The 70,057-nt window shown below is 51.3% G+C and overlaps 2 protein-coding genes across 3 annotated transcripts in view; both read right to left on the bottom strand.

Annotated features, from left to right (window-relative positions):
* STRIP1 (striatin interacting protein 1) overlaps positions 1 to 12,246 on the bottom strand; it is an 18,421-nt gene extending 6,175 nt beyond the window's left edge. The window contains exons 1-15 of the mRNA XM_037038781.1: positions 12,037 to 12,246; positions 9,479 to 9,548; positions 8,759 to 8,833; positions 8,201 to 8,335; positions 7,987 to 8,107; positions 7,691 to 7,759; positions 6,663 to 6,769; positions 6,446 to 6,573; positions 5,384 to 5,566; positions 4,801 to 5,018; positions 3,802 to 3,867; positions 3,615 to 3,678; positions 2,258 to 2,329; positions 1,715 to 1,789; positions 1,442 to 1,539 (exon numbers count right to left, since the gene is read on the bottom strand). Of these exons, the coding sequence (XP_036894676.1) occupies positions 1,442 to 1,539; positions 1,715 to 1,789; positions 2,258 to 2,329; positions 3,615 to 3,678; positions 3,802 to 3,867; positions 4,801 to 5,018; positions 5,384 to 5,566; positions 6,446 to 6,573; positions 6,663 to 6,769; positions 7,691 to 7,759; positions 7,987 to 8,107; positions 8,201 to 8,335; positions 8,759 to 8,833; positions 9,479 to 9,548; positions 12,037 to 12,216 (1,661 nt within the window). The 5' untranslated portion in view covers positions 12,217 to 12,246. The remainder of the gene's footprint in view (positions 1 to 1,441; positions 1,540 to 1,714; positions 1,790 to 2,257; positions 2,330 to 3,614; positions 3,679 to 3,801; positions 3,868 to 4,800; positions 5,019 to 5,383; positions 5,567 to 6,445; positions 6,574 to 6,662; positions 6,770 to 7,690; positions 7,760 to 7,986; positions 8,108 to 8,200; positions 8,336 to 8,758; positions 8,834 to 9,478; positions 9,549 to 12,036) is intronic.
* A 6,863-nt stretch (positions 12,247 to 19,109) lies between these two features.
* AHCYL1 (adenosylhomocysteinase like 1) lies at positions 19,110 to 52,724 on the bottom strand. 2 transcript variants are annotated; one of them, XM_037038940.1, is made up of 17 exons: positions 52,555 to 52,724; positions 32,070 to 32,181; positions 29,848 to 29,991; positions 28,767 to 28,867; positions 28,246 to 28,348; positions 27,265 to 27,359; positions 26,608 to 26,714; positions 25,714 to 25,830; positions 25,425 to 25,488; positions 24,573 to 24,661; positions 24,184 to 24,254; positions 23,720 to 23,814; positions 23,540 to 23,638; positions 23,096 to 23,164; positions 22,885 to 22,963; positions 21,658 to 21,778; positions 19,110 to 21,121 (listed from the first exon to the last, which is right to left on the bottom strand). In XM_037038940.1, the coding sequence occupies exons 1-17, from the start codon at positions 52,672 to 52,674 to the stop codon at positions 21,115 to 21,117; spliced, it is 1,593 nt and encodes a 530-aa protein (XP_036894835.1). In that variant the 5' UTR covers positions 52,675 to 52,724; the 3' UTR covers positions 19,110 to 21,114. The 2 variants fall into 2 exon arrangements, with proteins under 2 accessions (XP_036894835.1, XP_036894834.1); XM_037038939.1 differs by lacking the exon at positions 19,110 to 21,121 and having other exon boundaries at positions 21,654 to 21,778; positions 52,555 to 52,723.
* Positions 52,725 to 70,057: the final 17,333 nt, after the last annotated feature.

The following is a 70,057-nucleotide window of genomic DNA, read 5'->3' as shown; positions in this document are numbered from 1 at the left end:
CATCCGGATTATAGGGGTACCAGAAGGGGGAAAGAAACAGCCACGAGTGGAAAACTTATTTGAACAAATAATAAAGGAGAACTTCCCCAGTCTGGCAAAGGAAATAGACTTCCAGGAAATCCAGGAAGCTCAGAGAGTGCCAAAGAAGTTGGACCCAAGAAGGAACACACCAAGGCACATCATAATTACATTAGCCAAGACCAAAATGAAGGAGAGAATCCTAGAAGCAGCAAGGGATAAGGGGACAGTCACCTACAAAGGAGTACCCATCAGACTGTCAGCGGATTTCTCAAAAGAGACCTTACAGGCAAGAAGGGGCTGGAAAGAAGTATTCCAAGTCATGAAATCCAAAGACCTACAGCCAAGATTGCTTTATCCAGCAAAACTTTCATTTAGAATGGAAGGACAGATAAAGTGCTTCTCAGATAAGGTCAAGTTCAAGGAGTTCATCATCACCAAGCCCTTATTATATGAAATGCTAAAGGGACTTATATAAGAAAAAGAAGATGAAAAATATGAACAGTGAAAGGACAGCAAACTCACAGTTATTAACAAGCACACCTAAAACAAAAGCAAACCAAGAGGACAGCTAGATCAGGAGTGGAACCATAGAAATGAAGAACACATGGAGGGTTAGCAACAGGGCAGTGGGAGGAGGAGAAGGTACAGAAAATAGCATAGACAGTAGGTAGAAAATAGCATAGACAGTAGGTAGAAAATAGATAGGGGGAGGGCAAGAATAGTGGGGGAAATATAGAATCTAAAGAACTTAAGACACGTGGTTATAAACTAAGGTGGGGAGAATGGTGGGGGAGGGAGTGTGCCGGTGGAGGGGAATGAAGACGGGGGGGGCGGGGGAATAGAACAACTGTAATGGTATAATCAATAAAATATATTTTAAAAAAAAGGAGAACATGCTCTGGGCTCATGCTCTCACATCAGAGGTGCAGTCTGCGGCCCGGGGGAGGAGCCCCGGAGGACTCCACCATCACCCTGAGATTCATAAATGCCCCACGTGCTAGCCCGCTAGGGAATAGGAGGGAACCCCTACCCAGCTGAGGTTCAGCTCCTGGCTGGCAAATTGTCCAGATGCTGAACCTGCTCGTCCCAGGTGTCCCAGTCACACAGCTTTCGAGGGCGGGGCTCGGGAATGTGGGCACAGCCTGACTCACTTTGCAGAGGAGACTGGCTCTCCCCAGCGACCAGTGTTCGCCCAGTGGCAGAGTCCATGCCAGCTGGACTAAGCCTTCCCCCCAACCAGTAAAACTAAATATTTAATCTGGTATTTATTTTTTCTGCTGAGCCAGAAATACCCTCAACTTAACCTGCAGAGAAATTGAATCCAGAAAAGAAGGCAACCTAGCAAACACTGGGACCGAACACAAACACCTCCCTGTTCTACTGCCCCGGCCTGCGCCCTCCACGGCCCCATGGCACTCACGGCATCTCCTCGGGCAGGACGTCCGCTAGGATATTGATGGAGTCTGTTTTGGCCTTTGAGGTGGGAGCTGCGGCCAGCAGGATCTTCAGCAGCGCGATCTGGGGAGGAGGGGACATGCAGGAGGAAGCGGGGAGGCAGCCCTCCTGGAGAGGCCCGGCGGCAGGTGGGGGGCCGAAGGACGCGCTCCGAGTCTGGGGAGGGCAATCCCCTGGCAGGTGCCCACTGCTGGCCACTGAGGGGCCCAGGGCCAGGGCCCTCTGGAGGGGCACTCACCATGTACTGAGGCAGGCTGGGGAGCAGGCCTTGGTACAGGGTTTCTGCAGGGACTTGTTCAACTTCCTCTTCTCCCTTTCAACACAGTGGTACACACACAAACCCCAGTCCGACCACGGTCTCCAGAGCCAACGTACTCGCTGGCCGGAGGGGAATCTGTAAGTGTCACTGTCAGTAACGATGTTGGTGGTGACAGTGGGACCTGCCAGGCACTTGCAGCTGCTCGGCTAGTCCTCACCACCACTCTGTGAAGAAGGCACTGTTATTATGTCCATTTCATAGGTGAGGGAACTGAGGCACAGGGAGACCCAGCCTCCTGCTGGGTCATCTCCCACAGAACAGCAGAGCCAAGAATCAGAGGCGGCAACTGGCTTGGAGTCTGCATTCTTAACTCTGCACTAGACACAGGCCACCCCCGCCGACCACGGCAGCGAGGCCGGGGCCTTTTGAGGGCAGGGGCCAAGGCAGCTTCACGGGTGAGGCTCAGCACAGAGCCTGGGAAGAGCCAGGGATCCTGCTGGCTGAGGAAGGCTCCCGACTCACCCCTGAGAGAGGAGAGCGAAGGTACTCCTCCTCCATCTGCGCCTGGACCTCCGCGATCGACGTGTACTTGTGCTGGAGAGAGGAGAAAGGACTCTGAGGGCCGAGTCTCAGGCCCTGGCTAGCTGCCCACACGCTGGCCAAGGCCACGCACCGCGTCCCCCAGCTCGGGCTTCCTCAAGAGGGCTGCAGCTCCCCAGGGATCCCTCACTAACGTCCCAAACCCAAACCATCTTTCTGAGTGAGCACTTGCCTTTAAAGCCAGTGCAAAAGCAAACTAAAGACTAGAAAAAAGCAAATTAAAGGAGGGAAAGGGGCTTTCAGGTGGTAAGAGTGACAGAAAAACTATCAAAAGCAGAATCAAGTACCCAGGCACTCATAAAGCCCAACTACATGGGCCCACTTAGTACTAAACACTTCAGAAATGTTTCAAACACATAAACATCTAAATTCCAGACAGGCTGTGCAGAGAGACATCTCTTCCCTACTCCTGAAGTTCCCTCCCGCGTGGAGGCACATGCGTGTACTCAACACCTTGGTCTCTCCCTGCCCCTCACTTCCCCTCCCTGATGGCTGGTGAGTGTGGGAGGAGGAACAGGACGTTCTTGTTCTCCCAGCCTCTTTCTCTTCTCTCTTTAACAACAATGGCAGGGCTTCGGCCCTCTCCTGCTCCTGCATCAGGTTCGGAAGCACTCCTGCACTGCCTGGGCCGGGCTGGGTACCCGCCTCGCCCTGGAAGTCAGGGGTTTGGCCCCTGCCGCTGCTGTGCGCACCGCCTCCTTGTCCCACCGCTCCATCAGCAATACACCTGGAGCTGCGGTCCTGCTCCTTCATCTCAATAGCCTCAGAGCTTGAGCAAGAGTAGGGGGAGGGTATTTAATAGGCCCCTTAAAACTTCAAGAACTCTCAGGTAATATCTTTTTGTTTTGGTTTTATTTTCTTTTAGAGAAAGAGGAAGGGAGGGAGAAAGAGGGAGAGAAACATCAATGTGTGAGAGATTCATGCATCAATTGCCTCTCACAAGCCCCCCAACTGGGGACCTGGCCTGCAACCCAGGCATGTGCCCTGACTGAGAATTGAACCAGCGACCTTTTGGGCACTCAATCCACCAAGCCACGCCAGCCAGAGCAGGTAACACAATATTGAATGAGCTACCAGTAAGTCCCCAACAAAAGCTCCACTGAAACAAATAAGACCTGCAAAGAAGAGCTGTCAGAAGGCACAGCCGCAGGCCACCCACCCCCTGGCCCAGGCGCCTCCGGGCGGAGACAACCAGGGTAAAGCGGCTCCTCCCAGCGGGCTGGGCTCACTTTCCCCGCTGGGGACCAAACTAGGCCAAAAGCACACCCAAAGCCTCTACCTGTTTCAGAGTCCGGATGCTTTCGTGGATTGGCCTGGGCAGCCCCACCACCGTGCTCGTGTCGCTGGAGAATAAAGGAGGCCCTGTGTTAGGCCCAGACACCTAGCCACCTGGGTCCCCAAACGCCAAAGGCCGAGAGGGTGAACTGCTCGTTGCCTCTCCTCAGAGGGACTCAGGTCGCGCTCACCTGCCCAGAGTGTAGCCGATGAACTTGCTGCGGCTGCACTCGAGGAACATCTCGATGTCCTTCTCTCTGCCAAGGAAAGAGAGCAGGGTTTGCACAGCTCGCTATTCCCAGGGGCCCTGGCTAACAGACTACTGAACGGCCAGGGGCTGTGGAGCCGGAAGGAAAAAAACCTCCCACAAGTTTTTCTTTATGGGAAGAAAAAGGAAAAAAGAACTGAAACCTTCGGTCTATTTTAATGTCTTTCATAATGTTGCTGAATCTACCTATAATCTGGTATTATATGTAACCAGTTTACTTGCAAAATTAAAGTGATGCACTGAATTAAAAGCATACTTTATTCAGATATTAACAACTTTGTCAACAGAACTCCTTAAATATTTAAAATTTTGCTACTGATCTCACGCATCCCATTTCTGGTCCCACATGAGCAGTATATGCTGCCTTTCCCGACACTCTGCCGTGTATTCCCGTCATGGGCCCCTGAAAACTGGGGCTTTACCTGGATTAAGGAAATGACTTTATATCCTCTCACATGTTTACCTATTTCTTAAGTTAGTGCCTTTTCCAACCGAGAACATGTCTACATACCTAGGTACCTCCCCATCCACGCATTCACGCACATGTGTCTCAGCTATCTTAATGACGGTTCTAAAGGATCTCTTCCTTAACCCAGAATTTTTATGTTAGCCATATATGACCCCAGGGCTTGTGGAGATGAGCTCCCTGGACTGTCCCTGTTTTCATTTCCCCCACCCCCTTGCCCCAGCCCGACTCTAACCAAGAGCTAGCTCCTGTTACAGACTCAGGAGTGCACGAGGGACCCTCTGCGCACAGCCGGTGGGGCCAGCACAGGGTCCTGTGAGAGAGCCTCGCCCAAGAGCCAAGGCCAGCCTGTCCCAGCAGCGGACCTGATGTGGAGACCCAGGCCAGGTGCCCGGCCAGGGGGTGTGAGGGCTCTGGTTTCAGGAACCAAGAGCGATCCGAGGGTCTGAGACTCACCTGACCTTGGGCGCCCACGGGAGCCCCTTTGGGCAGGTAAGCCTGTCGGTCTGGGGGTGCTGAAGCGGGGGAGGCATCACCTCGTCGCGCTCAAGGGGGAACGTCTCCCCCTCCAGACTGTTGTCATCGTCATTCTCCTCCTCCTCTTCTCGGGAGTCATCAGCCTTGTAGGGGTCCCGCTCGTTGAAGGCATCCAAGTTGTCCTGCTTTATCAGAGCCTGGACAGAGGGGGAGAGAAGAGTAGACAACAAGCACCAACTGAGGATCTACAGAGGGGCAAGGACGCTGGTGAGGCTGGAACACAGAAAGGTGGGAGGTGGGGAGCCCAGGGCAGTGGGAAGCAGGAAGTTAAGGTTGGGCCCAAATGACATGCCATTTCCTGTCCTAGTCTCTTTAAAATACGATGTCCCAAGTGCCCACTAAAAACTGGGCCCCAGGACTGGGGACGCAGTGTTCCTGCCTTAAGGCCTTCACTCTGCCTAGCTGTCCCGAGACAACTCCCCCCGCGCTCGTCCAAGGACCATGCCGCCATATGTGCGTCTGCAGGACCCTCTGGAGTGGCAAGGCCCTCTGTCGCCCTCACCTTGTGCTCCCGCCGACCCCGTTTCTGCTGCTGCTCAATCAGGTCGGAGGCAGAGGCTGGTGGGGAGGCGGCCCTCATGTTGCGGATCACTCTGATGCTGTCCTCAGGCAGAGGGGGCAGGCCCAGGAGGGTGCGCTTCTCTGCCTTCATGCCCTGCAGCTCCTCAAAGCCACCCAGCGTGCACTGCGTCAGACGGGGAGCAGGGCTGTGTCGGGCTCGAGTGCACCCAGGACCCACATCTCTACAGGACCCCACAACCTCTGAACAAGGGACCCCCTGCACTCAGGGGGGCTCAGCAACATCAGAAAGGGGGAGGAGCAACAGGGGCTGGCTGAGCCTAGCGAACACACGTAGCACTGTGTGCACAACATGCTTTTCGGGTTAATAATAAACAAAAACAAAAACACAGATTGAACAGCCCAACCCTTCAAGCTCCTAGAAACACTGGTGAGCTTGTGTGCTCCAGAAGGTGCACAGGCCAGACTTTCAAGTCACACTGCAAATGCAGCTGACCCTGGAACAATGCAGGGGAAGGGGTGCCGACACCCCACGCAGAGCTGAAGTCGGCCCTCCACGTACAGGGATTTGAAACCTCAAATCAAAAACACAGCTGACTCTTGAACGTGGGTTTCAACTGCACGGGTCCACTTTTATTTTAACAATCCGCATACAACTGGACCCGCGCTGCTTAAACCCGTGTTGTTCAGAGGTCAACTGTCCTCTGAGGATATTCCAATTCAAAAAAAGAAAGGGGGATGCACTCACTCTAAACACCCCCCTAGAAGCCAGGAGGGCCAGCAATCTCAGGCCAATTGCTTTCACTGTTTCTGAGAGACTCAGCTCTTCTCTCTGGCTTCAGGAAGGCTCTGGGAGGAGCTAACAGGACGTGTGGCCAAGATAAAATGTGCAGGCCACTCTGAAGAGGGCATAACCCCCAGTCTGGGCCCCACAGGGCTGGTCCCTTCTGAAGGGAGGGAGGGTGAGCCCTGGGGCAGCGGCAGTCCAAGCCCCACGCCTGCCCTGTCCCCTGGCATCTGTGCGCCTCTTCAAGGAGGTGCTCACCAGCACTGTCTTCCAAAGCAGCAAGAGAACCTTCTTCATGGGGAAGTGAGGGGCATGGCCACTGCAAAATTTGGTCACCATCCCGAAGAGCATGATGGCGAACGGCTCATGGTTGTACAGCGGGGAACCTGGAGACGACAGGAAGACATCAGACCGCAGGCAGGGACAGGCCTCTCCCAAGCCCGCCAGCCTCAGCAACCGGGACCCAGGGTCCCACCTAGCTCAGCCCTAAAGGTCTGCCGCATCGTCTTCCACTCAGCTGTGTCCCCCTCACACTCCTGGTGAACGGTCTCCACAATCAGGTACATGATGTTGAGCAGGACCCTGGGGATGAGAAAACCCGGAGGGTGGGGATTCGAGGGAGCGCCTGGCTTTCCCACACCCCAGCCGACGTGAGGAAGCCAGACAGGAAGGCTAACTGACAGGGGAGGGCTGCAACATCCAGGTCACTGAGAGCCCCACAGAGCGCACAGTGCTTCCTCCTCGGCCCCATGCTGCCAGGGCTGGGACCACACCTGTTCTGTGTCTCCAGTGTCTAGCAAAGTGCTTACTCAGAGCAGGTGCTTGGCAAATGGTTGCTGAATGGATTACTGTGAACCAGACTGGCCAAAAGCACTCATTGCTCTGAGCTTCCTGGAATGAAAACGACACAGAGGGGGCAGTGAGCTGTGGAAGTGGAGGTTGGATCCACCAACGCAGAGCAGCATGGAGGTGAGAACAGACTGTGGGTACCACAGTGAGTGAGGGTCAGAAGCACACAGGGCGATGCCAGGGACCCTGACTACAGTGGGGACACCGCCAAGCCCCAGTCTGAAAATTTCTAAGTGCAAGAGAAGAGACAGACCCGGACCCTCACAAGGAGAAGGTGACCTTGCTCTTGAGCAGCTGCCATTCCTTCTGCACAGCCCGAAGCATCATGAACTGTCAAGTCTAACCCTACATAGACGGCGGTCAAGCTGTGCACGGGAAAGTGGGAGCCCATGGGGTCACATAGGGCACTTTGTGCAACATGGAAAGCCACAGTAGTTCTGTTACAGGTGGCTCCACCCAGGATTTCCTCTGGGAGACTAAACCCAGAGCGCCCCCTGTACTGGGAGAGTCCTGAGCATGGTCGACTAACCCCACGTGGAGCTGAGCACACCTGCAGGTTAGCGTGTGAGAAGGAACACACGCACAGCACACAGCGTGCAAACCCAAGGACACCCCCCAGGCCCTGCTGCCTCACCATGGCCAACACAGCCTTACCTTAGGTCCGTGCTGTCAGCCAGGGAGATGGCCGGCTTCCTCACTGCACTGCTACACGCGGCGCTGTTGCTGCAGGAGAGACTGGAGTCAGCGCCTCCCCCAGATGCAGGAGAAGGGGTTCCCTGACAAGTGCTGCCCCGTCAGGGGAGCACACCACCATGAATGGTGCTTAGAAGGGACAGGACACCACAGGACCAGGGAGTGAGACGCCCAGCCCTGGACCAAACCCCCAAGACTAGGCAGTTCTGCAAGCTTGGCCCCCGCCCCACCCCTAGTTGCCTCTTGGGAGAACTCACTCTATTTCCATGTTCAGAAGCTCCACCAAAGCATGGAACGTGCCCACCTCCAGGAGCAGGAAGATGTTGTAGCGCATCCAGGTCTGCACTTCCGCCTCGGAGCTGCACTCCCCGAAGGTGCCTGCGGGTGAGCACGAAGCTCACTGAGCCCCTCCCGGATCTGGCTGGCCCCATTACCAAAGGGGAGGCAGGGGTCTGGGGGCCCACTCAGTACCTTGGGCAACATAGAGAATGGCCCGGGCCACCTTGAGCCTCTTCTCCCTGGCGGTGACTTCCAGGCCGTCCAGGAGCCTCATGGCATGGGTGCGGTGCTGGTTGGTGTCCAGCTCGGTCCACTTCTTGTCTGTCACTGCAGGGCAAGAGACCAGTGACACCTGAGCCCAGAAAACCCTCACAATGGACCTGACACCATGCTCGCCCACCAAATTCAGGACTGCCACGGGACCAGAGAACTCGGAAAGATCGGTTACTCTGTGGAAGGGTAAGGACGCACTGCTGCCTTACGAACTTGAATTTCCAGACCGAAAGAAAGAATGCTGGTTTTGGTACAAGTTTAATCACATTGAGTGCCCTTCCCCCGCAGTACTCACACTCTGAAGAGCCACCACCAGCGCTTGCAAGCCCACCCCAATGTCACATCTGGCCTGGAACAATCACAGTTCAGCACACTTCGCAGGCCACCCCAGGACTGGGGTGTTCAGATACCGTGAGACACCCTGCAGCCCTCAGGACACAGGCCAAGAGGACCCAAGAAGCGCAGGGCGCTGCTCACCATGGGTCCGGAAGTCCTCCTCAAAGCACTTGCGGTTCATCAGGAACTCGGGCCCCTCCGTGTAGCTGTACAGCTCTGTCAAGAACAGTCTCATCAGTTCCGTGTCCACACTCCACACCGGCTCCCACGCGCAGCAGAGACTGTGTTTTGTAACTACTAAGGGGGCCTCTGTGTCCTGACGAACAGGATGGAGAGCAGGCTGGCTTCCCCGGCAGCTGACTGCCGAATGCCGGGCAAGCACAAACGTGGACGTGTCCAGGCTGGGGCGCGTGATCCTAGCATGCCACGCTAGAGGCTGGTTGCTGGCACAAACAGGAGTCCCTCACGCAGCGGCCCTCTCCTGAAGAGGACCTGTGCTTCGGGGCTGGAGGAACAGCTCAGCAAACCCCACGCCACAGTGCCCAAATGCAGGCACACTTGTAGGTAGTCTGCATGACCGCTGCCCTAGGCGAGACCACTGTCAGGGACAGTACGTGGCCAAGGAGTGTGTCTGTACACAGCCGACTGAGCTGTGCGCACAGAGATGCTTCATCAAAGGAAAGGACCAGCCACAGTCATGAGATGCATGAGACCCGAGTCCAGTAACTAACCTGTTTTACACACGCCATTACTAAGACTACCTAGGCGGAAGTGGACTCCCAGATGGCATTTGCTCTTAATTTTATTAGGGACCGATAAGAAGAAAACCCCCCAAGTAACAAGAAGGTGCAGGCTTTTTACCCGAGAGCTCTGCGGCCCACTTGTCTGTGTCGGCATACTCGAACTCCAGGTCCGGGGACTCGGAATAGCCCTGTTGACAACAGGAGGGAGAGAGCCGACAGGTTGCCGAGATTCCAGAGACAGTGCTACGTGAAGGACCGCTGCCTCCACTTCTCCAATGTTCCACCACAACACTGTGCCTCCCGGGCTGGCGCAGGCCGGGCAGAGCACCCGCCCTAACTCACAACTACACACAGAGGCACGTGTACTCGTGACGTGCCTGCCTCTCCAGGAGACTGCACATTCCGTCAGAGGGGAGCTTGGCCCATTTTGCTCACCAAGAGTTTCACGATGCCCGGCACACTATTTGGCATGAATGAATGAATGAATGATTTAAACTAAAAAAAACCACAAAACTTGCTGGGTAAATAACACAAAGCTTCTAAGCATTCTGGGCAGTGGATGACCGTTCCACATGGCGCTACAATTCCAGAAGCATCCCTTCTTCCTGGCTAGTGGGCCACCAACAGCTCAAGACAGAATGAATACTGACCCCCTCAGTCTTCCTGCCCTTCTCTCAGCCTTCGGTGAGAACCGACAGACGGAGAAGGCAGCGGCTGAACAGAATGGCTCCCCTCCCCGGCACGGAGAGAATGTGGACAAAGAGAATCTTTTTATTGCTGCAGACAGGTGATCACTGAGAACACATCATCTTGGAAGCCTTATTCTCCGAGGAAAGACATGGAGAAGGGGGCCAAGTCCTCAGGCTTGATTACAAGCCACCTGGGGAGACAAAGACCACCCACAAAACGACACAGCACACCCACAAAGACAGCAGCAGAGGAACCCAACCCCCCATTCTGAGGCAATGGAGTGTGCCCTCTCGAAAGGTCTTGGAACTTCAGTTCCGTTTGCAGGATGGGGTGACGGAAATCTGCCTGGAAGGTTTTCAAGCATTAATCACAGCAAGGGAGCGCACAGTGGGCTCTCACTGTGTCCACCTCCCGGTCCTCCAGGCCCTGCTCAGGCCCCCAGCCTGCTGATCTCTGCTGGGCACTGAGAAGGCCCGCTATCTCTAAGAAAACGCATTCTGACAGGGCTCTCAGCTTAAATGTGCCCCTGACTTTCCTTCAAGTAAAAGGTCGGAAGTTTAAATGCAACAAAGGGTATTTATTTGACCACTCACAGCTACTTAAGAAAATGTAAAACATTTTCTCCATGGATGCCCCCCCACCCTGCAAAAGGGCTCCTTAAGGAGGTCAGTTTCTTCCCTTTCTCAAATAATTCACTTAACAGCTCAAGGAATGTCTGCTTTGGACTTGCCAAGTTTTGACATGTTTTACCAGAGGTTTGCCCTTGCCAACAAAAACCAAAGCCTGACTTCACACGTCTAAAGGCAGTACCACTAGGTGTTGATATGACCTGGGCGTTATACATTCCCTCTCATCAATAAGAGTCTAACTGAAGACCCGCCCAACTGCCTCCGGCGAAGGAGAGACCCCCACAGTAAGTACTCTGGGAACGTGCTGATTACCAAGCCCTAAATTGCCCTGGCTGGTGTAGCTCACTGGACTGAGTGGGGGCATTCGAACCAAAGTATCACAGTTTGATTCCCAGTCAGGGCACATGCCTGGGTTGCGGGCCAGTTCCCAGCAGGGGACACACAAGAGGCAACCATACATTGATATTTCTCTCCCTCTCTCCTTCCCTTCCCCTCTAAAGATAAGTGAATAAAATCTTTAAAAAAAAGAAGCCCTAAATTGCTGCGATGTGAGTGTCTTCATTCATGAATTCCACAACGGGAGGCAGTGGGAGGAATTCTTTAACTCAGGGTGAGGCGACTCGTCAGCTCCAGACTCCAGCGTCTCGGGAAGGGAAGGAATAGCCACTAGCAAGAGTGAGGGCACGTTGAGCCCTCACTCCTGTTTAAAATGTATATCTCTGATCTCTCACAAGAAAGAGTTCAGCATCGGAGGCACCGGGCATACCAACCCACAGGCACTGTCGCACCGTGGCTTGAACCTGCCCTGGCTCCGGTCAGATGGAAGGTTTCTCCCTCTCCTACTCTAGAAACCACCTGGCGCCGTAGTACCATTGGTGATAATTACATCCTTCCGGCTTCCAGGGCCCTTCCCCGCCCGCGTACGCCGGCCACCGCGCGCTGTGGCACCCACAGGACCAGAGGCAGAGTATTCGGGACCCGGGGTCTGCCGCCCGGCCCCTTGGAGCGCACGCGTGCCACCGACTCCTCACCCCCAGAACTGGGGTGGGGGCGGCTTCCCAGAGGCTGGGACTCCGAGAGCGCATCCATAGCTCCGGTCTCGGAGGAGCAAACAAGCAGCCACCGGCTCCCGGAGGTTCTCCGGGGCGGCGGAGCTGGGGGAGCGGAACCCGGCTTCACGCCCCCGGCCCCGGGGATGCCAGCCTTACGTCCTGCTCCTTTCGCCCTGAAATGACAACTCCCCTGTCAAGCCCTAGCAGACCCTCCGGGAAACCCAGCTTGGACCCGAGAGCTGTCGCGGGCCCGGGTCCCCAGACACAGCCCGCCGGTGCTGGCCTCGCCCCCCGAAGCTTCTGACCTCCGAGTCTTTGCGCTGGTTGCGGTTGAACTCTCGGGCTTTGCCCCCGGGCAGGAGACCCCCGCCGGCCCGCGGCGCCCCCGGTGGCGGCTGCGCGGTTGCCGGCGGCGGAGGCGGCGGCGGCTGAGGCTGCTTGTTGTTCATGATCAGCGGGCCGGGACCGCCGGGTGCCGGCTCCATCTTGGCTCTTCCACACCCCCGGCTCAATTCCCGAACAGTATCCGAGATGCAGTTCTCGCGAGATTTCTTCCACGAACGCTCCCCAGTCGCCATATTAAGTGTGGCAGCAAGTGCCGAAGCCATCTTGGCTGCCCAACACCTCGCGAGATTCCCTCCGTTTGAACTCTTACGTTTTTTCGGTCTTCTTAGGTTCCTGTTTCAAGTCATTCCCAGTTTAGATGTCCTTTTATCTGTGAGGCCTCCCTTAGCCCCTTGAATCATTTTAGTCGTCCCCCAACTTCCTTTAACAAGGCTTTGCATCTGTCATAGTGAACAAAATAGACACGTTGCCAGTCTCCAAGGAGTTCACTTTCAAATGGGGGAGATATGCTAGACAAATGAAGAAATCAATAAAAAACCGCAGTTGTGACATTCATTCATCATTCATTTAACGAACGCTTAGAATTTCTCCTCTATGCTCGGTCAAGTGCATCACACAATGCCCGTGGGAGAGACAAAGAGCACAGATACATATTAGAGACATAAATGTAGGTAAGAAGCAGAAGGCAGTGGTGATGGGGGGAGCGTGGCTGTACGAGGCAGGCTGTCCAGGAAAGGCAGGCCTGAAGGTGTGATCTTGAAGGGGTTCTGACAGGAGGGTGAGAGAGAGCCCTGCGAAGATCCGCGGAGGCTGCGGAAGGACAAGTTCCAGCGGAGGCCCTGAGGTTAGTGTGGCAGGAACTGAATGAGCCAGGGGAGCACTTGTAGATGAAGGCCAGATAATGCTGGGCCTTGTAGGGCATGGGAAGGAGTTTGAGTTTTATCCTAAGTGAAATGGAAAGCCGCAGGAGGTGTTAACCAGGGAGGTGTTAGGGTCTGATGTTTAAAAGGCCCATTTGGCTGACATTGGAGAAGAGATCGAAGAGATGCAAGAGTGGATGGAGGCTGACAGATCAGGAGATTGTACAGATGGAAGATGGTGGTTTGCACCAGGATGGAGCATTTGGGCTGATATATTTCTGTGTCCTGCAGGTTGGTTTGACAGGACTCACTGAAAGGCTGGACTCCTACCAGCAGGTTAGAGAGGCATGAAGGATGAGTCTTAAATTTTTGGCTTGAGAAACTGGGTGTGTGGTTGTATTTCTTATAAAAATAGGGATATCTGGGAGAAAGAAAAACTGATTCTTCGCGAGAGGAGCGAAGATCAAGATTTCTGTTTTGCACGTGTCAAGTCTGAGATGCCCAGTAGACAGCTTAGAGGTGATATGCAATCATTCTGTGACTGTGCAGTGAAAGCCTTAAAGGCCTGTTATCTATTGTTGTCTCCCCAGAACCACATCTCACTTGGCTGCTCTACACCCCCAGCTCAATTCTTGGAAAGTCTCTGTTGCCTGATTTCTGCCAGAATCCCTCCCAGTAGGTAGGTGTTTAAAAGTAAATGAACATTTCATGCAAGCTGGGCTGGACCAAGTTGATAGGAAAAACTAAGGGATTTGCAGAAAAAGGGCCAATGCTGAGAGGCTTCTTAGATCAAGTCAACAAACCCCACACAACTGACGTTAGTTTTAACGGCCATAGTTTGGCCCAAGTTCTAAGACCGACCCACCACAAGCCCTACTACTGGGTGGGGGTGGGGGATGGAGATTTCGACTTTGAAAGACTCTACACTATGTCAGCTACATTCAGAGTAGGAAAGATTTGGGTCCAGTAATTCTGCTTCTAGTAATAGATCCTAAGGAAATAACCAAAGATTTAGACAAAGATATACGTCCATTAATGTTTCGAGCAGTGGTATTTTCAATAGTGTTAAGTTGGGACCAACAAAAAAGACAAACTGGGCTTCATGAAAAAATTTAAATTTGTGCATCTCAAAGACACTATGCAGAATTAAAGGGCAACCTACAGACAGGAGAAATGTTTCCATATCCCATATCTGATAAGGGATTAGTGTCCAGAATATATGGAAAACACCTAAAGCTCAACAAAAACCTGAACGGCCATATTTTAAAATAACCAAAGGACTTGAATAGACATTTGTCCAAAGAAGACATGCAAATGGCCAATAAGCACATGCAAAGACGGTCAACATCACTAGCATTAGGGAAATGCAAATCACAAATGCGGTGAGATGCCACCTTACAGCCATTTGGTCGGGACGGCTACTACCCCAAACCAGAAAACAAGTGCTGACAAGATGTGCAGAGACCGGCGCCCCCTTCGTGCACTGCAGGTGGGAACGTAAAGCGGTGCAGCTGCTGCGGAATGCAGTATGGCTGCTCTGCACACACGTTAAAAATAAAGTTGCGGAATGATCTAGCAATTCCACTTCTGAGCGTATACCCAAAAGAACTGAAGGCGGGGTTTGGAGAGTCACTTGTACACCTGTGTTCTTGGCAGCATTATTCACAATAGCTAAAAAGCAGCCCAAGTGTGCACGGATGGAGGAACGGATCCGCGAAATGTGGCAAAAACAAGCAATGATGTGTTATTCAGCCCCATAGAGGAAGAGAATTCTGCAACATGCTACACCATGGATGAACCTCGAGGACATTATGCTGAATGAAATAAGCCAGTCACGAAGAGACAAATACACATGGTTCCACTTTATACGAGGTACTCGAATTCTTAGAGACAGAAAGTATACTGGTGGTTGCCGGGGGCGCAGAGCGAGGGGAATGGCAGTCGGTTTTTAATGGGCATTAGGACTTCCGTTTTACAGATAGGAAGAGTTAAGGATGGATGGTGGTGATCGTTACACAACAATCACCACCATTGGTGAGAGTAGCCCTGGCTGGTGTGGCTCAGTGGGCTGAGTGCTTCTGGCCTGTGAACCAAAAGGCTGTCACTCAATTCTGGGTCAGGGCATGTGCCTGGGCTGTGGGCCAGGCCCCCAGTTGGGGGCGTGGGAGAGGCAACTGATTGATGTTTCTCTCAGCCCATCAATGCTTCTCTTGCTCATCAAGGTTTCTCTCCCTATCTCCATCCTTTCCCCTCTCTCTAAAAATAAATTTTTTTTAAATCTTAAAAAAAAACCAGTGTGAATGTATTTAGTATCACTGGACTGTATACTTAAAAATGCTTCAATGGCAAATTTTGTTTCATGTACTTTTCCACAAAATTTTCTAAATTAAAAAAAAATCAATTGAGCCCTAGCTGGTGTGGGTCAGTGAATTAAGTGCCAGCCGGTGAACCAAAGGGTCGCTGGTTCGATTCCCAGTCTAGGGCACATGCTTGAGTTGCAGGCCAGGTCCCCAGCGGGGAGGCGCTCGAGGGGCAACCACACACTGGTGTTTCTCTTTCTCCCTCCTTCACCTTCTCTAAAAATAAAAATAAAATCTTTTAAAAAATCAATTGAACATTTTTTGGAGAAATGGTAGGGGTTAGAGCTTGTTCATATTATTTAGTTATATTTGCATATAACATTTGATTTTGAGAGGAAAATGAGAAAAAAGACCTGATTCACTAGGCATTAGAAAGCCCCACCGCACAGACAAGGAAAAAGCCCCACGTGCTGATTTGCTCCCATTGTACGAGTGCCAGAGAGAGACAGTACCTCCCTTATCGTATCTTCACATTAGACTTGAGATAAAAGTCTTCGCTTGAAAAAAATCGACACGAACCCATCCCCCCTGTCAACAAATCCCCTTGGAAGCAAGCAGGAAGATCTAGTGCACCTCAGAGGAGGCAGCTTGCTCTTATTCATCCAGTTCGAGCTCCCGACTAGGCTTCCCAACTAGGTCAAGTGACCTTTCGGAAGTAATGTGCCCAGACAGGAATACAAAGGCGAGAGAATCATTGAAGAAAATGGCCCATTTTTTGGTGTGGCGTTCATGCACTGAAATGGTGGAATCAGTGAGGATGTGTGAGAATTTTTGTGATTGAAAACCGACCAAATCTGGAGCACAACGGCCCAGCCACGGCTCATCAGTGAGCCTGCCCCCCCCCCCCCCCCCCCCCCCCCCCCNCCCCCCCCCCCCCACACACACACACACATCGTGGGAGAACTGCAGACTGGCTCTGGCTTCCGGAAGCAGGTTCCCTCGGCTGCCAGGACTTGCATTCAGAGAGTGCGAGGAGGAAGGTCCCGGCGTCTGCAGTTTGGGTCTTCGTGCCCATGCCGTTTCTTCTGCTAAGAGAATCTTTGCTGCGAAATGGCACCCCTGGGAAAACTGCCTGAAAGTACCCGGGGGAGCCTCAAGGTAGCTTAGGAGAGAGGATGCAAGGAGATGAAAAGACCCGAGGTCAACCCTAGCTCTGCTTGTCAACTGCCCTACGACTGTGGAGACAGAGACGTTCCACTTCCCCACAGCCCTGAGAGTCTGTCTTGTCTCTCCCTGCAGGGTCTGAGGCAGAACACAGGAATTTGTGTTCTTAAAAGATTTTATTTATTTTTAGAGGAGGAGGGTGAAAGAGGGGGAGAGAAATGTCAATCTATGGTTGTCTCTTACATGCTCCCAGCCAGGGGCCTGGCCCGCAACCCAGGCTTGTGCCCCAAATGGGAATTGAACCTGCGACCTTTGGATTCTCAGACCGGCACTCAATCCACTGAGCCACACCAGCCAGGGCGGGGATTTGCATTTTTAACCAACCCACATGCAGCACGGACACCAGAACCCTGGTTCGGGGCTGTTTCCCAGAAGCGATGTCGCCCAGGGTAGAGCATGGACCCTGGAGCCAGACTGGCTGAGTGAATTCCAGCTCCACCAACTCAGGAGCAGAGCACCTCGGGCAAGTTACTTCGCCCGGCCACTTCAATGTCCCCATCTGTGACACGGGATAGCAGTGGCGCCCGTCTCATGGGGTTACTGTGAGGGTCCGGGGTGCTAACTGTGAAGCATACAGGACAGAGTCTGTCACACAACACGACACAAGTCAGTCACAACACAATGAATGTTACTCATTGTTCCAGGGCCACAAGCCTTCGAAATTTGAAAAAAATTCTAAACAATCAAAAAAATTCCCTTGGTTTGGCCAAAACCACTTGGCATCAAAACCTGATTTGAACTGATAGGAGGCTATTTACAGTTGTTACTTATCCCTTTTTGTATAAATATTAACAAACTTACTGAATACAAGCTTATTGACACTCAATATTGAATGCTACTCCACATTCCCCTAATACATATTACCTAATATACCATATGTTCATCTATGTCCTAATAATCTGAAATATTCTGTTTCAAAACACAAGGGGTTCAGAAAAGGGATTGTGGATTTATTATCCTTTGTTGGCCAGACAGTGAAGATGCGCCACCTGCTGGTTGACGTGGAGAACCACAGCCACAGGACAGCAGGGTGAGGGGAAAAGGCCCCAAGGGTCACAGACAAGCGCGATTCAGAACAATTCTTTTTAGAGCACATTTCAAAGGCTGCTGCTGTGTGGGCAAAGATGTCATTTCAGTTAAAAAATAATTCAATTTACTAAAGTAACAAATTAAAAATACTACTCTATGTTTTTTAAAGTTCAGCTTATAGATCTTAATTTACTCACAAATCTAGTAAAGGTTAATCACTATTGAGACTCTGAATATCCAATTTATAAACTCCTTTAAACATTTCCAAATGCACTTGTACACTTAATATATTTGATTTCCATTTTCTGAGCACTTCAATTCCAAACCAAGTGCAAACAAAAATAAAAAACTACTATTATTAAAAGTTCTAATAGTGTCTAGTTTCCAATAGTACATATATGTGTATATATGTATATCATTAATTGCAACTTAAAACTGACCATGAAGTCTAATATATTACTCAGTTACACATTCCAGGTCGAATTCACACATACCTTCCCAGGTAGTTTCACCAGTTTGTGGAGACCTCTCAACCCCAGAGCAAGCCCTGGCCAGGACGCAGATGGATTTAGGCCCTGCCTCCCGGCACAGAGCTCAGCATCGGACGCACCCCCTTCCCAGTGCTCTCACCCCCTCCATGTCTGCTCACAGACACTCCCTCTGCTTTCCTACTAGTGTGCAAATCCAACGCCTCCAACACACCTTCCCTTCATAACCAGCCCAGCCTTCACACCTGGCTCCGCAACCTTTTTTTGTTTAGGGCTGGAGTGAAAATACATTGGACTTCATGGGCTATTTGGCTGCAACGACTCAACTCGGCTGTTCCAGCACGCGGAGGCCGCAGACATCACAGACCGAGAGAGCAGGGCTGTGCTCATAACTTGCGAAATCTGCATGTGGATTTATGTGCGTGGACAGAGTCTCATAGAATTTAAAAAACACCCCTTTTATCTGGCTGCACAGAAATCATCAACATTGGGACCAATTTCACAAAATGGAAAAGGTATTACTTTTGAACAGTTTTTTAAAAGATTTTATTTATTTTAAACAGAGGGGAAGGGAAGAAGAGGGGGAGAGAAACATCAATGTGTGGTTGCCCATTGTGTGCACCCCCCTGATGACCTGGCCCGAAACCCAGGCATACGCCCTGGCTGGGAATCGAACTGGCAACCCCCTGGCTTGCAGGCCAGTTCTCAATCCACTGAGTTACACCCGCCAGGGCAGAATAATGTTAATAGATATATATCACATCAGAAGACAAGGCAACAACTTCAGAGGCGGGAGAGAAGCTTCAGCTCATGTAACTCTGGAAACATTCTTTAAGGTAAAGAGCTGGGTCCAGGTCTTAAATGGGGACTACGCAAGTGAGGGGCCCTGAAGTGGAAGCAGCAGGTCTGCTTCTTGAAGACAGTGAGCATGGCAGTGCCGAGCACAGAGCAGGCACTTAGGATGCAAAACTGAAGATGTTACTGACAACTCGGCCTCCAGCCTGGTGCCCCACATGTTGGGTCCTCAATAAATCTCGACTAGGTACTGGTGACTGCCTGCGACTTGTCCCAGCCTAGAAAACAGGTTCTAGTGAAGTCTTGCTATTCAACCAAACACAACACAGACACCCAATAAGGTCTCATCATTTTAATTGACTTTAATGATTATTGCTCATCTGCAAGGATTAATATTGCATTCATAAAAATCATTCAATACAAAATAAACTTGTTCCTCCCAAGTTGCTCTCCACATGCTCCCTCTGATGCCAGACATTCTTCCACGGCGTCCTTGTTGCATGGCTTGACAGAGACGAAGCCCTTACCTACTATTCCTATGGACACAGTAACAGGCACGAGAGCAGGGGCGGCCAGAGGGCGGCAGGGCCTGGGCCCCCTCCCTCCAGCAGAGCTGACTGATGGATACCCCTGTTGGCCAGGTTACTTCCCCTAAAGGATGTGGTGTTCTGATTGGCTGGTTACATGCCCTGGGGAAAAGGGCTTGAACCTTTAGCATCTACCGAGAAGCAAGCACGGCCATACCGGCAAGGAGTGGAAAGGGGCTGGGTGGGGAGAAACAGGAGAGGAAAGGGGGAAAAGTTTGGCAAGATCGTTGCGCCCTGCGAGGGAGAGGCAGGGCAGAGTGAAAGCTTTCCTTTCTTATGTTCCTGCTTTCACGTCCGTCTCTCTCAGCAATGGCAGTAGAGAAACTAAAATTCCTAGTACCCAGCACTAACATCTGACCCAATTGTGAAGGATCAAGAGCGAGAACAAGTTGAGGATTTAGGATCCTGGATAATTATACAGGTAAAGCTCAGGAGCAGGAAGCCCACGTGACCGTGCAGAAGTGCTGCTGGGCAGAGGCAGGGCCAGGGACGCACCCCTCCGATCACTGAGAGACGCTCTGGGGAATTCTTTGAGAGCGTGAGCCAGCACGTACTGACTGTTTCCTCTACACACAAACTGCCCTTAAGATCTTAGTTCACAAACTTTTTGTGGCACGTGTCAATCAAAAGTGGTATTACCTCTGTAAAACTAATGTTATACAGGGCCTAAGGTCCCCTCGCCGTGGCCCAGCACATCCTTCTCCTCCCCTCTCACCTACCTCCCTTTACGTAGTTTAGGCTGCAGAAGCATAGCTGTCCAGAAATTTGCTCTTGAGGGATAAATCCTAAAAACAGAGCTCAGTGCTTTACACTGAGTAAAGGCCCAAGAAAGTCGCCTTCAGCACAAGCTGCATGGGGCAGAGCTGACAGAATTGGCGGTTATGACCCCAGTTCACTGAAGCTATAAACTGTGGGCTAGGGACAGGGGTTTACCAGAGTCTGAAACCAGCATTTCTCTAGACTCAGCTCTGCCCTCTTAGCTCCAAAGCTTTAAAAGAGAAACTGATACCAACTAGCCACCCACACAGTTTCTCAGCATTAAGACTAGACATGTGCCTTACATATTTTTTGTACAACAGAAATAAATGCTAGGGGACAAAATTCAACTTAACAGAGTGCAGTGTGGTTAAAAACCTGAAAAATGAGAGGGTGTGGCGGGAGTGAAGGGCTATCCTAATCCGAGTGGGCCCCCGGGTCTGAATAGGCCACACCCACTGGTACGCATCTCTGGACCGGACGCAGCACCTCCACGTGGGAAACAGGGTGGGACGTCTAGGGGGGATTAACGTAGACCACCTACGTCTGACCTACCTGGCTGGCAGGTCCCATCCCTGCTCCTCTGAAGAAGTCAAAGAGCACTGATTTCAGCAGCTACGAAATGGGCTCTTTTAAGGCAATTTAGACATTGCAGATTGTTCCACCTAGAAGGTACCTTACATTTCCTGTTAATAAGGTACCCAGTTAAGACTAAATCCCCAGAAATGGTGAACAAAGAATCACCTTTCTGGGCTCAGAGAGTAAAACCCTTCTTTAGCGACTAGAGTGAGGACCCCTGAACCCCAGTTTCATCTAAAGAGCCACGAAGCAAGTTCCCGTGCCGTCTGCAGGACTTGGACAGTGAGATGAAAAACAAGAATGAAATCACAGAAGAAACATCAAGAGGAAAGGAACAGGAAGAAAATAAAAGTGATCTTTAAAAAGCTTTCTTTGAGAGCTGTGTGGTTCTCGAGGGCTGGTCCTTGGGGGTGTGGTCCGTCAGTATCTGGAAAGAGAGAGAGAGAGAGACGGGCGGCTAGCACCACGCCTTCCACGCATGCACCGAGAGGAGAGGCAGGAGCAGGCGTTCCGTCCAGGGCCCGGCTCCGGCCCAGGCTGGGGATCCCTGCAGTCCCTTCCCTGTGCTTCCCCAGAGTTTCTGACACTTCTGACAAAGTTACCTCCTGCTCCCTGATATGAGTCAGCTAGCTATCTTTCTTTCTTTCCTTCCTTCCTGTTCCTGAGTCTGTGGTTTTTGGCTCTGACTATACTTTCTAATAATCTGGGGAGCTTTTACAGAATAAGCCTAGGCCCCGTCCCAGACCAACTGTATTGGAATCTCTAGGGGTAGGGCCCAGGCTCCAAAGCTGTAGAAAACTTCTACTTCTTCGCATCTGCTCAGAGAGACACGGCTCCTCTCTCTGCCCCGTTGGCTCGGTGCAGGCTCTCGACCTGCCTAACACTAGCTCTGCTTGGGCAAGGTGGGTGGCCGGCTTGGCTGAGTACTGGGGAAAAGAACTCACTCGCTTCCCCCCACGTTACCTGTAATAATTTGGTTTGAATGGCCCATTTTTGTTGAGTCCCAGATATTTTGCTTGGTCATCTGTCAGCTCTGTCAGGTGGGCATCGAAGGACGGCAGGTGCAAGCTGGCCACGTACTCATCTAGGAGGAACAGAGTGACAGAGGAGCAGACTCCACTTCAGATCTGCCTCTGGGGGGCGACCGCTCCTGTTTCCTCCTAAGGCTTCGAGAATGGACGAGGGTGGAGTAACTTTGGAAGAATCTACAACTCCAAAATTGGCTTCCTTAAAGACATGCTCGCTGCCTTTCTAAAGCAGGACCTCTCTCTCGGTTTCCCCACGTGCATTTAGAAAGCCACTCACCACGGTGACAACAGAATGGGACAAACCTGCACCTCCCCATCTTCCTCTGGCAAAGATTTTGGCTTCACCTCAGTGGCCAACGTGCCACAAACTACTCTCGCCTTCCTGCGGCCACTTCTTACCCGGGTCACAGTCATGTTACGTGTCCAGGCAGACTCCAGGAAGCTCAAAGGGCCTTGTGTCGTTAACATCTATTTAGGATCAGAACCATAAAGGCCTCTGATCTTAGGACCAAGGATTTCTAAGGCAGCCGGCACACATTTATTACATTTCCATGGATAAGATTCTTGGGCTTTACTTTTATGAGTGAATTTTTTACAAAAACCAATTTGAGGTGATAAGAACAGTAAGTTTTTCAGCTTTAAGAGGACAGAGCTTTGGGCCAATTACAGTTGAGGGGGCACCACTAAGCAGGAAGGTCAAGAACAGGAGATGAAGCATTATATGTCACACCAACACAGCACAGTTGTCCCAAGAATGACAAGAGCTTGTCTGCATATCAAATGGCCGATGCACAATATAGACCACGTGTTTCTCTGTCTCATCTTGGCCCTGAGCAGTACTCGGCGTGGAGGAGGCACTGGGACGGTCACTGAACAAGGCTGCACAGAGTAATGAGTGCACCCAGCCGCACCCCCCTGCTGAGCACTTTCACTCGCCAGCTGTTACTCTCCCTACAGCTCTGCAACATACACAGTATTATTCTTACTTTACTGATTAACAAAACGAACTGAGGCTCATGGAGATTAGGACTTGCTCTGAGGCCCAAACCGTCAGTGCCAAGCCAGGGATTAGAGCTCTGACTCCCACGCTTTTCGTGACGCCGCTGTTACCGAGCTGCGCGATGGGCTGGAGTCAGGAGGGGCTTCTCCTGTTTCCACTCACCCATTTTCTTGGGCAGCAAGTACACATCTTGCTTGTAGCGCCCCTCAGGTGCGTTATAGAGCTCTATCAGTGCCAAAGCCTGGGTCGGGAAAAGAGGGTCAGAAAACCCCAAAACCCTCTTAGCGACACAGCAGGGCCCTCTCCTTGGAGCGCTGGTCCAGACCCAGCTCCACTCATCTCAGGCAGGATGAGCAGGCAGGAGGTCACGTACCTGTGTGGTGGCTGTGATGGACAGGACAAAGGTGGGGACTGTGGAGCAGCTCAGATTGAGCAGACGGCCCTGAGGGGGAGAGGGAGCCAGGGTGAGCGATGCCGTCCCCCCGTCTCATGTCCCAGAGTCACACCAGTCATGCGGGTGCAGGGGAAGCCCTTGTACCCCCCGGGCTCAGTGGGAGAGGAAGAATCAGTTCTCGATCAGGTTTTATGTTATTTTCCGCAAGCCCCTGAGTCCGACAAGCTAAAGACGTATGTGCAGAAGGAAGTAGTATGTTACTTAGGGAAAAGCAGGTATTTTTTTGTGTGATTCTATTTTGGTGACCAGATCATTGGAGAGCTACTGTCACCCGAAGACAGATGGCAGGGAAGCAGAGGCCCCGCCCCCCTCGGATCTAACCACGTGGCCCGGGCTGCGCCGGCGAAGCCCTGCGGCACGTACCTCTGCCAGGAGGACGACGCGTTTGCCATCGGGCCAGATGACGTGGTCCACCTGAGAACGGACCCGCTCCCACGTCAGCTCCGGGGTGCGGAGGCTGGTCTGAAAGGCAGACAGCAGTGAGGAGCGGGGCTCCCCGGGAGGCGGGGAGGCCAGCCGGCCACAGGTGCATGGGAGGCTCACCACATCGATCTCTGTGTTGGAGTGGCCCATGTTGCACACGATGCAGCTGTTCTTCATGCGGTCCAGGTGCTCCCGGGTCACCACGTTCTTATTTCCTGAAAGGAAGGGGTGGGCTGAGGAGACCGGTGCTGGGGAACACACGTGCTGGGCGGCGGTCAGCCAGAACGTGGAGAGAAGGCCTGCCGGCGCTCCAGGGCGTGGACACACTGTGCGCGAAGAAGCGCACACTGGGTGCCAGCTCTGTGGGCTGTGTTACCTGGCTATAGGTAAAATGGAGCAGCACAAAAAGCCATCGGGGAAAAAGGCTCTCTGCTCTGGAAAATGTGAGGGTTCCGACAGCCTCCTCTAATGCGGAAGTTCTCACACGGGGCACGGCTCTCGCTCCACGTGACAGCCAGTCTGAGCACTTAGAAGGCTCAGCCGAGCAACCACTGCTCCACGCGAAACAGAGCACCCACAGTCACCTGTGCAAGTTATCACGACGTCCACTTGCCGGATGACTTCATTCAGCTTCACCACCCTGAAGCCATCCATGCTGGAAGAGAGTGGAGGACACTATGAGCAAAGTAAGGGGGCGGGGGTGGGGGGCAGAGCTGGTCACACAATGGGACGACTAAACCCCTTCCTACGGTCAGTCCATCGCTCCCCCTCGGGGGCGGTAAGTGACAAGCCGTGCTCGACTACACGCGCCAGCCTCAGGATCCCACGCAGGGAGGGAAGGTGCCAAGCAGCTCGAGGTTACACGGAGGGAGAGAGCAAGCCTAGCCTTCTCCCCTGCAAGGAGCAGCCCCACACCCAACGGCAAGCCCAGGAGCCCAAGGTGCCGGCTGCGGCCCGAGTGCGCTGTTCTCACCAGGCCTGGAGGGCGCAGATGGGGTCGATCTCCGTGATGTAGACTATGGCCCCGAGGGCCTTGAGCGCAGCGCAGCAGCCCTTCCCCACCTACAGGGCACGGGGAAGAGGTCGGGCCGTCAGGTCCCTCAAGGCCCGGGGACCGGGGCTGGGGGCTCCTGGGGAGGCGGGAAGCAAAGTCCTGAGACCACCAGTCAGCTGGCAGGCCCGTGCAGGGGGCACCAACCCAGGCAGGGCAGAAACAGATCCAGATTAGGCTGTGACCCTCCGTCAGACATTCCATATTTCACAGCAAGGGCTGGGGCTTGGGACAGGAAAGGAGACGAGGGGAGTGAAGTGTCACCATTAGGGAAATGAGACCAGGAAGAGCAACTGTCACCTCTTGTCTCTCGGTCCAGAAGGACCTGCTAACTCACTCAGACGCAGTGGACCCAAGGACAGCCTGGTGGCTCAGGAACCTTGGCTGGCCATCGCTGATGACAGACGAGTCCCTACACTTGCCCTAGTTCAGAGACTCGACTACATGCCACTTTGGACTCTACCCTTCGCTCCACTGCCTGTCGCTCGTGGGGCTGCATGTTCCCTCGAATCAGGTCTCAAAAACAGTCGTTATCAATGAGGGGAAATGATGCCAACATGCCATTCCACAGGACGAAGTGGTAAAACCTGAAAACTCCGTTCACTCTGTATATCCTTACCCAGGAATCTGCATAAAGGACTTCCGCTAAGTGAGACACAATATCTAGGAGATACTCTGAAGCTCGGATCGGTGACCCCACCCCAACTCGCCGTGGTCACTCCTCAGCGACCCCGGTGAGTCCGAGAGAAGGCAGGCGCCGGGCCGGCTCCTCACCTCACCGTAGCCACACACCACCACTTGTTTGCCACCGAACATCACGTCCGTGGTCCTCTTCAGGCTGTGGGGACAGACGGGGGCTCAGCGTGCGCACTATCAGCTTGAACACAGCCCCTCCGCACACAATGAAAAGAACTGCAAGTGGAAGCTGGCTCAGCCGGGTCTGAAGTGGCCTTCCGAAGCCAAAGGAAAACCAGGGGATAGGCCCAGGGCAATACAGACCGATCCCGCACCTCAGTCCACACCCACCGCCCGTGACCTTGAACAGCTCCGAGCTTCGACCCACCCGTCCAGGATGGACTCTCGGCAGCAGTACAGGTTATCGAACTTCTGTTTGGTGACAGAGTCGTTGACGTTCATGGCTGGAACGCAGAGCTTCCCGGCTTTGGAGAGCTGATACAGCCTAAGGGAGAGGAAGCCACAAGAACAAGGTCAGCTGGTAAAGCAGCGTGTAGCCAAATCCACCTGATTCCCGTCCGACTCCACCCGCCAGCCCCAGCCTTGTTCACGCCCAAGGACATGGGTAAGTAAGACGACATCCTTGTCACCCTCCTCACTTCATTTTCTCCACCACCACCCCCTTTCTTTGGAAGGAAAAAATATCCTTTCAGTTGAAGAAACTGACTTCTCTTCCACAGAGGGGATATATTTCCCTAGACCAGCACTTTCTCAGTCTTTACAGAGCCCACGCCCACTTCCAGTAAGCGAGGTGACCAGTGACGCTGCCCCGGTTCTCCGTGTGTGCGAGGGCCCGGCAGCGCACCTCCAGCGAGAGACACCACTGCAGGGACCTTTTAGGGGCTCTGACAAGCCAAGGATGTTCTGCCCAGTTCACTTTGTGTCTAATGTACAGTTTTACAACAGAATGTTTCTAGGTTCCAAATACAGAATTATAATACAACACTAAATCCAGTTTTTCAAGACACACTCACTCCCTGCCTCCCTCCCTGGCCGAGAACCCCAGTGGAGCCAGAGGGACAGAAGATGTGTAAGCTAGAGCCTGAAGTAACTTCCTCTCGGGGTCTCCTCGGCTTTCTCAAAGGTAAAAGCTCTAGCAGTCTCATCTAACAGAGACCCTCAGACCGAGTCCCTGCAGGCCCGAAACATGCCCCACAGCTGGAGAGAGCCCAGCAGACCCCACCGGGGCGAGGGATGGGGCAGCTGCCGCGGCGTCTGTTACCTGTGAACACCAGTCACGCTCTCCTCCACAATGCCTCGGACCTTCTTAAACACGTTGGGGTGCTTCTTATAGACCCAGTGGGTTAAGTCCCCCCCGTCATCCAGGATCTGCAGAACAGCCAGAAGACATCCATGGGCATTCAGGCTGCTGGAGCCGGGGGCTGCGAACCCACTCTCTGTGCTAGAATGAGCGCCCTGTCTGCTTTGGAAGAATGATCCTCGGAGCTCCTGAGAGCAGGTGTGCACAGTGGAAATAGTCAAATTTGTTGGTGTAAAGTGGTTAAAAGGATTGCTAAGTGTGTTCTAGGCTCTAGTGGCAAGTGTTAGCCCAACCACACACTTATGTTTAGTCGAGTCCTGAACTCTGCAGCCCCACTGAATGCAGGAGAGCCGGGGCAGGAAGGAGCGAGGACCCTACTCCATGGAGGCGCCACGCTGTTTCCTGCCGTTTTGTTCTGCCCTTGGAGCTGCGCATGCTCAGCCCCACCCTGCCCCGCCTGCCCACTCAGCGCTCAGACCCACTCCGAAGAGGTGTCAGGCTGAACGCTTCCATGGCAGAGTGTGCGAGGCAGACCAGTCACCCACAGCACTCAGGGAATCGTGCTCTGGGCGGGGAGGACGGCTCTCCTGTCCAGGTGCCGTGGGGGTGCGTGATTACCATGTTGGGCTGCCACCCGTCCGTGCTCACGCAGCGGTCGATGCACCACCAGAAGTCGTCTTCCGACTCGCCCTTCCACGCAAACACCGCGACCCCTGCACAGACAGGCACAGGTCAGCCAGCCTCTCCCATGTTTTGTTTCGGAACCCCCTAAGTTTTTGCCATAAACACCGAAAGACAGTAAATAACAAAAACCAAAGTGTTACAAAGTTGCTCTCCAAGAATCCTGGGCAGAGGTGAGGTCCTTAAAGAGATTTTAGGGTACTTTTCTTCTGAACATTTTAACAGTAACAATCGTTTCATGTTTAATGGGACTCACAAGTGGTCCACATGTTTTCAAAGTAACAGTGAATACAAAGACCTCAGGCAGCACCAATCCAGAAGGCACTTCGTGTGTTCCGTCAAAAGTGATGAGACCGGTGGTGAAGGGAGGCCCGCTGAGCTTGTGTTTCTATTTAGCCCGTGTATTTTTTTTTAAGATTTTATTTATTTATTTATCTTTAGAGGGGAAGGAGAGAGGGAGAGAAACATCAATGTACGGTTGCCTTTTGTGTGTCCCCTGCTGGGAGTTGGCCTGCAGGGAACTGGACTACAACCCAGGCATGTGCCCTGACTGGGAATCGAACCGCGATCCTCTGGTTCGCAGGCCTGTGCTCAATCCACTGAGCTACACCAGCCAGGGCTAGCGCATGTATTTTAACATTTTTCCTCATTCATTCAACGTCAGAACTGGGCACTTCCCCCATGTAATTAGATTCTTTTCAGAGATTGCTTGTTAATGACTATGATATATCATCAGGGGTCTGAACCTTAATCGATTATCTATGTTCTTCCTGCTGCTACTTTCATTGCCCTCCACACTCTACAGTCCCTACACAGGCATGGCACTGTAAAGACAATTCTGGTACGTAAAAACTATGTTTGGGGCATTGTGTTGAGGCACAGCTGGGAACAGCGACGATGACAAGAAGCTGCACTCACCGGCCTCGGCCAGTGCGGCAGCCACTTCGTTCTGCGTGGAGTAGATGTTGCAGGCGGACCAGCGGCACTGAGCCCCCAGGGCGCACAGGGTCTCGATCAGCACCTGGGTGGGTGCACAGGAGGGCAGGGTGAGGGAGGGGAGGGCAGGCGGGAGTGGCAGAGCAGAACGCCATGCCCTGCAACTCTGGCACGCCTGACACTGGGAAGTCGCAGGAGCGTGTGATCCAGTGAGACAGCAAATTGCTATCTGACAGTCGCCAAAATATATATTTCTGAGGTCTCAACATTTTTGTAACAATCCTGTTTATGCAAATCTAGCTCTCCCTACCCCAGGTTCATGAAAAGCAGGCCACACCCAGACAGACAGAGCAGGAAGCCCCACCACTGTGCAACAGGGCAGTTCCGTCTACTAGTGAGCACCTGGGGGCTGGATAGACAGGGAAGGCAAAGCAAGTTTGAAAAAAAGGTGCTCTTTCACCCTCCTCACCAGAAGTTTCGCAGTTTTCTCCCAATAAACTCACCGCAGTCTGGGCTGTGATGTGTGTGCAACCCACTATTTTAGCACCAGCCAAGGGCTTCTCCCCCTGAGCACGTTTCCTGAGTGAAATCAGAGCAGACATGTCTGTGAAAGAACAGAGGGTTTGAGCTGGGCCTGCACGAGCAGCAGCGCCGATTCCTGCCCGGCAACAGGGAGGGCGGGTCTGGGTCCAGGGTGATGGGTGCGGTAAGTCGGGAAAACCCTGAGCCTGTTTCTGGGACAACTGGCAGCTTTGCCAGCAAACAACAGGGCAGGTCGTCACCCATTCACTTGGAATTTCTCTCTTCTACTGTTTCAGCCTTATATGCAAAGGACAAAACAGAGAATGAATTCTCAAAATGGATCAAATGGAGGGTGTCTCCTCCTTCCTTTGTGGGGAGAGGGGAGTAGCCACAGCGCTGGCTAAGGGGCTCCTACACGTAACCAAACCACAGCACCAGGGGAGAGCCTTCCCCGCAGCAGCGGCCACTTGCTCCCGTGTTTCTCTGCTGTCTAACCCTGTTCCCCCAGCCAGTCTCTTTGGTTTCCACTCTTCCTCCCAGGACGGAACGTGCTTCAACGGGGAAGCAGCACAAGAGTAAGGAGACGGTTGTACTGGATGTGGACGGAGAGACCAAGACTTGACTATCAGTCACTTTCACTCTTGTTCCAGCAGAGGGTGCTCAGGACTGAAGACCAAATGAAGTTCTAGGTCACCCTGTCCTGCTGAAGACCCTCCCACCCCACTGCTATTGGGAAGGCTGGGTCCTGTAGAGCCCATCACCGCACAGCAGTGGCCCCAGACTCGCTGACCCCACAGCTAGGTCCCTGGACGTGGCACTGTGGGGATGGGGTGGGTGGCGGGGCAGAAACTACTCTCTGTATTATTACCCCATGCCGAGGAAGCAGGGAGGACAAGAACAAGAACCTGGAGGCCAAGCTCCATACACAGATCTGATTGTACAAGAGTCTGGGATCCTGGCTTTTCCCAGGAGACCTTCAAGTTAGCTTCCAGGCTCAAGTTGTTTGTAGAGCCTGGTGACCAGTAAGAGGCTGCTCCTGCCCCACCCACTCCCTTCCTCTACCTTGCTCTGCGATCTCAATCTCCCGGCGTCCGAATTCTGCCTGCTTGATGTTCTTCACGCAGAAGTTGCTGCTGCCTTTGGAGTTGGTTTGCTGCTTCTCTCGGGGGGAAACCTCATCGTCAGAGCTATCTGTGTAGGACGCCGCTAGAGCCAGAAAAGAGAGAGATGAAGGCAGAGAAACCTCAACGGCCCCGACTCCACAGAGTGCAGTCCCCAAGGGACTCCCTTGCACTCTCCGTCACAGCCACCTTGACGTCACTCTCAGCGGCACTCCCCCAGGGTCTAGGACAGTGGGAGTGGAACTGCTGGGGCCCCCTCAGGGCTCTGGCCCTCACGCCCGCCCCATGAGACGGTGCCATTGGTGCCTCTGGTCAGGAGCTACTGACTCCAATTGGGCACCGATTCTAGTGAATCCCAGATGATCGGGGTGCTGCGTCCCCACCCGAATTAGAACTAGACTGTTAAGAGTCATTTAGGGCACGTAAGGAATGCCATTTCTCTAGATCACCGGTCTTACACTCAAGCACCTAAAGCATTAGGCCCCACCCCCAGAAGTCCCCTTTGGAAGGTCTCAGGTAGGACCCAAGAGCTGGCATTTCCAGCACGTCCCCAGGTGTGGTTCAGAGGACCCCACTCTGAGAACCACGGATACGAGGGAAAGTGGCGAGACGAGCTTACGAGGGCTTTCGCACCAGGCTGCGCTCAAGGAACACGGACGTGGGAAGAAACGACCCACCGAGTGAGCAGCTTTGGCTCCCAACAGTGGCTTCACATAGACACTGAAAGGCCCTTTCAGACAGACAGGCAGGAGGACGCGCAGCCAGCCCTCCTTAGCTCTCAGATCACTGCGTGCCGGCGGAATCGAGTATGTCCCCGATCGCCATCCCTGCCACTGCACCGGCCTCTCTCACTGCCGTCTGCGTACTCCCTGCGAACGGACACTGCGGAAGGTGCCTGCCCGCCTAGGACAGCCTGGCCGTGCCACCAAGCTTCCAGAAATGCTCTGGTAGGTTCCCGTAGCAGACGGCCATCGAGACCTTTGAAGCCTTTGTTAAAGCTTTCTCCACTCGTTCCATCTTTCTTCCTCTTGTAACTCGGTCCTTCACAACTGAGTCTTTGTTAGCTACGAGTAGCCTGCCTCCTTGTCACCCACCACCTTTTGTGTCTGTCACTCCACGACATCTTTCCATTTATGACAGCCATTACATTGGAACCTCTTCTTGCACACAGGCCCGTGGTGAATCCGTACATTCGTTTGTTTCAGTACTTGACCTTGTGCATCACCGTCTGCCTCGTCTGCCTCTCTCGTCTGTACTGGGTTATTAGGCACAGGGTGAGAGTAAGTTTTCAAAAATGTGTTTGTTTACATTCCTTGCACCTAAAGCCCTGTCCTTCATGTTAACAGGACAATACAAACAATATTCCGGCAAAAGACAATGGCTTTGGCACAAATCCCTTGGTTGCCACTAATCACAACCTCTGCCTGTGGACAAGCCTCTGAATCTTCCGGCAACGCTTCCTCAGCTGAACGCGGGGGGGCTGGATGTGGTGCCCCTGCACACCCCACAGTGTGGGTCCCCCCAGCACGCAGATCCTGAGGGTCTACGTCCTCCCCGAGTCAACCCTCCAGTGCCCACTCTGAAGGTGAGAAGGACACAGCAGACCCCCACACGGGGCTGAGCCCGGAGAGGAGAATAAAGAGAAACAGAACTGGGGCCCGAATGGGCGGCAGGAATCCTTCCCACTCCGGGGTGGGCAGGTGAAGACACTTCCATAGAAAGGATCTGGTAAATGAAAGGAGCAAAAGACTAATTTTTACTGTTACAATTCAAGAAGTCTTGGAGACAAGAAAGAAAGAGGAAGCAGGGACTATCTCCAACAAAGAAATCAGGAATTACGCTTTCAAAATGCACCTCTTTTCAGGGCCAGTTCTGTCCGCCTAAATACCAGACTTCCCTCTTCTGGCGATGTGGCGGACAGACAGATGAACGTGGGTGTGGGGACTGGCCCGGAACGACCCGCCAGGCCCTGGCCACAGACCACACACACAGACAGCCAGGGGAAGAAAGCCTCGCGATGACGGGAGCGCCCCCAGCGACAGGGCTGGCTAGGACACCCCTGCTGCCCAGCCAGTCCTAGTCCGCTCCCAGCACACAGGTGGGCAGCCCTGACAGGAGGCCCCCTCAGGCCACAGGTAAGGGCCCTGGGCAGCGCCCGCCTACCTGAGCTGTAGCTGTCTGTGGAGGACTGCGAGATGGACCGCGACAGAGACCGGCGGCCCGTCTTGGTGGGGAATTTGGTGAACTCCTGCATGTCATCAGCAAACTGGATTTGCTGTAGGAGGAAGATAAAAAACGTTGAAAGCTTACAAGGACTCTACGCAATGTCCCATTTTTAAAGGCCACCTGGTATCTTCCCTAAGAGCTGTCACCACGTAGCTCCTACTGCAGAGCCCGCCACTCTTCCCAGCAGAACTGCGGGTGGCAGGGGCTGCCTTCCTACACCGCCCAAAATGACACTGTTTCTGCCCCACTGTTTCAGCAGAAATTTCAGTACCTGTCCAACTTCACAAACTTTCCTTCCCATGTTCCATAAAGCTTTCTTTCCTCTTCTAACCTCGGTACCTTAAACCCTTTAACCTTCCTCCCAACTCTTTCAAAACCAGGCGTCATCTCCTAGCGCTTCTGCCCGCTTGTTCCTTTTTCGTAGCAGTATCTGGAAGCACATTCTCATCCTGAAGACAGCAATGGTCCTCTTGCTGGAAAGAATTAGGAAGCGATGCACTGGAGTGGCGAGGAGCAGCACCAGGGTGCCTGCAGCCGAGGCCGATCACACGCCTCCACTTCACAAAGCCAATGTGGTGTCCCAGAACCTCCCACGTGCAGTGACACACCAGAATACACTAACGAAAGTGACATCAAAAACATCTACACACCACAGTGAAGTCCAACTAGTCAGGACTCACTGGAAGGAAGGAGAAAGTAACGACTTGGCAAGCTCTGCCTTGAAAACTTCCTTAAGTGAAATGAACCAGAACTCAGTAATTGTTTGAAAGACACTTGGAAAACTAGCTTTAATCCACAGCAAACAGTTTATAATTAATATTATTTACAGGCAAATTAATGGCTGTCCCTCAAGGGTATGAAAACACTCTCTTCTATAAACCTTCCTCCTGAATTCCTAGTTAAATCCTGACAAACCCTTTCTTTAAAGCTTCAGCCTCCTGAAAAACAGAATGGGTTGAGAATCTGAACTGAGACTTCCCTCACAATCTGACTGACTAAATCTGAAAACGTGTCCATGGAGAATCCATTAAGCTAAGTCTTCAGCAAACACCTCTGGAAATGTAAGGTATCGCAGGTTAAAATCTTCTCTCTGCAATGCTAGTAATGCTAGCAGCATGGTAGCAGCCCTCTGAAGGCAGGAACAGTGAACTGCCCATTAGTTCCAGCTTCCAGAAGTCCCCTCTCTGCCGCATGTCCCCTCCAGCCAGGGCCGAGGCAGCCTGCAAATCAGGCTTTTAAATGTGCAGCCCAGGGAGGGGCAGCTGGTGGGAACAAATAGGTTCACGAACCAGTAAGTCTCCACAGGGAATAAAGCCGCAGTCAAGGGGAACAGATCTGGGGTTCATACCAAGGATAAACACAGAGAATCGCCTCACAGTAACGGCGGCTACTTCAGGGCAGCAGGCCCGAGAGCAACACCCGAGCGTACTTCCACTTAAATCCCACCCTGGCTCGACACCCGGGGGGCCAAGTTTTCTTCTCCAGGCCCCACTGTGAGGTGAGGGGCAGGTGGAGCCCACAGCCTGCTTTACTGTCTCGGGGCAGAGCGCAGAGGCAGGGAAGGGAAGGGGCTGCGTGTCCTGCTGCAGCCCAGGGCTGTGCGCACAGGAAGTGTTCAGTAATTATCTGTAGGAGAAGTGAACCCTGCACGCGTCTTCAAAGATCAAATCAGTAAAATTTCAAAAATACATAAGTGACTAATAATAAAGACCCAAGCTAAACCACATGTAGTGCACCACAATTTCTGAAGCATCTTTTTCATTTTAGGTGCTAAAACTTTAAATAGCTTAAATGTCAAAAGCAAAACTGCCTTTCCAAGAAAAAAAAACACCCCCAAACCAAAAACTCAAAAAACAAAAACCACCCCAGACCCACTGAAGTGGCCACAGCTCAGCACCTGCCCTTCCGCACCCCCAGACAGGACTTCCTGCTGAGTGTTCATGACTCCCGCAGCCAGCAAAGCTGGTTTCACCGGAGGGATGGACGCGGGACTAAGGTGATGCCTCTCGGCCCAACGCGCGCGGTCATTTTGGTGGCGGAAATAAACACAGTCAAGAGACCACTGGTGCCTCTGAACCCTCTCTGGAGAGCAGCCCTTCCTCCNCCCAGGGCTGTGCGCACAGGAAGTGTTCAGTAATTATCTGTAGGAGAAGTGAACCCTGCACGCGTCTTCAAAGATCAAATCAGTAAAATTTCAAAAATACATAAGTGACTAATAATAAAGACCCAAGCTAAACCACATATAGTGCACCACAATTTCTGAAGCATCTTTTTCATTTTAGGTGCTAAAACTTTAAATAGCTTAAATGTCAAAAGCAAAACTGCCTTTCCAAGAAAAAAAAACACCCCCAAACCAAAAACTCAAAAAACAAAAACCACCCCAGACCCACTGAAGTGGCCACAGCTCAGCGCCTGCCCTTCGCACCCCCAGACAGGACTTCCTGCTGAGTGTTCATGACTCCCGCAGCCAGCAAAGCTGGTTTCACTGGAGGGATGGACGCGGGACTAAGGTGATGCCTCTCGGCACAACGCGCGGTCATTTTGGTGGCGGAAATAAACACAGTCAATAGACCACTGGTGCCTCTGAACCCTCTCTGGAGAGCAGCCCTTCCTCCCTCAGCCTCCTCATCCTCGAGTGGCAGCCTATGTGAAAGCTGCGCTCTTTTCCTGGCTGTTCCGGCTCCCTCCCTCCAGGTCATCTCTTTTCAAAAGGTTCTGGGTATCTTCCCAGGCACCGCCTACCAGAGTGGGGGTGGGAACTGCCGTAACATTTGCAGTTTTTTACATAAAAAATAGATGAGGGGCAGCTGGGGCAAGATAGAACTGTGTTTCCTCGGCACCCCAAGAACTGAGCCATATTCCACCGCATATTAATACAGGTCATCAGTCGCCTAAATCTTTCCCATCTAAAAACAGTAAGAGAATAAAAGTTCAGACGGTGTTGCAAGCAGCCTGCGATCAGTGCCCAGCCCCACCTCACAGACGATAAACACGGCCCGGCCCGTACTCCAAGTGGGCAGAATGGAAGCTCAAGCCATGACACGGGGACGGGTGGCTGGCTGTCCTTGTCGCTTTGATATTTTCCCTGCTTATCAACAGGGTGGTCCAGCGACATGGAGATGCTCCAGGACCTCATCTCCTCTCCCACCCCAGTGAGGAGCTCCATCCTCCCCCACCTCCCCCTGGCAAGCTAGCCCCTGGGGTGTCGTTCACCTTCACGTGGTAACCACCACCACTGCTGCCAAAAGCAATTTTGGACGTGGCAGATTTTCTCTGTAGCAACACCAGCGCTCGGTCACGGACAGCTAAGCAGGCCAGCCTCGCTGTATTTAAGCAGGCCAAATACGATCCGCTAGGTCAAAACAAAATCCACAGTTGTTCTGTTTACATTACTTCCACTATCACGACTTCTCCCCATCACTCTTAAGTCTTAATTGGTGTCCTTTAGCGTTTCTTCAAATCCAGATGGGCAAGGAAATGCCATGGCTAAATACGGCATAGGATGGGGAAGTGGAGGAGGGAAAGGAGATAGGTAGCTGAAGTCCAGGAAGTATCTGAAAACCAAAAAATCCTGTGGAAGAACTGTTTGTTTGGACACTCGGCACCCCATACGCCACCCTTCCTCACAGCACGCACAACAGCGTCCCATTCTCGAACTACTGCCGAGTCCGAGACAGGCCGAGCCATTCTCCAAATAGCACACCCAAATACAGAAGTCTGCTGCTGTGCTTTAAAAACTCAGTTAACTGTCAGGCCAATTGAACGTGCTATTTTAGAGAGTGGGTATGAGAGTTAACTCTCCCACGTGCTACTGGGAACGGTACAGGAAAGCTCCAGGGAAGGAAAAAAAAGCCTGGGGCCCGGTACACCGGCCACCTCACGGGGAGCCCGGTGCACAGTGAGCTGAGAGGGCTCACCCAGAGCGAGGGAGCACAGACAGCCAAACAAACAGTGGTGAGCCTCCAGAGGAGGCACAAGGCTGTGCACTGCGCACTCAGCTGACCCTAGCCGCTGTTCCCATCAGAAGCCGAGCTGCTAACTTCCACAAACACGGGCCTCTCTGTGCAGACTTACACCGCTCAGCTTTCCTTCCTGCCCGGCCCCACCCAACTGTGCCGGGAGCTCCTGAGTCAGTGCATTAACCCGCCCGCCTAAATTCCCCTTCGACTCACGGGGAGGGATGGGGATCAGGATAATACTCATGGAGCACGTTTTCCAGCCACCCACTGGGCAGGCACCACCCAAGGACCCAGTGCCAGTTGGGCAGAGACCTGTGGAAGCAGACGTGGTCCCTTCCGACCTGCAGACGTGCTCTGACCCACCGTGCAATGAATGCTAACACAAGTGGTTTTGTCACAGAACTCCCCTGCTTCGTTAGGACCGGGCTATATACCACAGTCTCCATCCACAGCCTCACCCAGGTGCTTTCCACTCAGGCCCCCAAACACCAGAGGGTGGGCCAGAGTGTGCTTTAAGCCTGTTATTTCACAAGCCTATCTAAGAGCTTTCCATTTCCTCAGAAAGGTTTCCTCCTAAGGGTGAAGAACTAAACTCAAGGTAAACAGCAAGTATCAGAAAAACAAATCATTAAGGAAGCACTTAAGGAGCGCACAGAGGGACAGGTCTTTCTCACTGCTGAGGATTATCTGAAACAGCCAGTACCCTCTTCCTTCCGGCACACTAACTCTGAAACATTTCCAAATTTCTTACATCATCTTTCCCGTGGTCTCCGCTAGCATGCATGTGTGCAGATTTTCCTGTGAAAAAATTATAATCAGCATACCTCCTGGCCAACACTCAGCAACCGAGCAAAAAGTGACCATCAGGAGCTAGAGGCACGAGCAGGGTCCGTCACTGAGCGGTGTGCTGACCAGGACCCCCTCTGGTCCTCTGTTGACCTCCCTCTCTCACCTGTCTCCTGGCTGATGCTCTCTTCCTCTAGTGATTCTCTCCCCCAGCTCTTTTTTCAGAGGGAAGGAAGAGGGTCGGGGCGTCAGCTAAACAGGTGTAAGACCCTTTCTTCATACTCAGCCCTGACCAGTCTGATTCCCATCTCAGATGCATCCAAAGAAACAGTCATCTACAAGCCCTGACTTCGAAGAACTGTGTCAGTCCAACATCTTCCAGATTTTCAATGAGGCAAAAGAAATGTCCCCGAGAAGAAGGGCATCCCCTTCCCAACACGCTGCCTTCAGGGGCACCGCCAGGAACCGATGCATCTCAGGGACGCAGGCTCAGGCCACTTCTCTCCATCCCAGAGCAGAGACCAGTCTTCCCCAGGTCCTCCCTCCCAGTCTCAAGTTTCTTAAGGTCTCAGTTTCCCCAGATGGGGCCTGAGTTTCTGGGGGGTGGGGCAGGGAATGGACAAGCTAATCACAGCACACAGGTCCCTCCCCCCTCCGCCCGTCTCAAGAGTAACAGGAGGTCACACTGCTAGAATCCAGTCCCAGGCAGAAGCAGTATGCCTTTCACAATGGGATTCAACTCGATGTTTCATCAGCTCGAGGTGGGGTGGGGGCAGCAGGGGAGGCAACGCCAGGGCCCACGCTGCTGAGTCACTCAATGGGGAGGAAGGAACGTAAAGTTTGAGCAACTCTGCCAAAGAGCAGCTGCACCCTCATCAACTCCTCCACTCTCTTCGCAGGAGACAACTCCCTCCACTGGCTGCTGTTCTCTCCTACCTAAAGTGATCTGGTAAAAGTGGTGATCGGGTCCCCAACTGCCAACTGGAGGTAAAACGGAGAGGTTAAAAATGGCTACAAGTAGGGAGGGAAGGACTTCCTAATCTTCTGAAAACCACGACTGACTGCAGAGCGTAACACAGGTCTGGACTTCGTTCCAGTGTGTATGCAGCTACCGACCTGTCCACATTCGTCTCATCCTCGAGCCACTACCAGTAAGATACAAAAACATGCCATTCTTTGCGCCTGGCATTGGACTGTCATCAACTCTGTTAAAAAAAAAAAATTTTGTACAGGTGACTGAAGAAATCTGAATTCCTGGAACACCCCCGTGACTTTAGGACACACCAAAAGTGCCCCCAATCTCCCCCACAACCATCGCTGCTACACTATGATGATCATTTTCAACGTGCAAAGTTTTCTTAAAAACAGTGCAATGAACCCCATATACCCTTCACCTCAACGGAATCTTTCCATTTTCCATACTAGGTTTCCTCCTCTGTACTTATACAGACACACAAACTTAGCCTTTCAAACGGTACTGCAAACATGAAAGTTCACCGGTAAACTCTCCAGAATGCACCCTCTAGGAACACCTTCTCCCACAGAACACAGCTGCCCTGTGTTTACAGCCGGTCTGCACGCAGACTGCTCATTCATAGTTGTAGGCCCATGGCCCCCCCAGGTCTCCCAGCCCAGGGTGGAGTCAAGGTTCACCACATGCACCTGGCCGTGAGGTTCCATAGGTTCTGCTCAGTGAGAACCCTCCTCCTGCCTCCCCCCGCCCCGCCTTGAGATTGAGATATTGAGATACTGACTTTTCTTGAAGAGTCCAGGCCAGAGGCCTTACAGATTCTTCCATATTCTGAATTTTTCATATTGTTTCCTTCCCGTAAACTGGAAGTTCAGCTTTGAGGTTCGATCAGAAAGAGGTTCAAATTTTGGCAGGAATATTTCATAGATGACGCTGTATATAGACTTCACCTTGCATTTTACCAGGCGACACATCATTGGCTTGTTCCACTATTGGTGACTCGAAACTGAACCCTTGTTTCAAGTGAGACCATTGCAAGCGAAGGTTCATTTGTGAAGTGACAGTTGTCAGCCCGTGAATACCCTGTTCCCTGGTGACTTCACCATCTGTTCCTAATCCCTGCCTGAACCAGTTATGCTGGGGAGGAGCGTGGCTTATAGAACCATTATTTTTTTTCCTCATCATTCTTTCCAAATATATTAGCCAGCACTCTGTGGCAAAGAAAAGCTTTTTCCTCACACATTATCTTTTTCTTTTTCACTTGTCACTTGTATTTTTATTTATGTGGTGATGCAGCTTCTCATAGGTGCGGGCCAGCGGGAGCCTCTTCTCCCCTCGGACAGCGCCCCATCTGGGCACCTCCTTCCCGACCTGAGACGACATACCAGGCTCACCTCGCTCTCTGCTCCAGACCTGGAAGCAGCCATGTCTCCAAGGAGCCCTGATTCTCCCGCTGCAGAGTGGCCTTTTCAAACCTGGACAGAAGGTGCCACTGGCTGTCAGAGGGGCCGGCGCTTTGGGTTTGTTCAGTGGAGAGAAAAATTGGTCTTTCTGTCTTACCCATGAGTTCACACTGACACTTCCATTTCAGGTTTAACATGACCACTTTTTAAAACTTTTAATTTTCCTGTTTGAATCGCTTTTCTCGTGTTAACAACCTTGGTCTCCGACAGAAGTTAAACCGGCAGACCCTGCTGCGGGGTACGCTGGTGCACCCTTTAAGATGCGAACTTGTCCACTGTTTACAACAGGCAACTCCGTCTTCTTCAGGTGAGTTTTTATGTGGGAAAAAAGTTCACTCCGAAAACAAGTGAGCAGTGGGCGGCTCCAGAAGATGGAGTCTCTCTGGCATTTTGGAAGCTGGCCGCACAGACTGAGTAAATGCCGTATGTATAATATCTTAGCCTACCCAGATGAAACAAGAGCGGAGACGTGTAAGAATAGTTCTTTTTTCCTTTATCTGGAAGTCTGGCTTAAGTGAATTTGAAAGCCAATTACGTCTTACAAATTCAAACCCCCCTCACGTGTTTGCTGGAGTAAGTCCCACCTGGAAGTCAGCTCAGCGTTGGGAAGGCCGTCTCTAACTGGAGGTGGACCAAACGCGAGCCCCTGCCACGCAGTATGTGGCAGAAGCTCCCCACGAGCAGCTCCCACGAGTGGCCACCGAGACCACGCAGGTGGGCTCTCCGAGCCGCAGACTAACCCCCGACAAAGCTCAGGAGACAGACCGTATCAGTTTACAGTTGGCATCCACCCACAACGCAGAGGCTCGAGAGAGGAAAAGGCCGTCAGAACGCCACACTAAATAAAACAATCTGACTTTAAAGACCGGCTGTTAACAGTAACTCTGTAGTAACAGGCATTGCGGGTGGAACGGACCTTTTAGAATCCACCCTGTAGTGAAACTGGGCATTTCCAAGTCCAAAGGGCGAGGTGCAACTACTTTGAAGACCAACGAGCCACAGTAGGTTTTAGTATCCGCAGTCCTTAAAAAAGAGCCGCGAGGAGGACAGACGACAGACACAACACACGGACCAGAGTCTGCCGAAGACAGTCAGCCACGTCAAAAACGGAACTGTATTTTCCATTCTAGAGAGGCAGTATCGGCCCTCCTTCTTGGCCTTCTAGCTTGGGGTGTATACGTCCAATTTTAGATAAAAGTCTCCATATCACGTCACGATCGCAGCCTACAGGAAACAGGCTGGCTGCAAGGAAGTACTGCCTGCCACCCTTGGGGGACATTTAAAAAGAACAGCTACCTTTTGCTCGGGAAAGGGACACCCCGAATCCAGTACACCCCTGCCTCCCAGACCAGAATACAGAAGTCTGGGTTTTCTCGATCTAGGACTTTCTGAACTGCCCTTTTCTAATGAGTAAAGTGGACACACACACCAGGACAAAAACCTCCTGCTTTGGGCTGTATGGCAAACTGAAAGTCAAAATCAAATTTCGTACAGGAAAAGTTATTCAGCACACCTTATCAGTAAGTAACACTGCTAAGGCACCACTGATTTTCAAACCATTTTTGCTTAAATCCTGACAGAAAGGTGATACGTAAAACCACCAGTAAACTGGGACTTTCATGGAGGGCTGACTAGAGGAGTGAAAGCCGCACTTACTAGTGCTGTGAGCACCGAGGCCTGAACGCCTATGTCCCTCCGACTTTCTGGTTTAGGTGCTCTGCCCAACGTTGGCGGCTTATGGCTACCACCTCCNAAATTTCGTACAGGAAAAGTTATTCAGCACACCTTATCAGTAAGTAACACTGCTAAGGCACCACTGATTTTCAAACCATTTTTGCTTAAATCCTGACAGAAAGGTGATACGTAAAACCACCAGTAAACTGGGACTTTCATGGAGGGCTGACTAGAGGAGTGAAAGCCGCACTTACTAGTGCTGTGAGCACCGAGGCCTGAACGCCTACGTCCCTCCGACTTTCTGGTTTAGGTGCTCTGCCCAACGTTGGCGGCTTATGGCTACGACCTCCTTATACTAGAGGATTTGTATTTCTCAAAACATTTTGGAAGCCTTGGAGTACTGAATCCACCCTTCACAACAGGGGGCAGGGCTAAGTGATTCGCTCAAGACAAAGAAGCAAAAAATAAGCAGCCCCTCCCTCAAACCCTATAAGCCCAGTACTATTATCCTTCTTTTAATGCAGTATCTTCAAGTGGCCGATGAACTGCCGTTAAGAAGTACTGCTGCTTCAACTCGCAGAGGGCGGGGGGAGAACGGTGGAGCCCAAACTGCATTCCGGCACGTGCCTCCACCCTCTCTGGGGACACAGGGGGAGAGGAGGATGCGTGGGTGGTCTAATTCGGACCATTGCACCAGGATGAAAGAAACGACCCAGAATTTCCTACGTACGTCAGCAGCAATTTAGCAATACCACCTAGATTTATTTATATCAAGTTTTCAATATGGTATGGTTCAAATGGGCCAATGATTTTTTTTTTGGTCCCCTGAAGAACTGGCTACTTTCATAACAAATGGCCATCTTTAAAACAGGCAACAGAGAATCTATTTTGCATGTGGTTTTTAAGGTGCTGTATCTACCCTGTGCAGAGTGGCGACAGGCAGCTTTTCTTTCACACTAATACTCAGTACAGTCAGACAACATGCCCTTGAACTGAGCACCTTCCACACGGTTCCTCTCTCACCCAGCGCGTGCCACTCCAAGTCACCTGGCCCCTTGCAACCCGTCTAGAAGGTCTAGGGAAGGGGTTTTCCCAATACAAAACAAGTTATATTAAATTTGGGGACCCCCATGTAAAATTTTTTTTAAGAAACACCTTTTGTTCCCCACTTTCTGGTACCACTTCTCTGACTCCGCTACAATGAAAGAACATTCTTGCAAGGTTGTTCATTTTACTTTAGTGTGCTGGGTTTAAGTAACGTAAGTGATTACTGAGTCTCGGTTTCATATCCATGATAGACATTCATTTAAAGTACTCATTTACTGAATGAAGAAAAAAATTCTGGTTACATGGTTTTTTAGACTTTCTCTACAAACTGAGTAGCAGGTTTTAACTATGTAACTTCACAAGCTGAATAGAACCTATAAGGTTCAGGAAGGGAGGCCTGAAATTCCTTTGATCATTTCATTATTATTATTATTATTTTAATCCTCACCCAAGGATACGCTTATTGATTTTAGAGAGGAAGAGGGATAGAAACATCGACATGAGAAAGAAACACTGACTGGCTGGCTCGCAGATGCAGCCAGTCCGGGGATCAAACCCACAGCCTAGGTACACTCCCAGACTGGGAATTGAACCTGCAAACTTGTGGTGCATGGGCTGGCACTCCAACCAGCTGAGCCACGCAGCCAGGGCCTCTGATAATTTTTAAGGGCTTCTTTAAAAGCACAAAACAAAGATGACTGGGCGTGATGATTTCCTCCAGATTCGGAAGCGCTGGCTTTAATGTACCACTGAGCAAACAGTGAAACGCCCTTATAACAACAGCAGGTTGGAAGGTTTCCTAGCAGAACGGTGTGTCCATACGCTCACTGTAGGGCAGCTCCAAATGCAACCATCCAGAGCCTCCCAGCTCCTCGGGGGGGGGGGAGGGGGGGGGACTGTGGACTCTGCTCTCCAATGGGCTGTGAGTTTACAGTAGCTGGCCTGATGGCCTTGAACTCGGCACTTGCTCAGCAACCCTCAGGGTGGGTGGGGACGCTCCCTTTAGGCCGCAGGCAGGGAAACAGGAACAGTCCTGTGAAGCCCACCTGAAGAGGGCCTGGCCCGGGTCCACTCGGCAGCAGACTCTAGGAGGTCGAGGAGGAACGTCGCAGGCCGCTGCGTGCCCCTGTGCTCCGACGGCTAAATCTGGCCCCACTTGTTCTACGCATTTTTTTCTCACAGTGCCCAAACCGCATTGCATTCCTGTCCCCATAACACAGGTCACACGCTGTCCTACCCCTGAGGCAGGGTTTGCCTGCTCGTAAAAGTCAAATACCACCTTTTTCAGGAAGAGAGATGTTACTATTCATATATGGAACGCCCTCCCAGTTTTATCCTGAGTTCCATTTGGTAACAAAGCAATAGTGACAGACTTCTTCAAGACCAAAAAGATTTTATTTATTTATTTATTTGCTCTGGGTCTGAAATCCACTCACTTTGGCTTAAAAAGGCAGCTGCTCTCCGGGCTGCCTGGCTCCCGGGCTCGGTCAGCGCCTCTCGGGGCTCTGCCCTCCTTTCCCCCGACACTCTCCTCCAATCCACACTCCTGGCCACTTCCTCAGCCCCTCAACCAACTCCGTCTGTGACTTTCTGTATTTTGAAGCCAGAATTTCACCAAAATGTCCTCAAATGTAGCTTTATAATTTGACTATCACTATTAGTCCAGGAATCATAAAATAAATTACCACGTTAAGGAAATCTTCATATTCTGACCTGATTTTTAATCTACTGAGTCCAAAAAAGCTAAGCCAACCAAAAACTAGAGGTGCAAGCAGAGACAGAGAGTCAAACCGTTCCTAGGATTTCAAAGACAACACAGAGTCAAGAAATGCTACTGGCTCAGTGGAGGCCTAGCCATGCCCCGTACTGACTTTTTCTAAAGGCACCCTCAAGTTCTCTGCAAACTGCCGCGGCTGGACCAGGAGGTAAGGGCCCCAAACCCTCAGCCCACGGCCTGGCTTTAACCCCATCACCACGTTTCCATGCTCGGCAAGCATTCCAAGTTGTTAGTCTGGGGTCCGCAAAGGGGCTTGAGGCTGCCAGCTCCCCCTTCTACAAGGCTGCTATGTGCACATGCACATTGCTGGGAGACGAGCACAGCTGTGAGAGCCCCAAAGCCCAAACGATGAACAGCCGCCACGTGGGACTTACACGACCCAAAGAACCACCTCAGAGCACAGGGTATGAGCCACTGCCCGGTTCGCGGGTGTATTCTGAATGCCCGTCACAGGCCCTGGGACGCAGGCAGCGCTCCACCCTGGGCGGACAGGCTGCGTGCTTTCTGGTCACAGCTTGCACTGAATACCTTAGGAAAGAAGAGTAAGTACAGGTAATTTTCAGGATCTCTCACACTGGGACACGAGACTTTTCCTCAAGACCACAGTCATCCAAGACAGGTGGCAGCTGTACCACATCCCAGTGTCAGATTTCGTACCGGTTTGGCCGGCCTCGCTGGGAAATCTGGAAGAGGGGCTCCACACTGGGGCTCTCCCCAATCTGAGCTGTTTCAAAATGCACGCGCCATCCCCTTCTCTACCTGTCTCCTTCCCTCAACCCTTGCCCCCATTCTGGGTTAGGGCCCTGGGAACAGATATTCTGAAGAAGCTCTCCAGAGGACTGGTACCGTCCATCCCTTCCCCTCCACGAGAAGGACTGATCTAGGGCAACCTCGGCAGGATCCGCAAAAGCCAACTCAGGCATATGGAGTTTGCCAGGCTCTTGAGAAAGACTCAAGGAACACAGGGAACAGATGGGTTGGCTACATCTTGTTCAGAGAGAAAACAAAGCAGAGGAAGTGGAGAATCTGCCTTTCATAACACCTCCACCTGTTCAGTACAGAGACCATCGGCAGATGGTCCACGAGGGTTCAGGAGAACATGACAAAGAGCTGGTCGCAGGGAGAGACTGTGTTTTCACAATGGCTTGGTCCAAATTCAGTAAACGCTGGCAAGGCGCTCTCATTCCACACGTGCCCAGCACTCAGCTAATCCCCTCCCTGCAGAGTCAGAAAAGAATGTGCAGAATTCTGAGCCCTCTGCTCCCCAGACTGGAGGGCTTCCTTCCTGAGTGCAAGGGCTGGAACTAACCTCATCAACCCTCCACTCCCAATTGCAAACGGGAGAGAACTGGGGTGCCTCCCAACACGGATGCTCCCCTTCTAACCCTTACGATTCAGAAACAGCCTCTACCCCACCTCACTAAAAGCCAAGCCTTTGCCAACCTCAACGCGACAACTGGCAAACAAGAAGAGAACCACCCCCAAAGAAACGCTTCCCTCTGGGAGATCCTGGGGAAGAGGTGCAACGGGGTCAGTCCCCATAGCTGGCTTCTCCTTGGACTCACAATACAGTTTGTAACACTCGGAACACCATGTTCCCAACCAGCTCGGTCTCTTTTCAGTTACAAACGTGAAGTAAACAAGATTCTACAGCAGCTACAAGTCTGTTACCAAGGCCACTGTATTGATTGGTATAATTAACATTCACAATTCATCTAATCCAGCACGACAAGCCAGCTGGGCTGTTCTCCAGAAGAACGGAACATTGGGAATCTTCATGGCTTGCTTGCTAAGAAGTCTAGTATTCTGAAGCTGGGCACTCAAATCTCTGAATTAGGAATTGGAGACCACCTGGCCAACCACAGGAAACGGAATTAGTTACCAGAATAAAGGAACACATCTGCCATCTCTGCGAAGCACCTGTTTTTATTTCCAAAGCTGCAAAATTCTGAAGGTCTCCCTTTCCCTTGAACCCTACCAAGGTCACATACTTTAAGGAAACGTCACACGCAGAACCCTCGGTGCCAGCTAGCGTCTGAACTCCTGGTTAGGATGAGCTCTGGCCCGGTTCCCAGAAGACTGCAGTTCTAAAGAAGGTGTTTTTCAGAGACAAGGGCGTATATAGATGTTGAACATCCAGCTCAGCCTTCCGTTCTGAAGGTGGCCAGGGCTGCAGGACGAGAAGAATCAGAGGTTCGCTCAGCACCACTGGGCAGAGCTCCCTCTAGTCCTTTCAGGACTCCCAACACACACTCCAAAATGAAACTGCGACTCACCACTGGTCCCCAAATCTCAAACACCCTAAGAGTAAGCCTCTAGTCTTTAAATGAAGAGCATGTGAAAATCAGACTACCGGTTCAACTCTGGGCAGTGTCCCTAATGCTAAGAGAATACGGCAAGTGAAGGATCACCAGTTAGATTCCTGGTCAGAGCACGCGCCTGGACTGCGGGCCAGCTCCCTGGGGGGGATGTGCAAAAGACAACCAATTGATGTTTCTCTCCCACATAAATGTTTCTCATCTTTTCTTGCTCCTTCTTTTCCCCTCTCTTTAAATAAATAAATAAAATCTCCCCCCCCCAAAAGTTGATGGGAAATTCAAGTTACCATTTTCATTATGTCTAAGGATATCCCTACGCTTCTAGCCTCCTGCCCTGCGGTTCTTACGCTACTGAGCTAAGAAGCTGGGGCCACGTATTCTCGAGTCTCCTACCTCACCTACCCCTAGCAGTGCACAGGGTCTGCTAAGATGCCGAAAATTCTCGTCAATTTCTCACTGCAGTTCCTGGTTCTCCGTCCCCACCCTGTGGCCAAGGTGTGAGTTAGAAGAACAGCACGGCCAACCAAAGGGGACAGTGAGCCACGGCCACTGGGTCAGTCCAGCTCACTCTCTCCGGGGGATGACCACCCTGCAGATTTCACTCAACAAACAGGGACCGATGGTATCATGTGCAAGTTCCACATACAACACGTATGCATGAGGTATGGTCCTTGCTCCCATGTCTTTGGTCTAGAGATACTGATGAAAAGTAACATTCAGATATGAGTCAGTCTTTAAAACAGTTTTAGCACAAAATCTCCCAGAGCCGCTGGCTTCAGTGCGCATCATTCCTGAGACAAGCCCTCAAGGCACTGACGGGGAGCCTCTTGGGAAACTGAGGGGCACCCCAACCACCTCAGGCTCCCGAACTACTACAGATGGAAGAAGTAAGCTCCCGGACCCGGCCAGCCCCGTGTCTGACAGACAGCCGTGTTCTAAGCATCCTGGGGTGGGCAGGGGTGGGGTGCGGAGCGGTCAGACAGAACAGGTCCCACTTCCAGCACAGAGCCCCGTCCTCCCCTTGTCCAGGTACCGCCTGGGAACCAACAGCTACTTCAGTGTTTGACAGGTGTCAGCGCCACATAAAATAACACTTTTGTCAGGGAACACACTCTTTCTGTTGAAAAGACGTTCCAACAGAAACGTCTCTGCTTGGGCTCTTTAAGGACATTTCAAACAGACCAGAGTACTCTTCAGGGTGTAAGAAGGCACTCACTGAACAGCACACTAGGCTGAGCGGTATACGCCAGAGCTGGGCCAGGCAAACCAGGACACACGGTCGCACGAGGCACGCAGGAGCGAACACGCTGAGTGGTTCTCACTGAGTGCCGAGCCCCTGGACAGTCCTGCAGCGCTCGCTGTCCCTGACTGCCCCTTCTACAGATGAGAGAATGGAGGCTCAGAGTCCACGCCCTTGGCCACAGTGATATGCAGTCATGAAAAACTTAAAAGGAGCTAGAATAAAAGGGACAGATCACCTGCAAGGAAACAGAAGACAGCCAACTTTTCCTTGTGATAATTAAGGCCAAAATTAATGAAAACAAACCTTCAAAGTGCTGAGAAAAAGATCTGTCAACCTAAAATTGTGTACCCAGTAAAACTGTCTTGAAATAATGAGCGTGAAATAGTCATTTACAGAAAATGAAAGGGAAAAGAGAAAATGAGGCTCGGACAGGCTAAGACACTCGTCCAACACATCCAAGTCACAAGTCTATCAGACAGTGGAGACTGAGGCAAACGTGACTCCCAGAAATCTAGTGCTTCACTCGCAGTGCACTACTCCTTAGTTTCAGGAACAAGGAGGGAAAGTTACAGAAGCTTCAGGTAACAGCCAACCAATAGCGGGTCAGCGAGAGCACCCGGCCTGAGTCAGAGGGAGGAGTGACAGCAGAAGAGAAGCCGGGACCCAAGTCTCTGCGAATCTCTGCCTCCCTGCGGTATGGAGGTGTGACGGGAGCCGGGAGGAAACCTCGTGGCAGGGCCGCCTTTAACTTGGGCTTCTCGGGTTCAGGCTGGAACAAACGCTGGTCCGAGCGAATGTGCCGTTCTTTGGATGTGACAGGGATACTTCAGACCCACCTCACTATGACGTGTCCTGAATAACTAGACCAGGAATAACAAGGGTCGCCCTTCTTTATAAAATTTTAACAATCAAATCGCCAAACTTGACAAGCAGATAGGTATAAATGAGTCTCCTTTACTGGCCAGTTTCTGTGAATAACGGCCCAGTACTGAAGTGCCTGTTTATGGATCACAACTACGTGAGGTGGCAAAGTAAACTATGAGGGTCACAGGCAGCTAAGGCTCTACATGGTATATACCAAAATACAGGAAAAGCTTTGTGAACAACTTTACAAGAACACTGCATCGGGCAACATGCACTGGATGCAAATGATGCCCTCCTGAAGGCCCTACGACCAACGGTCCCCGTTTGCAATGGCATTACAGGAGCTAGCAAGGGACGTCGTCCCCAGCAAGGGACGCAGTCGACAGACAGACTGGTCTCTTCTGCAAGCAGAGAACTTAGAGAAAGTGATATGGAAACTAGTGTCTAACTAACTAAACAGAATCAAGTAAGAAAAAGAAGTAATCTGTTATCTGTAGGGAAATCTAAACAAGATAGGATCTTCTCACACACCCGACTCTTGTTCAAACCCCACTAAAACAGGAGCTGCTCTTAAGAGAACCAAGAGATCCTGATAATGTGGAGAAGACAGGAAATGCTGGCCTATTAAATCTCTTCTCAGGGACTCCAGCACCGATGTCAATGCCACAACAACCCTGAAGAGCAGGGGACACCCCGATTCCACCGAACAGTGAGCACCTAAGCAGTTCCCACTGGGGCTCTACCTGCGCTCCTTCCTAGTTCGGCTGGCCCCTTGGATACGTATTTTTCATTCACATAAAGAATACCCTACAAGCAAAAGTGACCGCTTTTGTGTTCCTTCTGTCCTCGCCCCGTTGTGCTGCTGGTAAAGGTGTGACTGATAAATTCCAGGGCAAATTCCTAATGTATTGCTCCGAAGAGTCTCTCCAAATGTTCTGAAGTGCAGGGAAGAGTGAACATCCTGATAGACCTTCCAGAGAAATGTGTTTATTTTAGTTAAGTTTCATCAATAAGCTGTAGGTTTGGGTTGACCTTACTGGGGGGGAGGGGAGTCAAATTGACACCATGTCCATTTCCAAAGGCTCAAGGGCTGCTGTTACCTCTAGGACACAAAGGAGCAGAACAAGAGGGATAAACACCCAGTGATTACGGCGAAAGAGCCAACTTGTCGGTTCCGCTGGAAACTGTCAACATTAAACATGGATCCCCTTTAGTTGTGCTACAATGTACAACTAAAGGGCTCCTTTGTCACCCGAAGATTCCAGGTCACACCATCTGAAATCAGCAGCCACCACTGTGAACAAGCCTCACCACGTGAGCCATCTATAGCTGTGACTGCCGTCCCACCAGTCTCCTCTGAGCATGTCAGCGCCCGTCGTGTTCCTGAGGAATGGGTATGTATCGTTTCCTGTGCCGGCTGACGAGACTGTAATTCCAGGATTTCCTTCATCCTCAGGCTACGAGCAAGCTGAGAGTGGCATGTGATGGTCAGCCTCCTCGACTGTCTCAGCCCTTGGGGTCAGCCACATTTTTTGCTTCTTTCTAAAGTTTTGACTTCCTATATATAGTATATGAGTCCTGTTAGAAGTAGCTCAAACGCCTGCTAAAAAGAGTATAATATACTAGTAGACCTCTTTTTAAAAACCACGTTTGCTACATCTTGGTTCCTACCCTCCGCCTATTTCTACTTGCTGCAAACAAAAAGCACTTATTTGGCAAATGAGGCAACTGAGGCACAGAAGCTCACCTGCTTCAGGTGCTAGCCATTTAGGTAACTTCTTGACACCCAGGTCAAGCCTTGAGTCGCACCAACACGTCCTGTCATCTACACAGCACTGCAGCAGGCCCTAAGGCATACACAACTGAGCAAGTTACAATTAACAGCTGAAGAATCTCAGTACCTATGGTTTTAATGGGGGGGGGCACCCATTCTTCCCCAAACAAAGTGGCATCTGATCTGAGGACCATCAAGGTTATCCTGGGGAAACCTACAGCCTCTGACTGGCATCAGAAATGTCCTCACTTCCTGAGGGTCCTCGGGGCTGGGAATGACCCAAGAATTCCTCGGTCTCCAGCCACGCCAGAACCATCACAGGTGAAGGTCAGCGCCATTTGAAGAGGGCTTTTCCTCACACCATTCGGTGGATGCCAAACTACATTTTTTCTCATGCTTTCTCACGGTATCAACACATGGCAGAGGTTCAAAAGGGCCTCTGGTCATAATGTCCAATTCAGCTGAAGTTCTGAAAGAACAGATCACCAAGGACTTGCTGCTCTGTGACCTTGACTAGTCCTCAACCCACTCATTAACTAAACAAATGCCTTTTATCATCACTAGGGGAGGGGTAATTAGTTATCATAAAGCACTTTAATATAGCGTTGTGTAAGCGCTAAGCAATAAATCTGAGAGCAAGATTGATAAGAAACACGGGGACACATTCACCAGCAAATGGAAACTTCTACGGGCTCTTCCCTCATTCCTAGCTCAGGCTGCTTCCGCCAGCTAAAGGAATATGCGTCTCTAAAATCATCAGTACTCGGCCGGACAATAATACACATGAGCAATATTCCTCCAGGGAGGAAGAGAGGAAAAGGGATACTTATTCCTGGTAAACAGCCACACAGACATCTGGATTACTAGTTAGCCAGGTGGGCAATTAACAGTTGAGTACCCACCAGGGGCAGAGCCAGGCACAATGTGTACAGTGGTGCGCCAAGTCCTGCCTTTATGACGTTACGACCTATAATACAAACTTTGCCTTATTAATGGTGGAATTTGCAAGAATAAGGGCTCAGTAAAATAGAGGCAAGCAGGAATAAAAGCACCTAATCCCTAAGCAACCACACAAAAGACAGGCTCACTTCTGGGGAGAGGACAAGTTCAGGGAGTTAGGGTACCAGGGCTTCCGTCTTCCCCTGCTCATTACAGGTACCACCCTTAAGCACCTGGTTTATACAGGCTGTGCCAGTCCCTAAACAACAGATTACAGAGGTCACTGCCCCATGAAACAGTCCCCTGAACTGAGAGCACTAAAACAAGGTTAGTCGGGCTCCTTAGAATCAAGGGATCTTCCACAACCTTTTAAAAGGTTGTGTATTGGTGAGAACTTAAGTTCGTGGGGAAATGGAGCAAAAACACACAGCAGCGACCTTTTCAACCTTGCTTTTGATTTCTGAAGGGTTAGATTAATTTCCTTTAAAAAAAAAGTCATCTCTCCCACCTAGGACAGCTTAACTGGTTCAGCTGTAAGGAGTGCTGCAAACCTGGCTTGGTTCAGCGCATGCGAGCACCACACGCATCTAACACCGCAGGCAGAGGCGGCCTTGAAACACTGTTTTTAAACCGGTGGGAAATAATTTACCCAGGTTCTCACGGGTCTGCAAAGATTCTCCCGTCCACTGCTACCTGGGTGCCAGGTATGTGGACGGGCAGATGTGGTTGGCAGCGAAGGCTCCGAGTGCGGGAGCGATCCCAGTTCTGCCACTCTGAGGGCCAGTCAGAATGAAAGTTCCAAAGGTCGCCCTTTAATCTCCACGAGACCATCAGAAGGCTGTCCTTTAAGCTCAACCCACAGCACAATAGAGGAGACCCGTCCTGCCTCCCTAAAAGCAGTCAAGAACGAGCAATCGTGCCTTCCCACCCACCCACCCACCGCCACCCCCCGCCCAGCTTCCTTCGCCACAGATGCCTAAGTGATCTATTCACAGGACTGCGATCCACTTGTATCCGGGACAGTGTCTGCCGTCACCTAATTGCTTACATCGGTGAAGAAGTGGACACTCGCAGAAGGTGAACATCCTCGTTTTCTTTTTATTCTGCTGCCCTTCTGGGTTTTCACCTGCCCAGAAGAGCCAACTCCTGGCATTTTTCTCTCCTGCCTCCGGGCTAGCACGCAGTTGTTGGATAAACCGGCCACTGCTCCCAAAGTAGCTCTACCAAATTTGACCCCTCGCCTGGGAGAGATTTTGTGCACACCCCCATCCCCTGGAGCTGGTCACAGGGGTCAGCTGAGTTGGTTCACCCCTCCCACTCCCGTCTTCGAGGCCCTCCAACCAGGAAAAGTCAGGGGCGAATTTAAGGCCGGGCCCTGCCGGGTTTCAAAAAGATCCCGGAGGATTAGGGCCTAGGGACAAAGGAAAGTGAGGTCAGGGGCTGCCGTTCCAGCTCGGGGTAGGCCTGGGGCGGCTTACACGCCACCCTACACCATCCCAGTCGTCCCGAGCCCCTCAAACCTCGCCCCCGAAGTCGCGACCTAGCTGGAGCGCGCCCCTTCCGCGAGGCCCCAGCCCGGGCCCCCACCGCCACCCAGAGCCCCCGCACCTTCTTGGGCGCCTTGGTGACGGTGGCCATGAAGGAGTACTTCTCGGCGTCCTCAATCTCCTTGGCCTGCTTCAGCTCCTCCCCGACCCCAGGCAGCGGCATCGCGTCAGGCATCGACATTCCCCGGCCGGCCGGGCCCGCTGCTGCCCCGCCGCCCCCGCCTCCTTCCCTCCCGAGCGCCCCCCCACCCACCCGCGCTGCGGCCTCCAACACGCGCTCGCCCACCCTCCCGCCCGACGCCCCGCGGAGCCGCGTCCGGTGCCGAGATGCTGGGACGGGCGCCGGGTCCGCTCCCCAGTCCGAGGAAGCAGGACAGCGACAGGCGGCAGTAGCCCCAGAAGCAGCAGCGAGGAGCTCCGCGGCGCCACCTCCGCCGCACGCACACACGCACGCAAAGTAAGGGTAGACGGCGGTGACGCCACGTCGGGTACTGGCAGCTCCGGGTAAGGGGTGGGGAGAAAAGGCGCTCGGTCATGACGTCACCACGCTGGACAGAGACGCCCTAAGCCACCCTTTGTGCTTCCCAGCTCGCTGGATGAGTCCGAGCCTTTGCGGCGCCAGGTGGCGCTATCAGCCCTGGGAGCGGCTCGTGGTTCTTGCAGGGATGCCCGAACTGAGGCGGTCTCTGGGCTGTAGGGTTCCCAGAAGGCCTCAGAAGGGCGTAACGGGGGTGTTTGGCAGCAAATACCAGAGCCCCTACACGACTCATCCTGCTGCCATTCGTAAGAAACATCTGCGGCCTAAGATAGCTCACTTACTCAGTTCGCTTACCCCAGGACCTTTGGATCAGAAGCCCCTTCCCAAGGAGCAGTGTTCGCCTCCTTGACTCTCTAAGGGTGGGCAGACTCAGCAATGTGGTTTCTGCACAACCCTGTGTGACCTCCTCCACCACCATCTCCCCTTGGGCCTTGCCTTATACAGATCTTTAGACAGCAGAGCTGATGTTCTCTGACCTTTGGGATAGGGCTAATGGGTCGGAGGATGGAGGTGGGGGGAGAAGTTTCCAGCCCGAATGGCTTCCCTGCTTCAGTCCGCCCCTCACCTGAAACCTAGACATTCATCTCTGCTCTCAATGCCGCGCCCAGGGCGTCCATGGGCCACCCCATGCCTTTACTGGGCCCTACTGTGTGTTGTCCCCATGCTCGGCCCTAGATAGTAAAGACAGAGTGATACATTTTATGTTTTGCAAGGCTTAGTCCAGCTGCAGAGGTAAAGCCTATTTGTAACCTAATGTCAGTTGAGGTAGTGTGACCCTTGAAATGCAAATGACTTTGGCTTGAACTCCTGTGTCCGGTGGAAAGTCCAATGCCCTCCCCAGCATATCTGTGAATTATAGGGGGTATGGAGGGTGGGGGTTTTGATTTTCGTGGTTATCTCTGGCTCTAGTTTTCTGCCTCATCAAAGTTTTATTCAGTATTCTGGTCTTGTGGCTGTTTCTTTAGTCCCTGCCATCAATTCACAAAGGGAACACAGCCCGTTCCTTCCACCCCCGCACCCCGATTCCAAAACAACCACAAAAATAATGCTGTAACATGTAGCAGAACTTTTAATGAAATTTGTTGGCCACAGGGGAGGGATTACATCACACAGCAAACAATTTAAAGTCACATTTTTGAAATGTTCTGAAAAGTTATTTTGGTTATTCAGTCACCTGGGAACGCTCACTGGTCACACCACCGAGCAAAGCTCCCTGGCCCATTGTGCCGATCCAACTTCCTTCCCCCTTCTACTCCCTTTACAACCTGCCTTCTTACCTCCCTTCCTTGATTGACTCTGGGAAGCCAGATTCCTCTCTCCTGTGCTGAGAATTCAAATCTTACCAAAGTTTTTTTTTCCTAAATTCTCCTGCAAGCCCACCTTTTTATATATATCCTGAGGTGTCTGACAGGGTCAAGTCTTTGGAGAAAGAAGTTGCGGTTTGAAGCAACATTTTCCCCACTGATTTGTGTTCCAGGTTGGGAAGAGTGTGAAACCCTTGCCTCTGGGGCCCAGAAGTCTTAGTCCCAGAAACCCATGTCCCAGCCACCCAGCCCCACGCCACCATCTCTTTGAAGCAGCCCGAGGAAGTGCCTGGAAGGATGTCCTGCTTCTTCAGAGCCCAAGCTTAACTGTTAGGATTCTCTCATCTGACCACTCTTTCAACCCCCTTGATTCCTCTCTCTCAGGGCTCCTCCCATAGCAGAAGGGACAGAAAGATGGGGCACCAGAACACCAGGTCCACCCAGCAGCGCCAGACTGGAACCTTTCTCCTCCTCTCCCGGCTGGAGCCAGGAGCCACGCCTGCCCACCCAGGGCACTTCAGGCGTGGCTTTTGTTCTGTGCGTTTGCTGGAACCATGGTCAGGGGCCGGGGATCAGAGCTGCCCGTTCGGGGAGCAGAGGCTGAGCCAGTTGGGGCAGAGGTGAAACTCCACATCCTTTGAATAGAAAAGCACATGGCTTAAGTTTGCTTATTTGACAATTAAATAAAAGCACAGGCGTGCCTGTCCTTTGGATTTTATCTTTAATCCCATTATCAGAGAGGGTAGTATTCCGACAGTGAGGTTTGGCCTCCCTTTTACTCCTGAACCTGACTGGAGTTCCAGGTTTTCCCCAACATGTAGCTCACCTGTGTGGCGGCTGAGGACGCGGAAGACAGGGCCAGGCCTAGAGGCAGCAGTACCTTTGCAGGTTGAGCCAAGAAGGAGACTGACAGGTCCAGCTCCACTTGCCTGGCTGGCTGGCCGGCCTGCCCATGGGGCCACTGGAGAGGCTGACCTAAGGGCATTGGGAGTGCTTTGACTGGAAGGTGGGGCGGGGGGGGGGGCAGTGCTCGGGGGGGCAGCAGGCCAGGGCCAGGCATTCCTGGAAACCAGCCTGCTGCAGAGGACGTTGGTGGCTGTCCTCCCTCCTACCCAGTGTGGGCTGGAGTTCAAAGAGCTCACCCAGCCAGGGAGCGTGATGACATAATATCGGCGAGAGCGATTTCTCACTTTCCCCACCACCCCTAGATGACCCCACAAGGCCCGGCATGGGGGCAGCCTCTCAAGGATGCCCAACCTGACCTGTCATCAGCAGCCCCCCAATTTGCCTAACTCAGTGCTTCCGCATAGGTTCAGGGGCTGCGCGTCAGGGCCCACCCCCTGAGGGGCACAGTCCACATGCAGGTCAGAGATGCAGGGGGCCAGGTGTGAGAAGAACAGAGACCCAAGGACCTGTGCAGCGCACCTGTTGAGTGTGGTGAAGGCGGGGTGGGGGGAAGGAGGCCTCAGAAGGCCCTGAGCTGCTAGGGAAAGGAGTAGCTGGAGGGGAGAGGTGACTCAGAGAAATGTCACCAGAATGTGGTGGATTTGGTCTGGTTAATCAAATTCACTCTTTTGTCTACCCTCAAAATTACCCTTCACATTCATCACTTTTATTAATTCATAAAATGTGCATCAAATACTGAAGATATGACAGTCACAGTGCTGGATATTGGACTGCAGAGAGGAATGAAGGGAATGAAGCCCTGCGGTCTACCTGGGGTGGGGTGGATGGGCGGGGGTGAGGGCCGGAATGAAGGGATGAGCCGAAAGTTGACCTTGACAGATAAGCAGCTGGGCCAGGTAGGGAAGGGATTTTAGGCTGAAGGGATAGCACTTGAGAAAGGGCTGGGCAAGGAAACAGCTCCCATCTTACGGGAACTATAAATATTTCAAGTATGGGTGGGGCAAAGGGTGTGAAGTAGGGTGGAGTGAGAGCTGAAGCCAGGGCCAGATCTGCAGAATCTGGTAAGCCATGATGGATGGTGGTGCTGGCCACCAGGACAGGGAATAGAGGAGGAGGAGGAGCAGGTCAGAGGGGAGCAGCCACTGAGATAAGGGATCCGGGTAAGACAGGTTGAGTTTGATCTGTCTGTGGAGTGCACTGTCCCTGGGTCCCCCGGGGAGCGGAGGTTGGTGCCTTTCACGCCCTCCTACTCCCTGCAGGCTACCCACCCCTCTCCCTCCCAGAACAAGACTGTTCTCTCTACAACCTCCACCTTCCGGAGGCCTGGTCCCACTTCAGTCCTCCAAAACGGAAGGTGCAGAGAGATTGCAGGGGATCTTGTGTGACATCCCAAGTTCTTTCTGCCTCAGAACTGCCGCAGTGCCCAGCTAATTGCTAATGTCAATGTCACTGGCCCCAAGGGGCTCCCAGCTGCAACTCTAAGGCTCTCTGGGTGCTGGCTCCCCGGGGCATGCCTGCCTCTCCCTTCCCACAGCTCCCAAATTCCCACGTCCAGCCTCCCATCCCCCACCCTCTGTAGCTCCAGCCATTTCCAGAAGTTGGGCAGTCCCCTAGGGATGGAGAAAGACTCCTCTTTCTCTGCTTGTTATGGTATTTATTATTTATTTTGCTATGTATTATTGTTTTGAGCATAATCTTAATAGGCAAAAAAAGGAAAAGCCCCACGAAGATTAAAAAAAAGTCTCTTTGTACCTCTCTGAGTTGACTTCCGGTTCTTCCGCAGAGGCTCATTCTGCGACACCTGCCATTAGCATGGCATTCTGTGCTCTGCTTTGATCAGGTCACAATATTTCTAAACCTTTTACCCTGCACCGAGACTGTTGACACACTCATCAGCATGTCCCAGTTGCTCCCTCCTATTGCCATAGGAGTTTGCCTAATGGTTTTCCTATTGTTTTCCTCTTTGAGCTGTTTCCAACTGGGTGCACTACAGAGTGTGTGTCGGGGCAGGAACCAGAGGAGAAATGGCTTTCCGGCAAAGGAGACAAGGTTGAGTCACAGTGCCAGGTCCTGTCACAGAGAAGCCGCAAAGGTGTCAATAGTGGGGCCCGGTGTCCAGGCTGCACTCAGGGTCTGGTGGGGGGACACTCTGTGGCTGTTGCAGTGGTGTCTGGCCTTTTGGCATCTCTGGGCCACACTGGAAGAAGAGAGTTGTCTTGGGTTACGCATTAAATACATTGCAACATATAATCACACACACCATCTCATGTTTTAAATAAATTTATGATTTTGTGCTGGGCCACATTTAATGCCATCCTGGGCCACATGTGGCCCGTGGGCTGCAAGCTAGACACCCCCTGCTAGGGGGACATGAGGTGCAGCCCCCAGAACTCATGACAGCTGACTCATGGGGAGGCTGCATGCCATGGAGGGAAGCCAGGTCTCTGGGCAGACAGAGATGTGGCCTCGAGTCCTGACTCTGCCCCCAGCTTGGCTCCTGGAAGCTGGGACCAGTCTGGGCCTCTGTTTCCTCATGCAAAGTGGGGTGACAACTTTTCTTCTGGGGCTGGAAGGGGTCCCATTCCACAATATAATGATCATAAAAGAGCTTTGAACAAGTTACAAGTATTGTGCAAATGTAAGTTCCTGAGACGTGAATCGTGCTAAAAATCTGGAGGGAAAAGGAGATCTTGTTATGCATTTGGAATTCCCTCTGTGCCCTACTTCCCAGAAGGACAAGAAGAAGCAAGGACCCTGCTGGCTACAGGGGGCGGCTGTCGTTGCTGGTATGGAGTTCGTCTGTGCTGGGATCGCACTACCTTGAAAAGGTGGGCTGGGATTGCCCCAGCCGTGAGCTCTGGCCACTGCCCGCCCCAGCCCGGACCCAAGGGCGGGCTCCTGTGTGGCCAGCAGCCCCTCAAAGCGTCCTCAAACACTTTACTCTGGCTGGTAGCAGAAACCCTGCTGCACCTTCCTTCAGCGCTCAAAGCTGCAGCAGGATTAGGGAAGGCAGAGAAGGCGTCCAGGAACTACAAACAGTGCCCAGGGAAATCTACTCCTGATGATTGTTTGTGTTACTTTGTGTATTTTTCTGGGTCTGTGGGTACGTGTGTGTGTGTGTGTGTGTGTGTGTGTGGTGAGGAGTTTATCACAAAAGCTGACTGACTGCTGAAATTGTGAACCTGACCGTGGTCTCTAGTCGGTCTCTGTTGTCCAGTTATTTACTGAGCGCTGGCTTTGTGTCAGGAGCTGGGCTAGTTGCCAGGGAGGCTGCCGTCCACAAAAGAGATGCAGTTCCTGCCCTCACAGGGCTTAGAGTTGATAGCAGGACTTTGTCACAAAACGTGGGCGCCGCTAATACCTTCGCAGAGAGGGGATCTCTCCTTACTCTCTCCTGTACCCCCCCCTTGCAAAGTCCTTCTCAGAAATAAATGGCATGCTCTCCCTGACCCTGAGACTGTGCCAGACCCTAAGGTGTCCCCTAAGGTGGGGACACCATTCCCCATCGTGAGTGCAGGTCAACACATCCACCCTTGGAGTTGCCCTGAGTCATGTAGAAGTTTCTGGAATACTGGGATCCTGGCAGATACCCTGTCCCTAGGCAATAGAGAGCAGGCTGGTGNGGTCTCTGTTGTCCAGTTATTTACTGAGCGCTGGCTTTGTGTCAGGAGCTGGGCTAGTTGCCAGGGAGGCTGCCGTCCACAAAAGAGATGCAGTTCCTGCCCTCACAGGGCTTAGAGTTGATAGCAGGACTTTGTCACAAAACGTGGGCGCCGCTAATACCTTCGCAGAGAGGGGTTCTCTCCTTACTCTCTCCTGTACCCCCCCCCTTGCAAAGTCCTTCTCAGAAATAAATGGCATGCTCTCCCTGCCCCTGAGACTGTGCCAGACCCTAAGGTGGGGACACCATTCCCCATCGTGAGTGCAGATCAACACATCCACCCTTGGAGTTGCCCTGAGTCATGTAGAAGTTTCTGGAATACTGGGATCCTGGTAGATACCCTGTCCCTAGGCAATAGAGAGCAGGCTGGTGAGGTGGGGGTGCTGGTGTGCCGGGATCAGGCGCTGCATTGCCCGTGTGTGCTCCTCACAGGCATGACCCCCACCCTCCGCCTGCCACCTAGCCCTGGGGCTGGGACTGGTCCCGGAATTGGCAGACACAAGAGGTTGACCGCACCGATGAAACACCCTGTTGAGGGCTCCCAGAAGGGTTTGCCTTGACCAGGAAGACGCAGGGGGAGGATGGAGTGGGACAGGCAGACGCGGCACCTTCCCAGAACTTGGGTGGCCAGGGTCTTGCGCGCTTTGGCCCAGAGGCCCTGCCCTGCCTCCCATTTGTTAGAGCTGTTGGTTGTGCGGAGGCTGCCGCTGGGTGGGAGCCCGCCTTCCTCACCCTCTCTGGTGTGCAGGGCGGGTCCCATTGCATCACCCTTGGAGCCTCTATTCCTGCCTTTCCAGCCAGCTGGGCCCCTGGAGGAGGGACTCTCCTTGTTTTTCAACAAGCCATTAACCATTTCACCCTCCTAGTCTTTCCTATGGCCAACCCGGGTTCCCAAGGCTGTCTCTCACATCCATCAGCCCCAATCTCGAAAACTTTGCTTCTGCTCCACGGAGGCGCCTGGGGTCCCTGCCCAGGCAGCCTCAGAGGGCTGAAGGCTCCACCTGACCCAGTGGCAGCCCAGCCTCCTGCCCGGGAAAAGAGTTAACCTCCCTCACCCCCACCCTCAGCGTGTGTCCCATTCTGCGACGGTGAGGGAAGTCTTCTCAGCCTGTAGCATGAGCTCATGGCCTTTCCACACTCCAAACAGAGCCCAGACAAAGGGTCAACACTGCACGCTACACCAAGAGCGAGCCCGGGGCCCAAGTCAGGGACCAGAAGCTTGGACGTCGGCCTCTCCCTACAGCCCCTCTGACTGTTTCCTACAGACCCACTTGGACCCCTGCCCTCTGTGCAGTGACCTGGGGACAGAATGGGTGGAGCGAGGGTACCAAAGGGCCCGAGTCTGAGGGAAGAGTGTCCCAAGTACACAGTGTTTCCCGCTCCTGTAGGGGCTGGGCGAGGAGGGGGTGGGGCAGGCGAGGAGGAGGGGGGTGTGGAGAGGCCTCCAGCCACTGAAGCCTCATTCCTGCAAGTCCTTTCATCTCACAGCCCCAACGCTGCCTGCGCCACCCTCCCGCTCCAGGGCCTGAAATAGCCTGAGACTCCATCCAAGCGGAGGCCCAGGGCCCACTTTTAGCTCCACAAACATTTGGCTGCACCTTCACTTGCAGGATCCTGGCCTGGGTCCTGTGGGGGACGCAGCGATGAATGAGGCCCAGCCTCTGCCTGCAGGGAGCTTGCAAAGTACATCCAGTTCACTGTCATCAAAGGCATACGCCCCGAGGGGAGAGGTTTTTGTTGATTCTCAAAGGATGATTAGGGTGTCAACAGGCAGAAAAGAGGGGCGCTCATTCTAGGGGAACAGCCAAAGCAAAGACTATGGGGGTGCAAGCCTGTTCTGGAACATTGCCCGCAGTCTGATTTGACTGGAGCACATGGGAAGATATTGACCTGCTTATGGTTTCCATGGATATGTCATTTAATCTGCCAGGGAGTTTGTCTAGACTTCCCATAGGCCGAGGACTCCCAAGGGGCAAAGCCCTACTGGTTCATAGATCTGTCCACACCAAAGCACAGAGAGTGAAGAACCTGGGAGTATAAAGACATTAGTGATTCAAGCAAGCGATTAATGATCAGTGACTAAGAACCAGAACCAGGGTTCCCACCCTTATCTGTCTTGGCCCCTGGTCAGGTCCCTTAAGCCACAGAGCTGACTGACCCAGCAGAACTTGTCACCCCTAAAAGGCATTGAGGACATAGGAGTGAACAGCCAGTGATCACGCAGGAACACAGATTAAGCCACGTGAATGCTCTTCACAGGGTTGCCTATAAGGAAGGAAGGAATAGCTCCATGACACCAGATGGGAAAGAAATGCCAATCAATATTCTTTATTTTTCCAAGCTGGTGAGAAGTTTAATAATACATACCATTATCAAGGCTCTCTTCCTTGGCTTATTGAATTAAAACAAAACAAAACCCAGAAATCCCCAGATTTGTAAACAAAGGGCTGGATCTTGTGGAACTGGGGCAGCTGGTCCTTAATCAGCGCATATGGCCAGAGTGTGGCTGCTCCTCCCGCTGCCGGGTGAAGGCTGGCTCTTCCTGTCTGCGGGAACTGCTTCCCCAGGCAGGCTGCTGAGCTGCCCACTCACACTGGCCTCTCCCAGCAGCTCACCACCTAGTGGGGTTTTTTTTCCCCCAGCCTCCTCCTCACAGCCATCTCCATACCGGGTTTTAGCATCCCGAGAGGTGGGCGGGTGTGTGTATTCCAGTGGGATCTCAACCGCTGCCACTTGGGGACGCTGGCGCTGCCCCTCCCTCTTCTGCGGAGGGAAGCCGCTACCCCAAAGGTGAGGCTACTGTACTCCCCATTGGAAAACCAGCTCCATCCGCTTTGACTTCCAGGGCGGAAGCCCTGGCCGCCCTCCTGGGAGGATGTGGGAAAAATACTCCACATTCTTTTGTAAGGAATTCACAGCTCAGAAAACCAGATATGGTTGATTTATCAATCAGGCTCTTCTACCACATTCATGTTCGCTTAACCACCCTGTTCCATTTCCCACGGCAAAAGGAAAGTTCCGCAGGAGGCAACCAAAAATATGGCAAAGGCAATCCTGGGCAACCAGGCGGGCGACTGGACAGTGATGTGGAATCCTGGCCAGGATGGAACTGCCCACTGAAAAGGCAGCTTTGAACGCAGCGCTACAGCATGAACCGGTTCGGTCATAAACATCAAATTATATGTTTCGTCGCAGAAAAAATGAGCCGAGAAGGTGAACACCAGAATGCTCTGCATCTTCTGGGGGGTGAGGTTCTTGGTCATTTTTCTTTACTCATTTGAGCTTGTTCTCATATTCTAAAAACTCTACGGTGAGTGCATATTACTGAGTGAAGAAAAATTAATTTTCAATGATGAAAATAATGCATACTCTTAACAGATCTAAGCAACAGATGGATACGCCACAAAAGTGAAAACGCTCCTTCGAAATTGGACAACTCCTCTGGTAACAGTTTCCCCATGAGGTCCAGATAAGGTACCTGCCTCATTGGGGGTCTTGTCAGGATCAGGTGAGTTAATACGTGAAAGCTCTTGGAGCCGTTCCTGGCCCGTAACAGGGCATGCACGAGTTTTACCTCTTTGAACGCAGTTATTGTTTAATCCCCTATTCTACTTCGCAGACATCCCTTTACATTAGGACTCCGTCAACTGAATACTTAGAAAAAATTTTAAATCATTTTTTAACAATGAGATAAAATCCATGAATGGCTGACTTTTCTGACTAGCTGAATAGTCTGTTTCTCTCCTTGATTGGAGAGGGGCTGTCTGGTGGGAAATTCCTTCTTCATTTGCTTTCACCCTTGTGACCTGGGCTGGCCTCTTCCGGGGGCCTCAGGTGGGCGACATGTTCCCCTAATATCTGAACTACAGTCACCCCCCCTTATCCACGGGGAATATGTTCCAAGACCCCCAGGGAATGCCTGAAACCGTGGATAGTACCAAACCCTGTTTACACTATATTTTTCCTATATGTACACATCTCCCCACTTACAGGAAGCATTTTATGGCCTCTCTTAGACATATTTCAATTCTAATGTTAATTTGGCATATTCTGAGTCAGCATCACAAGGCTGACACTTTGGGGCCATGATTGGATAAAATAAGCGTGACTTGAAAACAAGCACAGAGACACCATGACAGTGGCCCCGATAACTGAGATATAGAGTAAGTGGGGCCGGTGGCGCACACAGTCCAGAAATGCTGGGCTAGATACTGAATCCCATGCCTGGCAGGACAGAGCTGAGGGGCGGGAGTGTTTGTTACATTACCCAAACTGCCCACAATTTAATTCTTATGAATTATGTTCATTTCTGGAATTTTCTGCTTAATACTTTTGGACCACAACTGACTGCAGGTAACGGAAACCACGGAAAATAACACCATGGATTGGGGGAGACAACTGTATTTACGCCCTTCTGGAGGAGAAAGACGCAGTAATGCCCTAAGACCCCTGGACATCGCCATAGTTCTGAATTGCACAGGAGCCTTAACTCACCTAGTCAGCAGATTTTGTCCCATCCCAGGCGTGGCTGCGAAATGAAAGAGGAAGGAAAGAGATCAGGCTGAGAGTGCAGCTGTAGGAAAATGTCAATCTGTGTTGCGTCGGCAGGGAAGACCAGTTTTATTAATTGGCAATAAGATAGCGAGATTACCAAAGTTGGTAATCACCGCAGTTAACATTGCTGCCACCTGTATTTTGGATTCAGGAGCAAAACACAAACGAAATTATATCCAATTCACAGCAAATGCCACTGGCTCAGAATCCAGAAAATGTCTTCACTGGGATGTTTGTAGGATCCTTATAATTTCTTAGGTTCTATCTTTTTTAAAAGAAAGGATTGGGCCCTGGCTGATGTGGCTCAGTGGATTGAGTGCCGGCCTGGGAACCAAAGGGCCGCTGGTTCGATTCCCAGTCAGGGCACATGCTTGGGTTGCGGGCCAGGTCGCCAGTAGGGGGCACATGAGTGGTAACCACACATTGATGTTTCTCTCCTTCTCTTCCTCCCTCCCTTCCCCTCTCTCTAAAAATAAATAAATAAATAAATAACATCTTTAAAAAAATAAAATAAGACTAATATACCATGCCGGTGGGTTTATCAAGGGAATGTAGGGCTTGTTCAATATTTGAAAACCCATCACTGTAATTCCCACATACACATTTGATTTAAAAAGGAGCATGATTATAGCAATTGATACATAAAAAGCATTCGACAAAATTCAACATCTGTTTATAATTTTAAAAAGAAATGAAAGGCATATGAATTGGAAAGAAAGAAAACTGTCCTTATTTACAGAGAAGCCCAAACAATTCACTTACACACAGAAAAATACCCAATCTAGAACCAATAAGTGAGTTTAGCAAGACGGTAGAATGTAAGGTCAACTCTTAAAAATCAATAATATTTCATTCTTTCTGGGATAGCTCAGTGGCTTGAGCTCACACCTGTGAACCAAAAGGCCACTGGTTTAATTCCCAGTCTAGGGCACATGCCTGGGTTGTGCCCAGGTTCTCCAGGTGGGGGCACCTGAGAGGCAAACACACATTAATATTTCTCTCCCTCTCTTTCTCCCTCCCTTCCCCTCTCTCTAAAAGTAAATAAATAAAGTCTTTAAAAAAAGAATATGCACATGAGCAGATATCTTTAAAAAATAAAATTAAAAAATCATATTTCTATATACTAGCAATAAAAATTGGAAACCAAAATTCAAATTAAAAATGATATCATTTACAATAGCTTAAAATGAAATGTTTAGGTATAAATCTCCTAAAACATATACAAGCTCTATATGCTGAAAAGCACAAACCACTGATGGAAGAAATCTAGATAAAAGGAGAGACGTATCATGTTCATGGATTAGTGACTCAGGTCACTAATTTGATTCTTGCCAAATTGACAAACAGAACTCAGGTCAACTCACAACTTTAGCAGATTTTTGGTAGATATACATAAACTGATTCAAAAATGTATACAGACAAGCAAAGGAACTAGAATAGCTGAAACAACTTTACCTTTACCTTTACCTAACTCATTCCTTCTCAAATGTTCTCCATATTTTAAAATGTAGATTCAACTTTTTAATCTATATCATTTTCCTTCTCTCTGAAGAACTTCTTTTAACATTTTTGGCAAGTCAGATCTACTGGCAACAAATATCCTCAATTTTTGTTTGTCTGATAAAGTCTTTATTTCTCTTTTACTTTTGAAGGATAATTCCACAAGGTACAGAATTCTAGATGGACTTTTTTTTCCTCTTTCTCTCTCAGCACTTCAAGTGTTTTGCTCTATTATCTTCTTGCTTTCATGGTTCCTGAGAAGTCAAATTAATACCTTTATTTTTTCAAAGATTTTATTTTTTTTTATTTTTAGAGAGAAGGGAAGGGAAGGAGAATGAGAGGGATAGAAGCATCAATGTGTGGGTACCTGGCCTGCAGCCCAAGGCATGTGGCCTAGACTGGGAATCGAACCAGCGACCTTCTGATTTGCAGGCCTGCGCTCAATCCACTGAGCTATACCAGACAGGGCTAATACCTATCTTTAATCCTCTATGGGCAGAGTGTTTTGTTCTCTGTCTTCTTACAAGATTTTTTTGCATCTTTGATTTTTATGTAGTTGGAATATGATATGCTTCGGTGTGGGTTTGGGGGCATTTATCCTCCTTGGCATTCTCTAAGTTTCCTGGATCTGTGCTTAGGTATCTGATATTGACTTGGGGAAAGTTCTCAGTCATGACTGCTTCAAATATTCCTTCTGTTCTTTTTTCTCTTTTTTTGGTATTCTATGCATTATGCAAATGTAACCCTTTTTATAGTTGTCCCACAGTTCTTGGATATTCTGTTCATTTCTTTTATTTCAGTATTTTTTCTCTTTGATTTTCAGTTTTGGAAGTTTCTTCCAACATAGTCTCAAGTGCAGAGATTTCCCCCCAGCAATGTTCCTCTACTAATGAGCCCATCGAGTGAATTCTTTATGTCTGTTACTGTGATATTTGACCTATAGCATTAAAAAAATTCTTTCTTAGACCTTCCATCTTTTTTGTTTATATTGCCCATCTGTTCTTGCAGGTTGTCTACTTTTTCCATTAGCATGCTTAGTATATTCATCACCGTTGTTTTAAATTCCGTGTCAGATAATTCCCATAATCTCTGCCCTGGATGAGTCTGGTTCTTGTGCTTGCTCGGTCTCTTGACACTGTAACTTTTGCCATTGGTATGCCTTGCAAGCTTTTGCTGTTGTTGAACGCCAGACATGGTATATTGGGAAAAGGAGCTCAGCAAACAGGTCTCTACTGGTGTGGTGGTGAGGTGTGAGGGAAGGGCAAGTGTTCTGTAGGCCTACGGCCAGGTCTCGGTTTTTCCATGAGTCTGGGCTGGAACTTCACAAGTGCTTCTCAGTGGAAAGCGCCTGTCCCCTTAGGTGGGACAAGGTGGCTTGTGTGGGCTGGTGTGGATGTTTCCTTCTCCAGGTTGATCACGCTCTGCTAAAACCTCAACAGGTTAGGCTCTGGTAAAATAGTTATAGCTTCTCCTGAAAGCAGGCCTTGTTAAGAAGAACAGGATACCCTGGCATATTTTATTTTTTTAATTATATTTTATTGATTATGCTATTATAGTTGTCCCATTTCTGTCTCCCCTTTATTGCCCTCTACTCTGCAACCCCCTCCCTCCAGCATCCCCCCACCCCTTAGTTTATGTCCATGGGTCATACATATTAGTTCTTTGGCCTCTTCATGTCCTATACTATTATTCTTAACCTCCCCCTGTCTATTTTGTACTTGCCAACTATGCTTCTTATTCCCTGTACCCGTTCCCCCATTCTCACTACCCCCCCTCCCCGTAGATAACCCTCCACGTGATCTCCACTTTCCTAATTCTGTTCCTGTCCCTGGCATATTTTAACACTGCCCCCCCCCCCGCAAAGCTGGAAGCCTGAGGGCATTTTCTCTGTGAGAACCAGGTAGAGCTCTTAGGGCTAAAATTCACAAAGCTTGGGGGTCCCCCTATGACTGACCTCATCCCCCCCTGCCCCCCAGTAGTTTTAAACACAGACTTGTTCACACTGAGCCCCCAGCCATTACTCAATGAGAGTTTAGGTTTTCCTGCTCTGCTGCTGGTTCCCACAGAGCTTTCTGCTTATGAGTCTCTGCTCTGAGAAGTCAGGACTCTGTGTTTGCCCGTCTGCTTCTCCAACTCTGAGGGCAGGAGTTTGCCCTGGGACCTCACTACTCTGCTGAGTCTGAGAAGAGTTGTTGATCTTTCAGTTTGTTCAGCTTTTTTACTTGTGAAAACAGAGCGATGATTTCCAAGCTCCGTACATATGATGAACCAGAAATCAGAAGTCAACTTTATGCTACTTAAAAATAAATAAATAAAGGACTCTTAAAAATGGTTAAGGGTGAATTAGATGTGGTGCATATTTTACCACGATAAACATTTTTAAGTAATTTTTTTAAAGAATGAGAAATTATAAGTGGGGACTCTGTGTAAGGACTAAGATGGTTTTTCCAAATGCCTGCAAGATACCTCTATCAACATCCACACATCCAATTCAACATATTTTGAATCCCTTTAACTTACTTTGCCTCCTATGTTCTTTTTGTTTTTTAAGATTTTTATTTATTTGTCTTTAGAGGGGAAGGGAAGGAGAGGGGGAGAGAAACATCAATGTATGGTTGCCTCTCGTGCGTTCCCTCCTGGGAACTGGCCTGCAACCCAGGCATGTGCCCTGACTGGGAATCGAACTGCAGTCCTTTGGTTCGCAGGCCTGTGCTCAACCCACTGAGCTATGCCAGCCAGGGCTTACCTCCTATGTTCTCGCTTTTCTCTCCTAGTTCTATGTTCTTGCTTTCCATGACAATGCCACTGCTCTGTTGCTCTCCTGTGCGCTAACCTTGCACCACCCAGGACCACGAACTCTCTCAGCCCGTCTCTCTGTTGCCATGACGTGTCTGTTAGGTGCCCATGAATCAGTTGCACATCCATTTTCGCTTGTCCTTCCCTCCTGTTCCTCTGCCATTCATCACCAACTGTCAAGACTTCTGCAATTGCCTCCTAACAGCTCCTCCCTTCAGAACCGGCTTTGGAGTCAGACCAGCCTGAACTGAAATCCTCTCTCTGCCGCTTACTGCCATTTAACCTTGAGCATTTAATATTTAAGCCCTTTGAACCTCAGACATCACCTGTAAAAGTGAAGCAATAACAATACTCAACTCACAAGGTGATTGTGAGCATTGGGAAACACCACGTGCCAGGCCCTGAGTCTTACATGCACCCTTTATTACTTTTATTGAATGATACAGTAGATTGATATACATGGGGCTTGACATAGTCCCGGTGCACGGTGAGTACTCAATCATGGCTGTCTACTTTACACAATTATTCTTCCCAGTCCAGTCTAGGCACTACTGTCAAATTAATCTTCCTAATGAGCAGCTTTGATGATGTCTGTCTCTTGCTCAAAACCTTTCTTGACTCCCTCTTGCTTGTAGAAACAAGCCTAAAGCCTTTCCTAAGAATTCAATGACTTCTTGATTGGATTGCTGTTATCTTCCAGATTCTACCTACTGAATTCCACTACTCATCCCATACATACCTCTGCTTTTCCTCCCTCTTTAGCTTTGTTTAAACTGTTCTCTCTCCCTGGAATGCCCTTCTTCTTCCCCTTTTGCTCAATAAATATTTGCTGAGTAAACAGTTGGAGTCCATTGGAAAAGCTCCCCCAGAGGAGTCAGCTCTTGTCCCTGCCATATATTGTCATTGGGATGCACAGGACAGGGCAGGTGTGTGTTCAGCAGAACTCTCAGTGGGGGAGACATACATACAAATGGAGGGGTTTTAAAGAAGCCGCCCAGATCCAGAAGCCCCTCAGTCCGTCTGGAATACTAATGCTAAGCGTAGATACAGCTCAACTCCTGTTCCGTGAACCTCTCCTTTTGGGGGATATTTATCGAGCACCTGGCACCTACTCTGCAACTTACTGGAGACTGTGGGGATTCTGAGCACATGTAAGACCATATGGCTGGTGGAGAGGAGACCTGTGCGACAATGGCAGACAGTGCGTGGGAATCCAGACTCTGGTTGCAAGTTCTATGATGCCAAAGAGAAGCCTGGACACTGGAGAGGGGGTCAAAGAGGCTGCAGCCAGGTGAAGCCGGGGCAGCCGTGCCTGGGGCGGTCTCCATGTCTGGCCTGCGCCGAGCATGTGTGGTATGCTAAGGCAAACATCGGCTGTGTGCTGGGGAAATGCAAACCAAAGAAACTCAATAGTCATGTCCTACGCCAGGCAGCTTTCCGAAAACCATGGGCAACATGCTGCTGCGCGTGGGAGGGGTGCAGGTGAAGCCCATATTCCCCGAGAACCAGCTCCCCACACCCAGGGTGGTCCATGTGGTCCAGCCCAAGTTCAGTTGTTTAAAATGCTAAGACATATTTAATGACAGTCAGAGCAAAAAGCACAAGTTGATAGAAAGACGGGCACGCATAGCCTTGCGACTTTATTTAAGAACTTAGCCCAGTTTAACCACTGTCTAGGTCCTTGACCAGCCTTGAAACTAGGCTTTATTCCCAGAAAAGCCTCACATCCTAGGCCATCCTGATAGGTTACTAGTTAAGCCTGGAGATTAACATGCTTTGAAATCAGGTGGCTTTGGGTTGAACCAAGCTCAGCCACTAGCTTTCTGACCTTGAAACTCAGAGGAGTGCTCTGAGGTTCCATTTATTTTGACAGTTGGGGTGATACCACTGAGGTTAAGATTTGTGGTAAAGATTTCATGAAATGATGTGTGTGGAGTTCCCGACAGAGTAGGTGTTCAATATTTGGTGGTTATTATCACCTGAGCAATTCCCAGAGGTCCCTTCCCCCACAACACTATTCCATACCCAAACTATCTCTTCCAAAGCTACCTGAACACTAGGTTTAGCAGCTTCTTCTGTATTTCCCCTACACCTGCTAATAGCAATAATAGTAACTAATAATACTAGTAATAATCATAGCAACAAGACTGCCATTGTAGAGGGCCTAACTACATGTCATGCCCTGCCGTGGGACTTTCCACACTTCATATACATAAAATTTTCTCTCAAGTCGCTCTCATCTCCCTGCCCTCCAGGACCTCAGTGGCTGGCTCAGTGGCGTTCCCTGGCCCCTGCCCAAGTTGCT

This window comes from Sturnira hondurensis, unplaced genomic scaffold, assembly GCF_014824575.4.
Source record: "Sturnira hondurensis isolate 20B ecotype Veracruz unplaced genomic scaffold, ASM1482457v3 Scaffold0024822, whole genome shotgun sequence".
In the NCBI taxonomy this organism is placed as follows: domain Eukaryota; kingdom Metazoa; phylum Chordata; class Mammalia; order Chiroptera; family Phyllostomidae; genus Sturnira; species Sturnira hondurensis.
This window is presented reverse-complemented; position numbering and strand designations above follow the sequence as displayed.

Excerpts from the sequence above, each read along its gene's own strand:
- AHCYL1 (XM_037038940.1), bottom strand. The coding sequence starts at position 52,674 with ATGTCGATGCCTGACGCGATGCCGCTGCCTGGGGTCGGGGAGGAGCTG. Across the intron at positions 23,815-24,183 it reads CGTCGTGATAACTTGCACAG|GAAATAAGAACGTGGTGACC; the intron begins GTGACTGTGGGT and ends CCTTCCTTTCAG. Across the intron at positions 22,964-23,095 it reads CCATCACAGCCACCACACAG|GCTTTGGCACTGATAGAGCT; the intron begins GTACGTGACCTC and ends TTCCCGACCCAG.